The 59,806-nt window shown below is 39.6% G+C and overlaps 5 protein-coding genes across 8 annotated transcripts; all 5 read right to left on the minus strand.

Annotated features, from left to right (window-relative positions):
• Positions 1-7,072: 7,072 nt before the first annotated feature.
• On the minus strand, positions 7,073-11,806 carry LOC112180170 ((-)-germacrene D synthase). Its single transcript, XM_024318674.2, has 7 exons — positions 11,641-11,806; positions 10,078-10,345; positions 9,434-9,809; positions 8,796-9,017; positions 8,223-8,361; positions 7,827-8,075; positions 7,073-7,605 (listed from the first exon to the last, which is right to left on the minus strand). The coding sequence occupies exons 1-7, from the start codon at positions 11,764-11,766 to the stop codon at positions 7,309-7,311; spliced, it is 1,677 nt and encodes a 558-aa protein (XP_024174442.1). The 5' UTR covers positions 11,767-11,806; the 3' UTR covers positions 7,073-7,308.
• Positions 11,807-21,966: 10,160 nt separating this feature from the next.
• LOC112175892 (disease resistance protein RPM1) lies at positions 21,967-25,564 on the minus strand. The gene has a single exon (XM_024313633.2). It carries the CDS (start codon positions 25,092-25,094, stop codon positions 22,326-22,328), a length of 2,769 nt encoding a protein of 922 aa, XP_024169401.1. The 5' UTR covers positions 25,095-25,564; the 3' UTR covers positions 21,967-22,325.
• Positions 25,565-27,689: 2,125 nt separating this feature from the next.
• On the minus strand, positions 27,690-31,847 carry LOC112176981 (disease resistance protein RPM1). Of its 3 annotated transcripts, none has more exons than XM_024315124.2 (3): positions 31,734-31,843; positions 31,141-31,189; positions 27,690-31,006 (listed from the first exon to the last, which is right to left on the minus strand). In XM_024315124.2, exon 3 carries the CDS (start codon positions 30,863-30,865, stop codon positions 27,998-28,000), a length of 2,868 nt encoding a protein of 955 aa, XP_024170892.1. In that variant the 5' UTR covers positions 30,866-31,006; positions 31,141-31,189; positions 31,734-31,843; the 3' UTR covers positions 27,690-27,997. The 3 variants fall into 3 exon arrangements, with proteins under 3 accessions (XP_024170892.1, XP_024170894.1, XP_024170893.1); XM_024315126.2 differs by having other exon boundaries at positions 31,145-31,189; positions 31,734-31,829; XM_024315125.2 differs by lacking the exon at positions 31,141-31,189 and having other exon boundaries at positions 31,734-31,847.
• A 16,823-nt stretch (positions 31,848-48,670) lies between these two features.
• LOC112180365 (disease resistance protein RPM1) lies at positions 48,671-51,887 on the minus strand. The gene has a single exon (XM_024318894.2). It carries the CDS (start codon positions 51,861-51,863, stop codon positions 49,005-49,007), a length of 2,859 nt encoding a protein of 952 aa, XP_024174662.1. The 5' UTR covers positions 51,864-51,887; the 3' UTR covers positions 48,671-49,004.
• A 2,261-nt stretch (positions 51,888-54,148) lies between these two features.
• Positions 54,149-59,542, minus strand: LOC112180364 (disease resistance protein RPM1). 2 transcript variants are annotated; one of them, XM_040511206.1, is made up of 3 exons: positions 59,424-59,530; positions 57,371-57,811; positions 54,149-56,806 (listed from the first exon to the last, which is right to left on the minus strand). In XM_040511206.1, the coding sequence occupies exons 1-3, from the start codon at positions 59,440-59,442 to the stop codon at positions 54,396-54,398; spliced, it is 2,871 nt and encodes a 956-aa protein (XP_040367140.1). In that variant the 5' UTR covers positions 59,443-59,530; the 3' UTR covers positions 54,149-54,395. The 2 variants fall into 2 exon arrangements, with proteins under 2 accessions (XP_040367140.1, XP_024174660.1); XM_024318892.2 differs by having other exon boundaries at positions 57,371-59,542.
• Positions 59,543-59,806: the final 264 nt, after the last annotated feature.

The following is a 59,806-nucleotide window of genomic DNA, read 5'->3' on the forward strand; positions in this document are numbered from 1 at the left end:
GTAGTCCATTTGATTGATATCATCCACATCTAGCTTGGCCTTTTGTCCCACCACTCTTTTACCTCTTGTTGGACTTTTTCCATCACATTTGAATTTCTCACAAGCTCTGCAATTAACCATTCCAAAGCTGTTGATGTTGTATCTTTTCCGGTAATAAACATGTCCTAGAATGATTAAGAAGCCAAATATATTCAGTCATACACTCATACAGATGGAAGTAGAAAGATAGAAATAGATAGATATAGACTATAGAGAGAAACCTATAAGATTGCTTTTATGTTATCTCGAGTGAGCGCCAAGTTCAACATGTCATCCTTTCGGTGTTTGAGGAGAACATCCACAAAATCAGGCTCACATGCGCCGCGCCCGCCCTTTGTGGTCTTGTGTTCTTCAATCAACTTCAGAATCCATCTTATTTGGCAGAAGTTGCTTTCAAACTTGCAATGAATCCTCTAAGATTGTCAATCCATCTCAAACAAGGAAGAAATCTCCAAAACTGAAAGTCGTGAGTTGAATCAACAGTCTTCTTGATGCCTCCCCAAACCAATTATCATTTTCCTCTACAAACCTTTTCCCTATAACACACCTAGACAGTATGTTGTTGGAGGTTGTGATCAGCATGTCACTTAGATTAATCGAAGAGTTACCGAGGCAGGCTTTGCGTATCCTATTGCCTATTTCTGCAACTTCTTTCTCCCTTGCAAACTGAAGTTTTTGCACTCTTTTAAGGCTTAGAAGTTCAACAACGTATAGTTTCCGAACTCGTCCCCAGTACTCTCCATAAGCAGATAACACAACATCTTTGCATCCATAGAATAATATATTTGTCATCGTGAGTCATAGTTTCCTATTTGGAATAGATTACAAGGGAATATGTTGTTGTAACTACTTACCTTGTATATGTAGTGTAGTACAATAGTACACAATAGTTGTATTACGATTGTAAGCTGTTTATATACACCACAGAATGAGTTTAATAAAATATCAAACAATTCATTCTCTCAACCTTGTTATCTTTGACTTGGTATCAGAGCAAAGATCCGAAAAAGACTTTGTCTCTTTGTTCTTTGTTTTCTCTTAATTAGAGGAAAATTGTCTTAGAATCCTTTTTGTTAGGGTCTCATCTCCAATCGACGTCAGCTGACGTCTGTCCCTCACAAGATCGGCTTCTGACATCTGTTTCTCACAAGATCGGCTTCATCTTTCCAGATCGCCGTCATCTTTCAGAACAAGGTCCTTCAGGTTTAGCGTCGCTGCAAAGCACACAGATCGTCGACTTCATCTGTGAGGATCGCCATCCTCATCTTCGGGTCGCGTCACTTCATCTCCGTCGCACGACCCATCTTCTGCAACAGATCCGACATCAGACTAGATCACCGTTGGGTTTCTTGTTGCCCAGACCTGTCGCGCCTTCTCCCAGTCACCGGCAGTGTTGCCATCCAAACCGCCGCCGTCTTCTACCGTTCAGACCCAGTCCTCGGCGTCGTCGTGGTTACCAGATCGCCGTCGTTCACTTCCTCAGTTCAGGCCAACATTGTTCCTTGGTTTCCAGATCAGATCGGTCAACCCACTCAACCGGACCAGAGATCGATCTCTTCAGTGAGTCAACTAGCCTCAACCGGACCAGAGATCGATCTCTTCAGTGAGTCAACTCGCCTCAACTCAGTCAACCCACTCAGCCTAGTCAACTCTAACAGGTTCCAAAAAAAAAAAAATCTGTTACTATTATTTTTTGGAGCCTTATGTTCTTCTTATTTCCGCTGCGTACTTTGGGATTTGTGTGTATTTTCTCTATTGTATTATTGCAATGGGTGGTGATGACAGTGAAGGACAGAGTTCCAGGATCAATGAGGTCCAAAAGGTTGAGGTTTCTGTCCGAAGTTCAAACGGTGGTTCGTTTGGGGGTACAAACTCAATGGTACCAACTTTCGAACGTGGAAGAAGATTATGTTTGTCCATCTTCGTGGCATACACAAGATGGGACATGTGACTGGAACAACCTGGATGTTTGGCGCTTCTGCTGCTGGAGACGGCGGTGAGCTAATAGTCTCAACTGGATCTGTCAAAATATCTCCTGGCTGTGTGACTTCTGCTCCTCCTGAGCTTTGTTGGCTATGGAGGCTATCAGAAAGGGTACAAGTGCTATCATCCACCTACCAGAAAGTACTATGTCACTATGGATGTTACTTTCTTTGAGGACATGAGCTATTTTTCCTCTTCAGAGACAGCTCTTCAGGGGGAGAATTCATATTTTGAAGAGCTGTATCATGGAGAAAGGGAGGAATCCGAAGGAGGTGCAGAAGTCACACAACCAGGAGGTATTTTGACAGATCCAGTTGAGACTATTAGCTCGCCGCTGTCTCCAGCCGCAGAAGCTCCAAACATCCAGGCACCAGTTTCAATCACTGAAAATGAGGTGGAAGACACAACTGCCCCTCCTGCCATCGCTTCTACCCCTGACCCACTGCTTCTTGGTACTGAACATCACCCGTTCGAGGTATGTCCATCCATTGGTACTAGTAGTAGTGAGTCTGGTGTTGAGCAATATGTGTTACCAAATAGGACCACTCGAGGTCAATCAGCCAAAAGATATGAACCTACTCTCACTGCCAAATCAAAATACCCAGTTGCCAACTATATGTCTACTAGGAGGTTGTCTAAGTCATATGAATTATTTGTGAATCAAATATCTACTGTATCAGTACCTAACAGAGTGCAGGATGCATTGGGGGATCCAAAGTGGAGAAAGGCAATGGAGGAAGAGATGGAGGCGTTGCAGAAGAACAATACTTGGAAACTTGTGCCTCCACCACAAGGCAAAAAGGCTGTAGGTTGTCGTTGGATGTTTACTGTGAAGCATAATGCAGATGGGTCAGTGAATCGGTACAAAGCACGTCTTGTAGTAAAAGGGTTTACTCAGACATATGGTATAGACTACGATGAAACATTTGCTCATGTTGTCAAGATGAACACTATTCGGGTTCTGCTCTCATTTGCTGCTAGTTTAAACTGGCCACTCCGACAGTTTGATGTCAAGAATGCATTTCTTCATGGAGAGTTAGCAGAGGAAGTGTACATGAGCCTCCCACCTGGGTATGTAGTTGCTTCTCCTGGTGATTTTGTATGCAAATTGAGAAAATCTATGTATGGTCTCAAACAGTCACCTCGTGCTTGGTTTGGAAGATTTTCACAGTTCATGCGGCATATTGGTTACAGACAGAGTAACTCAAACCATACCTTGTTCCTCAAGCATCGATAAGAGAAGGTAACAACTCTAATTATTTATGTGGATGATATGGTAATTACTAGCAATGATACTGTTGAGATTGATAGACTGCAGAGACAGCTAGCCTCTGAGTTTGAGATGAAGGACTTGGGTGAACTTAAGTACTTCTTAGGAATTGAGGTAGCCAGGGGGAGAGAAAGAATCTATCTGTGCTAGAGGAAGTACGTTCTTGACTTGTTGACAGAGACAGGCTTTTTGGATTGCAGACCTGTTGATACTCCTATTGAGCAGAACCATTGTTTAGCTGAGTATCCAAATCAAGTACCTACTGATCGAGCTCGCTATCAGAGGTTGGTTGGGCGCTTGATTTATTTGGCTCATACTAGACCAGATGTTGCGTATGCAGTAAGTGTGGTGAGTCAGTTCATGCATAACCCGAGTGAGAGTCACATGGATGCTGTTATGCGAATTTTGAAGTACTTGACGTCAGCTCCAGGAAGGGGAGTGATGTTTTCTAAACACAACAACATTCTTGAGGTTTGTGGCTTCACAGATGCAGATTGGGCTGGAAATATTACAGACAGGAGATCGACATCAGGTTACTTTACCTTTGTGGGAGGTAATTTGGTTACATGGAAGAGTAAGAAACAGAAAGTTGTGGCACGTTCTAGTGCTGAGGCCGAGTATAGAGGTATGGCTCACGGAGTGTGTGAATTGTTGTGGCTGAGAAATCTATTACGTGATCTGGGTTTCAAACTCAAAAGTACCATGCAGTTGTATTGTGACAACAAGGCAGCTATTGACATATCACAGAATCTAGTGCAGCATGATCGTACTAAGCATGTGGAGGTTGATCGTCACTTTATAAAGGAGAAGCTAGATGCCAAAATTATGAGCTTTCCTTTTGTTCCAACTGAAGAGCAACTTGCAGATATACTTACCAAAGGAGTTTCCAGGAAGGCGTTTTATGACTCACTAAGCAAGTTGGGCATGGTTGATGTATATGCGCCAACTTGAGGGGGAGTGTCAGCGTGAGTCATAGTTTCCTATTAGGAATAGATTACAAGGGAATATATTGTTGTACCTACTTACCTTGTATATGTAGTGTAGTACAGTAGTACACAATAGTTGTAGTACGATTGTAATCTTTTTATATACACCACAGAATGGGTTTAATAAAATATCAAACAATTCATTCTCTCAACCTTGTTATCTTTGACTATGTTTGCAACTGTAAATTCGGGATGGCTACAGCAAACACTGTCATGAGTCTCCATTATCTCCTTGGCCATGTCTGCAGATGAAACTACTAATGTCGGAGTTTGGCCCAAGTGCAGTAGCATTAGAAGGCCATACTTCTTTGAGAGGGCGTGAAGAGAACGGTGTGGGAGTGCACCTAGTTGGTGGAGGTTTCCAATTATCGGTAACCGTGTTGGGGATTGCGGCAACTTGAGTTTCTCACCTGATCTAGAAATTGAAAATAAAATGAGAGTAGAAAGCGAGAGAACAGAAAGCAGGAAAAGAATGGAGAGAGTGATCATATTTTGCTCTTTATGCAAGTTAGTAGCAGGAGCCATTGTCACAATATGGTTGTAAACAATCATTCATGCAGACCTATATATGGACAAGTCAGGTAGAAGAAAATTTGATTACATCTGCTATTCCACGTTCATATTTTTTTTTGGTACTGAATTAGATCTCTTTTATTAAAGGGTCCTTGACTAAAAGCTCCAAAATGAGCCAAAGTTATCCCACTTACCCCAGCAAGAGATTTTTATTCCCACTTACCCTATTTGAAGTAAAATGACTATTTTGCCCTTAAAGTAATTAATTAATTACATTTGCCACTCTCTCCACACGATCTGCCCTCTCCCTCTCTCTCCACACGATCTGCTCTCTCTCTCTCTCTCTCTCTCTCTCCTTCTCCGATCTGCTCTCTCTCTCTCTCTCGGCTCAGAAAGACGGCGCCGGAAGTTTCATCAACGGTAGAAACAGAAACTTGGCGAGTTTGATGGTCCGCCGGAATTGTGAGCTCGGAGAGTTGTGGTTCACCGTATCCGATTCCAAGCATCGTCGCTACGCGAAGAAGAACTCCCAAGCTCCGTCGATGATGCTCAGCCTCTGGAAGGACTTTCCGGCCAAGGTCTACAGATTCTCAATGTCGCCGGTAACCACCTCTCCAGCGAAATCAAAACCGGAGCTCATCTCCGGCGAGATTTGGCGCTCGAGCTCGACCTCCGGTGCTCGACACAGGGTGGTGGCAGACGAAAACATTGATATGCTATTACCGGCGGCAGAGGAAAGCCCATATATCCAACCTATTTGATAACAAGAACGAATTGCCCATTATCTTACAACGGTCAAAATTGGTTCTTGCTGGGTATGTGTCATCAGAGTTAGCCTTAATCCCAAAATTGGGATTCATTGCGATTATGGGCAAATGAAGCAATATTTCTCCGTGTTTTGTGGTAAGAGAAGTTCGTTTGTGATTGCACACTAAAATTGCTTCCGTTGCGTACTATTGATGCAGTCAAGAATGGAATTTTGCTTTGTATTTAGAAAATTGCAGATGGTTCTGCATCAGAACTGCATAATTGCATGAATCATCCTCCTTTAGTTATTTACGAAACTTGTTTTATAAATTTTGTTGGATATTGTCTACATATGTGAATCTATGTCTCGATGCATGTCTATCAAGCAATTGTTGCTTATACAAATAACAACAACTTTGTGATTTTTCTCGCTGTATTGATATTGTTGTTTATAATAAGTTGAAAAGCAAGGAAGATGGATATGTGGCTTTCCGGGAATACTATGGAAGATGGAGCCATAACACTTTTTTTGCTGTAAAATGGGTCAAAAGCCCAAAATGAAAGGAAAAAAAAAGTTCTATTAGGGCAATAGAGGGTTCAATTGGGGCAATAGAGGCTCGTAAAAGGTCTATTGGGGGGCAGTAAACGTCTATTGGAGGGCAATAGACGTTTTGAATTGATGTAATCTCTTCGTTTTTTTTCTTTAATGGAAGTTTTATTTGTTTAATGTAGAAAAATTAGTTTTCATTCCGGCGATCGAAAGTTGTATTGGGGGCAATAGACGTCTATTGGGGGGCAATACATGGTTGATAGACATCTATTGGGGGCCAATAGACGTCTATTGGGGGGCAATAGACTATTGGAGGCAATAGACATCTATTGGGGGCCAATATACATCTATTGGGGGCAATAGACCTCTATTGCCCCTCCATTGGGGAGCAATAGACGTTTATTGGGGTAATAAACATGTCCGGCAACCTATGACCAGAATCCGGCGGCCGGTGACCGGATTCCGGCGGCCGGTGACGGCCTCTGGCGAAGTCTCCTATGGTTTCTCTCTCTTCCATTCTCTCTCTCTCTCTCTCTAAGTAACAAAAGGGTGAGGGGTAAAATGGTATAAAAAAAAAATAAAAAAAAAAAAAAAATCTTAATGGGGTATTAGGGAAGACTCCTTTAGAGTGTATTGGGTAAGAGAGAATTAAAAAAACTTAATGGGGTAAGTGGGAAAAAAATCCATAGAAATGGGGTAAATGGACAAAAACCCTTTATTAAACCATATCTTGCTATTTTCAAAAAAAAAAAAAAAAAAAAACCATATCCTGCTTGGTGATTATCTTCGATTCTCTGGCTTTGCATAACATGTCCATCAGGCGCCTTAATTAGCAATCTTTCAAAGCATTATTAAGCTGGCAATTATTGCTTAAATGCATCTGGAATTGACCTTTTCAACTCAAAAAAGTCTATCTTGATGAGATTCATTCATCTTTAAGATCAAGATTCTCAAAGGGCCGGGAGTAATGCTAGAGATCTCAAATTTATTTAACAAATATAAATTCTGTTGTATATTTGTCTTAAACCATATTAACCTTACGGTGGTTACAACTTGGAATTGAAACTATTTATTGATCTTGGGGAGAAGAAGAGAAATATTCCCAAAAAAAAAAAAAGAATAAGCAAAGGAAACTAATGAGGTAGGAGCTCGATATAATCCAGTTTTCACAAGACTAATCGGGAGAGGCTATAAGATACATAAGAAATAGGATTTGAAGCTTATACAGGCAGGGGTTGGACAAGCGTAGAAATTATAAAATCCTTGAGCACAGTCTCATGATGAGTAGAGAAACCATCTTCATACTTGTATGAAACATCCATGGCACATGCAAAATTAAGAATTCGGGTTAGTAGTGGCCTCGGGACAGCATTAGGAAGGAGGAATGATTCGTTGATGTCCTTCCATGCGTCACTCACTTGTCTACGCAATACAGTTATTGCTTCTTCTTCTGTGACACCACATTCATTCATGTAGCACTGCACAGCTGAGATAACATGTCCTCTCTTTTCCTCAAACTACAATTATAGAGACGTACATGATCATCTAGATTCAAATACAAAGCCTCATAATTTATGTAATTAGAAAAAAAAAAAAAAATGCATGCGCGAGAGTAAGTGGCTCATATACAAAACCAAAACCCTGCTACGTATCAATTAAGAACCATTATACGTACTATAAAGTCTTAAGTGATCAGTCATGGAAATGGTGGACAATATATATATATATAGGTATGTACCTTGTGGTCCGCTATATCATCCATGAGTCGAGCAACTACTGCAGCCCCTTTTACAGCCCTGGGATAAGTGTCCAACCAATCGAAGGAGTCTTGTGTAGCAACATCTCCCATTGCAACAAAAGATGTTGTTATTAGTTGAGGGTAGCCTGAGGTCAATAATGATAGGGCCATATATTCATCCATCGTTGGTATGTATTGGTGGTGCAGCCATTTAGCTTCAAGGAAGTAAACTTCAGCTTGTTTTTTCATCTATATATAAGAGACAACCGGCCGATTAATATATTTTAGTCGCTAATGAAAGTCGTATTTTCGTATTTTACGTACATAGTAAGACTCAAATCTAAACAGTGGATAGACTCAAAGCTTATAGAAAAGTATTGGCCTAATGGGGGCTACAGCTTCTCTGGCATAATGGATTCGATACAACTTTCCCTCCTTTGCAAGCTCTTCTTCAATTTCAGTATAAACTTCTAACAATGCCTTATAACAGACTTTCATATAATCTGGCAATGGATCTATGGCACAGATATCCCACCTAATCGATCAGTAAATAATTGAGAAGTTATTATACTAAATACCCAAAATGCTCTTAAACCTAAACATTGATGATTTGTATGCTAAATACTTATTATCAACCATGTAACTATATTTACAGTCATTTTCACGTAAGGTTAATTAACTGGATTTTTAAAATCTCATTTAAATTTTTCTTTGACGACCTAGACTACTTGTCTTAATTATAGGCCAAGTGTTGTGATTTGTTGGCAAATTATAATTTCAATATTACAAAGGTTATGAGTTCGATTCTCACTGACATATGTAAATTTGGGGTGGGCTTTAAAAAAAAAGAAGTGTGTATTGGGGCAAATCTGTATGTATCTTTTAGCTAGCTATCAATTGTTGGGACGATCAATTTTAGACAAGGGCAGACAAGGGCTAGTGCCAATTAATTTCAAATAATAAATTAACCTGTGAATAACTTCAGTAAAAAGCTCTAGTTCTTCGAGTGTGCCACGTGTATCATAAATGTCATCGAGGATAGCCATCATGGCAGTGACTTTGCATGTTGTCCTCCTAGCAAAGGAATATTGAGGTTCGAAGTACACTGACAAAGCCCAAATGAAGTAAATTTCGGTAATTCTGTCTCTGGTGAACGGCAGCTTGTTTGTGACATCCAAGTCCTTCCACCACCTACAATAAATTACAAAACAATTTAATTGGTGGAACCAAATAGTATTTCTTTGATTTAGTAGATACTAGCCACTCCCACACATGCTTTATATGTGTAATTATTTTTTTTTTTTTAGAAAATAAAAAAGAGGATGGTTATGCAAAGAAAAGATAGTGGGAGAGAAAAGTGGGTTGTCGATTCTTTTTTTGTTTTGTTTATTTTTTAATAAAAATATATTTTATAAATGTCTTAATTGCTTTGTGATTTAATTAATTCTGAAAGTTTTTTAATCTTCTAGGGTCATTTCTGTTAAAATTTTTCATTTTGGCTAACAAATCATCTTCTCTTAATAATAGCCTATATATATATATATATATATATATATATATATATATATATATAGACACACACACACACCATTTGCTAGTTAATTAACCTTGTAATTTCACATAGTTCCTTTTGATGGACTTGTTGCAGTAGGTTGAAATCTAACTTTGCAAAAGTCAGGAGAGTTTCATTATGTGAATCGTGTTCTGCGTAGATTGACAAGTAATATCTTGCTTCCACCCTCGGGATGCCCCTCCGAAGTGCCTGATTTAAGGAATGGACTACTTGTTTTGAAAGTGAAGGGCTTAAACTGTGTTTGATCGACTCAAGATGAGTGGTGGTGAAGTCTAGTGCCTCTTCAAGTAGGTCTTCTCCACGTATCCTAAGATGGGTGGCTTCGTACAAGCTTAATAGTCCTGATACATCACTCAGAAGAGATGCCTTGAATTTCTGATCATTTCCTTCCCTGAATTTGTTGAACATATCTGTATCACCAGGCAATCCATTAGATGAGCCTTTATATATCATATTATCTATATACAAACGAAGACAAATGAGATAGACAAATTTCATGTCAGGTTGTCATCAGTATACTTTGGCATATAAATTCAAATAAGAGTTTGTAAGATCATGACGAAGTTAATATCATACGTATCCAGTAATGTATATTCTTTTTCTTTAATTTAGCACTCTATAAATTAAGCGAGCTATTACTAAATGATTAAGCGAGCTATTACTAAATGGACAACTTACCGCATGAAACGCTATAACCTTGTTGTCTAAGTAGCCGAAAAATGAGAGCAGTAGTGTAAAGGTCATCATCACTACCATTTGAGTAGTTGTGGTGAATTTGTTTCAAAATTCCATCAATCTCATTTTCAAAATGATAGGACACACCTAGGCGTTGAATGTTATCAACCAAGTCCAATTGTTGTGAAGGTTTTTTAACGGGATCCATTAGCATCCTCTTCACCTGATCTTTTAGTTCTCGGACGTGTTGCTCAAGTTTAATGTCAACTTCCTACACAGGCAAATTGAAGAAAAGGGACACTGTGTGATTTTCAGAAATAAGGGGTTGTACATAAGTCGACTTGGTATTGCGATGATGCAAAACAATAAAACGATGCCCAACTGAAGGTTTATAATTAAAAATGAAATCAATAGAAGTATATATTACGGTGAATTGCTAACTTTTGAAGAAAGATACGCGTGTTTGCATATATATATATATATATATATATTTGCTCAACTAAGAGACAGTTTTAAGGGACTGTGAGGGACACATGTATTAAATATAAAAGCAGAAATTATAACAACTTAAAACTGTATATTTATTTTTAGCCGTCAGATTCACTTGTCCCTCACAATCCCTTAAAAACTGTCCCTTAGGTGAGCATGTCTTTACACACACACACAATCTTTCTACGCTAAGGACCTCCTTAGATTTTAAAATCTAAGGATTTCCTTGAATAGACTCACTTTTCGATCACATATCCATATCTCGGTCGTTCAGTTTTTAGGTTCTAATGTATAGATCACTTCTGAAAATTTTCAGCCAAATTAATGATCGTTAAAGAATCAAACTAGATTAAATCAATGAACAAACAGAATCTGTTCAACCTGAACCGTTCGTGTTCATAATTGTAAATCGCAGTTTTAAATGCCTTAATGATTATCAATTTGGCTGAAAATTTGCAGAGATAATCTACTCATATATATCTAAGAACTGAATGATTAAGATGTAGATATGCGATAAAAAAGTTAGTCTATTCAGGGAAATCCTTAGATTTTAAAATCTAAGGAGGTCCTTAGCATAGAAAGACTATACACACACACACACAAGTCTGATCAGAAGAGGGCGTTCGCAAAACAGAAAAAGTGCGGACGTCCATCTGTCATGCATCCTCTCACTCGATGAGGTGACGACGACGGCGCTACTCTTGTCGGACGGAGACCAGGCTTCGATCTTCAGCTTCTTCTTGTCGGTGGACTCGTCTGCTATGAGTTTTCAGTCAACCTTGATGGTGCGTGAGGGCTAGCTACCTAAACCTTCGACCTTGATCGCCTTGGCCTTCATCTTTATGGTGACGCCGTTCGGGATGCCCAAGGTCTCCTTCCTGCAAGATGCAGCTGTGAGGATGGACGTCCCCACCTTTTCTGTTTTGCGGACGTCCGATTCTGAACGACTCTGTGTGTGTGTATGTGTATGTATGTATGTATGTATGTGTGTGTGTATAATGAAATCAACAAAAGTATATATTACTGGGAATTGCTAACTCTTGAAGAAAGATATGCGTGTCTGCATACATATCCTACCGTGGTAGCATAATGGAGAAAATGATCACCCCAAATGTTTGGGGTATAATTATTAGCTGAATGTCGCTTAACATCAGCAACGGTATCTCGTGCTTGAGCTTGAGAAGCTAAAACTTGGAAGGACATTTTATCATTACGTACAGGAATGAATGGCTTGCTTGAGTTGATGAAAAGAGCTGCCTTGCTATTTATAATGCATGGAATAGCCGAATAGCTACGCATGCAACTCAGAAGGATCAGTAAGTTAATGTTAATGAGAAATGTGGTGAGAGATGAGACGAGTACCATTACTTGAGTGGGCCAGAAAAACAGAAGGTTGCAAAGACAACCACATGCAAAATTATCTTTCTCACAGGATTCATGACCACACGTTCGATCTCTTTTAGACGGAAAAGTGAAAACTACATTTTTGACATGCAGGTCTAGATGCTATTCTTCGTTTTAAATTTGGTCATTTATGTGAATGATAGAACGTTCGTTTCCTTAATTAAAACATCCACAAAGAAACTTGGGAGATAAGGAGTGCTCATAACCACATATACTATTGCGGATGAGATTGACAATAGACAAAAACACTGGGAAACAACAACCTAAAAACATGTGCAAGGAAACTTGACTGATGTCCCGACAGTCCTGCTGAATGTTTGGTCGCTAGATTGAGTGAAACAGTAGACTTTAGCCTGTAGGTTATTGATCTCCCATGGTAGGCTAAAAGCCAAATGGATTTAGCCTACCAAAAACAGAATATTTCCTCTAATATGCTTTTTTAGCCTACCAACAAAAAACAATGCTGCCACCGTAGGCCAAATTCTGTAGGCCAAAATCAAATATCATCACATCTAACGGCTATAATTTAATTTGATAATGACAAAAAAAGGGTTATTTTTCTAATCAATGATATAATGATAGTTGTAAATAACGGTAATAAATGGCTATAATGATAGTATGGTTTTGACGAGGCTATCAATAAAACTAGTCGATTTAGTTAAATGAAAATAAGTATATCATAAAAATTAATGGTTACACATTTATTTTAAAAATTCTAAACATATCAAATATTGGGCTCATATTGAAGATCTCAACAAGATATTTACAATGATGTAATTTTAATATTTAGTAACATTATAAATAACCCATGTATAGAGGAAAAATGATTTTTCTTAAATGTAAAATTCATGTTATTAATGAAACAAAAAAAAAAGGCAGTGGGGCCCACCATTTGGCTTACCAAATCTAAGCCCAAATTTGGCCTAGCATATTTGAGAAGGCCAAATTTTTTTCTTGGCATTTGGGATATAGCTTACGGTGGGAGCTTGGGGTATGCCATAAATAGGATTATGGCTTACCGTGGGAGATGCCCTAATGATATTAATTTCTATTCAAAAACAAAAATATTATCACCCAAAAAATGTGTAGAAGGTCTTATTTGGCTATAAGGCTATTCTGGGCTTTACTACCATAATGTGTGAGTAAATTTACAATTAACAAGGTCATCTAATTGTTGTAGAATCGCTGTAAATCTGTATATAATTATGATTTTATTTAATTAGGATCTCCTGTAATTATGGAAAGATTGTTTCCTATTAGAGTTAGACTACTCATTTGTACTTGTATATATACCCTCATTGTGGGATGAATAGAATCATCGAATTAACCCTGAATTGAAGTATTATTTTCTACTTGGTATCAGAGCCAGGTTCAATCCTTTGAACTTGCGCTGCGTCCTTTGAATCCTGAATCCCGAAGAACACCACAAACCGCTGCGTACCACCACTGTTGAAATCAAACCATCCTAAATTTCAAACCACCATCACCCAACCTTTTTTCGGAAAAAGAAAAAAAACTTTTTTTTCCAAAACATTCATGTCCATCTTGAAACCTTTGAAAATCCAATCCTGCGAAAATCATGAATTCCTCAATTAGGCAATCAGAGAAACAGGCTATGGGGCATTCGATGACTACAGGATTTTCTGTTATGGCTCAACACAAACAGGGTCCTCCTCCAGGCTTCTTAGGACCTTCTCCACGCCGTCCTATAGGTAAACCAAATCCATATGCAAACAAAAGGTGCATTATCTGTGGGCAATTAGGTCATAGCAAGGAGCGGTGCTATGAAGTGATTGGTTACCCTGATTGGTGGGACTTCTCCAAGAAACCGGGAAAGAATCTGGGTAAGGCTGGTGTTGCTACGACAGAGGAAGTTTACCTAGACCATGCCTCCGCTAATGTAGCACAGTCAGGTATGAAGCGTAAGGTTACTTTTAATAGTACATGGATAATTGATACAGGTGCATCTGACCATATGACCAATGACCCAAGTCTTGTGAAAAACCTTAGACGTTCCCCTCAAAAAGTTGTCTCTACTGCTGCTGGTACTCAAACTCCGGTCACTAGAGAAGGTTCTATTGCTTTATCTAATACCTTAACCCTTGAATCTGTCTTAGTTGTTCCATCACTAGCTTATAATCTTTTGTCTGTTGGTCAAATTATTTTAGCTCTTGCATGTATTGTGACCTTGTATCCATCTTTCTGTGTGTTTCAGGACATTCTGACTAGACGGATTCTTGGTTATGGTGTTAGAAGGGGGAAATTATACTATCTGGATTTGACAGAGACTGGAAAGAAGCAGAACCATCTTTTGGGACAAGCTAATCAGATCAACGGGGTAGAGAATGCGAAGGACCTGTATGGTTATGGCATCGCCGTTTAGGTCATCTATCCTTTCGTTATCTTAAGAAGCTGTAACCTCATTTGTTTTCAGTTGTTAGTGAGTTGGATTTCCACTGTGACATTTGTGAACTGGCCAAGAGTCACCGTATTTCATATTCACCAAGTCTTAATAAAAGTCCTGTTCCTTTTATGAAGATTCACTCTGATGTCTGGGGTCCTGTGAAAATTCCTTCTCTTTCTGGAGCTCGGTATTTTGTAACGTTTATTGATGATTGCACTCGCATGACATAGGTGTCATTACTGAAGAATAAGAGTGATGTATTTGGCATGTTTACTGAATTTCACAAAATTGTGGCAACTCAGTATCAATAATCCATCAGAGTGTTTTAGTCTGACAATGGTGGAGAGTTTGTGAATGGCCCTATGATTGATTTTTGCCGGTCACATGGAATTCGTCATCAAACCTCCAATTCTTATACTCCTCAACAGAATGGAAGAACAGGCAGTTGATGGAAGTTGTTCGTGCTTCCTTGTTTGGCATGAATGTACCTCGGTCCTATTGGGGAGAAGCAGTAAAATCAGCAGCATATCTTATCAACTCCTTCACGGGTGATTGAGTTTTAGAAACCTCATCAGAAGCTTCATACACTTTTGACCATCCCTTCTATGCCTAATTTGGAGCCCCGGGTGTTTGGGTGCACAGCCTATGTTCATATTCCCAAGCATCAATGCAGCAAGCTTGATCCCCGTGCCCGTAAGTGTATCTTTGTTGGTTATGCTGACTTCCAGAAGGGTTATCAATGTTATGATTCTCTTACTGGCACTATACATGTCTCTCTTGATGTTGCTTTTCGTGAATCCGAGCCTTATTACTCAGGGGGAGCTTCTCAGTCTTCCCTTCAGGGGGAGAGAGGTTGTGAAGGGAATCCTCATTCTATTATTGATTTTGATGTATTTGAAGACTTGAAAAATTTTGGAGGATAGATTTGAAGGTAGAAATTCGGAAACAGAAAATGCGACTGCCGAACAGAGTGTTGTGAATTCCGAAACAGAAAATGTAACTGTCAAACAGAGTGTTGTGAATTCTGAGATAGAATAGACGACTTTTCTGGATAGTTTGAATCAAAATCAAGACGTATCTGAAGCTCACACACAAGATATTCCGCCTTCTACATCACCAACTGAAGATCCCGGTCAGAATGATCCTCCTCAGGTACCCCTAAACTTTAATGAATCTTCTGGGTTAGAAAGTATCGAACCTAGGAAATCACAAAGGGTTACCAAGGGAATTCCTAAAAAATAATATGAACCAGATATCAAAGCCAAAGCTAAATACCCTATAGCTAATTTTATGTCTAACCATAGGATTTCTGGGTCACACGCACTTGTTGTTGATCAATTATCTACTGCATCTATTCCTAGTAACATGCAGGATGCATTGACGGATCCAAAATGGACAAAGGCGATGAATAAAGAATTGGAAGCTCTTCAAAAGAATGCAACATGGGAGCTAGTACCTATGTCGGTTGGTAAGAAGACTGTAGGATGTTGTTGGGTATTTACTGTGAAGCTTAATGCGGATGGAACTATTAATAGATACAAGGCGAGGTTGGTTGCCAAAGAATATACACAACACTATGGGATTGATTATGAGGAGACTTTTGCACCTGTGGCAAAGATTAATACAGTCCGGATTCTAATCTCACTTGCAGCAAACAAAGATTGGCCCTTGCACCAATTTGATGTGAAGAATGCGTTTCTTAATGGGAATTTGGAGGAAGAAGTGTACATGGATGTGCCCCCAGGTGTTAAGAATTACCCAAGTGACGTTGGCAAAGTGTGCAAATTGAAGAAGTCATTGTATGGCCTGAAGCAGTCTCCAAGAGCTTGGTTTGGAAGATTTTCAAAGTCCATGAAAGTCTTTGGATATAGACAGAGCAATTCTGACCATACCTTGTTCATCAAGCGCAAGAATGGTAAGATTACAGCTCTTATTATGTATGTTGATGACATGATTGTTATAGGGGATGATCCGAAAGAGATAAATGAATTGCAAAAGTATTTGTCAAAGTAGTTTGAAATGAAGGATCTGGGACAACTAAAGTATTGTTTGGGTATTGAAGTTGCAAGGTCTAAGAAGGGGATTTCACTTTCACAGAGGAAATATGTTCTTGATTTACTTGCTGAAACGGGGATGCTGGACTGCAGACCCATCGAGACACCAGTTGAGATGAATCACGGACTTGCTATCTATCCCGATCAAGTTCCAACTAATAAAGGAAGGTATCAACGCCTTGTAGGAAGGTTGATTTATCTTTCACATACTAGACCTGCTATTGCTTATGCTGTGAGTGTTGTTAGTCAATTTATGCATTGTCCTAGTGAAGAGCATATGGATGCAGTCTTTCGTATTTTGAGGTACTTGAAGATGGCACCAGGTAAAGGGTTACTATTTCAGAAAAAAGATGAATTGGAAGTTGTTGGATACACAGATGCAGATTGGGCTGGTGATAAAACTGATAGACGTTCTACATCTGGGTACTTCACTTTTGTTGGAGGGAACCTTGTCACTTGGCGTAGCAAAAAGCAGAAAGTTGTTGCCAGATCAAGTGCAGAAGCTGAGTTCCGAGGTATGGCACACGGAGTCTGTGAAATGTTGTGGGTTCGTAATGTCTTGAAAGACCTGGGTTACAAGCTTAAAAAGCCTATGGATTTGCATTGTGATAATACAGCTGCCATTTAGATTGCACATAATCCAGTTCAGTATGATAGAACAAAGCATGTGGAGGTTGACCGTTATTTTATTAAAGAAAATCTTGATAGAAAGGTTATTTGCTTTCCATTTGTAAACTCAGATGAGCAATTAGCTGATGTTCTTACTAAAAGAGTGTCCAGAAAGGTATTTGACAGCTCAGTCGACAAGTTGGGCATGATAGACATCTATGCACCAGCTTGAGGGGGAGTGTAGAATAGCTGTAAATCTGTATGTAATTATGATTTTATTTAATTAGGATATCCTGTAATTATGGAAAGATTGTTTCCTATTAGAGTTAGACTACTCCTTTGTACTTGTATATATACCCTCATTGTGGGATGAATAGAATCATCGAATTAACCCTGAATTGAAGTATTATTTTCTACTATTGTGAATGTACTCTAAAAAGATTCTTTTATGTGTGTGTGGGGGTCGTATCTAACAGCCAATATAGAACATATATTATGACTAGAACTTGCTGAATGTTTGGTCGCTAGTTTGAGTGAAACAGTGGTTCCAAATTGCTACCTTACTTGTTTCTTTTGCTTTTGCTGCTGATCTCACATCGAGAGCAACTCCTTCATAATAAGCAAAGCAGTTCACTCGCTCGATTCCCTTCATTTAGTGAAACTATCTATCCGGGGATGCATTAACATCTTATTTCTTTGATAAGCAGACAAAAAGAGTTGTAACAAGTGCCTAAGGGTTGCGTCTTGCATCAGAATTCCGGCAAATATTTACAACTTACAGGTATCCACGAATATGAAACTCATCGGTGAATGCATGAGGGTATGTGCTCTTTAATCAATGTTTGTGATCTTTCTCTATCATTTCCAACATGCTTTAAAAGACAAAAAAAAAAAAATTGTTGGAAATGATAGAGAAAGATCACAAACATTGATTAAAGAGCACATGCCCTCATGCATTCGCCGATGAGTTTCATATTTGTGGATACCTGTAAGTTGTAAATATTTGCTAGAATTCCGATGCAAGACGCAACTCCTGCTTCAGGCACTTGTTACAACTCTTTTTGTCTGCTTAACAAAGAAATAAGATGTTAATGCATCCCCGGATAGATAGTTTCACTAAATGAAGGGAATCGAGTGAGTACAACTGCTTCGCTTGTTACGAAGGAGCTGCTCTCGATGTGAGATCAGCAGCAAAAGCAAAAGAAACAACTAAGGTAGCAGTTTGGAACCACTGTTTCACTCAAACTAGCGACCAAACATTCAGCAAGTTCTGGTCATAATATATGTTCTATATTGGCTGTTAGATAAGACCCACACACACACACACACAAGAATCTTTTTGGAGTACATTCACAATTAGATGACCTTGTTACTTGTAAATTTACTCACACATTATGGTAGTAAAGCCCAGAATAGCCTTATAGCCAAATAGGACCTTCTACACATTTTTTGGGTGATAATATTTTTGATTTTGAATAGAAATCAATAACCAACAGGCTAAAGTCTACATGCACTTAAAACAAGAAATCCGGCCTGAAAATCTGTAAAACCTACCTAAGTCAATGCTAGTCATTAAAGTCTAAGGGATGCTTGTAGTAGCAGATCCAGGATTCAAAACGGGGGTAGGATTGAATTATTTTTTTTAGACTGAAGTGATAGGAAAATTTAGCATAGTGCCAGTATTTAACTAAAATATATTAGATATATATTTTATTGAAATACAAAAAATAAAAAGGGTCCTTGACCAAAAGCTCCAAAATGAGCCAAAGTTATCCCACTTACCTCAGCAACGGGAATAAAAATTTTTATTCCCACAAACACAATTTAAAATAAAAGTACTATTCTGCCCTCAATTTAATTAATAAATTACATGCCACTCTCTCATCTCTCTCTCTCTCTCTCTCTCTCTCTCTCTCTCTCTCTCTCTCTCTCTCTCTCTCTTTTCATAAACTGGGTCTACATCAATCTCCGATTGGCGACGTGCTGGCTCAGTAGCCGTCGTCATCTTCCTCAAGGATTATAGATCGGAGTTCGTCCCCGCTGCCAGAAATCTATTCCTCGAAACTCTTCATAAATGAGTTGAGGTTCTTAGTCACTGGAACGAGATCAGTCTCTCTGACCCGGCGTTCTCCACTTCTCGTTCCGGCGATTCTGATGGTGGTAGGGCAAAGTACAAGCTCGTATCCCAGGCCATGGTGCACGTTAGCCAACGGCTCTGCGACGGCGATGGCGTATGTATGCTCTGCAAGGCGAAGCCATCCGACGAGGAGGAGCTAACCCTCAAGACCTGGGATTTCATCAATTTGATTTATCAGTTAAGTCTTGTTGTTAGTTTTATCGCTAAGCTTGTTCATATTTTACTGGGTTCTGCTTGTTGGGGGTTTATTAGTTTTGTAGGGAGTATACTGTTAGCATCTATGTTGGGTTTTATTAGAAATTCAAATTTCTGGACTTGAGTTTGCAGACATGAATTTTTTTTTTTTTTAAATTTTTATGGGAGGAGTGGTATGGACCAGTATTGTATTTTCTTAAAGGTGTTTAAAAACCCCATAATCATCCAACCCAGATGCAATCCTATGAGGTTTAAATCAAAGTTTTTTTTCTTCGTTCTATATAAGTGAGTTTGGGGCCAAAGCCACGTCTCTAATGTTCTAATATAAATTAGTTTGCATTACCTGGTTGTTTCCACCTTCCAAGGTCGATTGTTAGTCTCATTATTACCCACTGGACATTTAATATCCAGCTCTTGACATGGGTGTTCAAGTCAGTTTTTTTTTGGTAAAATGAGGGTGAAAGGATAGAAAGATAAAAAATATATTCTATTAGGGGGCAATAGAAGTCTATTGGGGAGCAATAGACGTTTGAATTATGTAATCTTCTCGTTTTTTTTCTTTAATTAAAGTTTTATTTGTCTAAATTTAGGGAGATTAGTTTTAATTTCGGTGATTGAAAGTTCTATTGGAGGGCAATAGACGTCTATTGGGGGGCAATACATGGCTGATAGATGTCTATTAGGGGGCAATAGACGTCTATTAGGGGCAAGAGACTGAAAGTTCTATTGGGAGGCAATATACATCTATTGGGGGGCAATATACGCATATTAGGGCAATAGACGTCTCTTGGGGGGCAATACTAAAGATTCTATTGGGAGGCAATAGACGTCTATTGTGGGGAAATAGATGTCTATTGGGGGCAATAGAGGTTTTCAGAAAAATCCGGTGGGCGGCGACCGGTGACCGGAATTCTGCGAAAGTTGGCCTAATTCCGGCGGCGGTGACCGGATTCTGGCGAAGTCTCTATGGTTTCTCTCTCTTTCATTTTCTCTCTCTCTCTCTCTCTCTCTCTCTCTCTACCTCTCTAAGTAACAAATGTGAGGGTAAAATGGTATTAAAAAAAAAAACTTAGTGGGGTATAAGGGAAGACCTCCTTAGAGTGTTTTGGGTAAGATGAAATTAAAAAAACTTAATGGGTAAGTGGGAAAAAAATCTCTAGAAATGGGGTAAATAGACAAAAACCCAAATAAAAACTCATCCAAAACTACTATTTAATCGACTACCGAAAAGAAATTTTTTTAGAATAATTTTTTACTAAATAAAATAACTGTGTGATTCAGAAAATAACTTAACTAATGAAAAAAGAAAAAAAAAAGAAAGACCTAACATCTACAAAAGAATGCAAGCCCAAAGATAAAACAAAAAATACAAATCTAAATATCAAATAGATCCAAATCTACACACAATGGAGACCTTAAAGACCAAATAGATCCAAAGCCACACACAAGGGAGGCTCAGTGTCCAACTTCGAGCCCAATATGCATTGGGAGAAGGCAAAACAAAACATTTAGAAGAAATCAAGAAAATAGGAAGTTTATTGGGCCTCTAACTTCGAGCTCAGTATGCATGGTGGGAGAAAAAAAAAATTAGTAAAATTGCTATTGATGTAATTTGAATTTGGATGGGCTTGGTATTAGGTTAAGCACTAAATCAAGCATGCAAGTCCTTACATATATATATACATATACTCAGTCATTTATACGAGAAACCTCGGGTGAGCTTGAGTCCTCCCCACCATGTATGTAGATCTGCCGCTGGATGCTTGCATTAAGCAAGCCTAAATCAAGCAAGAACAATCTCGCCTCTTAAGAAAAAAAAATTATTCATCTTACCTCATCTGCCAACTCCAATTGTGGTAGAGAAAAAAAAAAAAAAAAAAATTCTCGAAACATCTGAGAAAACTCAATAGAAGCTATTCCTACTAAAAAAGGCTTTATAACCCAAAAACTATGATAAAATTAGAAGATAGCATGCTCCGTCCCCTTTGGACCTTGCTGGAGAGGCCCTGATATTGCTTAACAGATTGACGTCAAACCCATCATATTCTGAAACTGTCCTGTGTGTATTAACAAACAGCAGACACATGGCCAGTTTGGCCATTTATGTTGCGAGCAGGTGGGACGAAAGACCAGATATATGAGAAGTTTGATAGCAGGCCGTATTCTGATATTGGTGACCTAGCTAGTGTCTTTAAGAAAAGGGTGTTCACATATTTAGGTGATAACATATCCTAAAACCCTTTGCGCACTTTTGGTACACATTTTTGTAGATTCTAGGTATCAACAGTACACAAGTTGCCACCAGAGCTGTGCAGTCCGAATTCTTAGAATGAGCCCTTTAACCGAAAATTATGTTATATGCTGGCACCAGTTACTAAGCTGGAAAGTTATGTCTGTACGATGGAATAGTTGTAATGACCAAAAAACAAAAAGAAAAGCATGAAGTTAATTTTGGTTCTATTGGTTGTGTTACTAGTTCATAATTGTAGAATCAGCTTCTACTGTGGTTATTTTGGTTCTATTTTATGTGAACTATAATTGGGGAGTGGAGTATCTTTTTATCTGTTACAATTATTTACACTAGGAACGAGCCACAGTGGTACAGCCAGATCAACTTCTATTTACAAAACCCATCATAATTTGTACAAGATGGGCTATAATGCCACACAGACCATTAAGATACAAGATAAGACTTACCCAATTACACAACACAACCTAGTTCTGTACAAAGATGCCCCTGGCATTGTGGATTACCTTAACCAAAAGGTAATCTCTGAAATCCAGCTAGTATTTACACGTAGAACAAGTATATGAATGTACAATAGTAAGAGGCAGCATGATTCCCGGCACAAGTTTTGATGAATTACTTCCAAGATTTCCATCGGATTTGGAGTTCGTGGCTGAAATTGCTGGGGAGGGGGCAGTACTACCCATCAGTCATGCTGTCTATGGAATACACCTACCATTCCCCTTCTCTCCAGTATGTCGAAGAAACTTCAGGGACATGCGAGACTCTCCAATTATCTTTTCCATCTGGACGGATTGTCTTCATCAAATCCACTGGCATATCAGATAACTCGAGAACTTTCAACTTACGTAGATGCTCAATCCCTGATGGCACATTCTCCAGAAGCTCACACCGTTGGATGCTTAGCTTTTCAAGACAATCCATTGCACCCATCTCCACATCTATGCACCTAAGTTCATCGAATTTGTCCAGGCTTAGAATCTTCAGCTTCATAAACCCATCAGCCTTAAAACACAATCTGTCTCCGATAAATGCTTGACATAGTTCAAGTTGAACAAGATTGGGAATATGTCGTAGATAGATGAGTGGATCATCCCTTAGCCTACTCCATTTCAGAGACAATCTGACTAGGTTTGGAAGAGAAGCAATCCAGTGGGGTACTGCGTCCAAACGTCCTCTCATGTAGAGCCTCTGAAGCAGCAAAGGAGGAGAAGAAAGGTGTTGAAGATCAATGATCTCCTCTTGTTCCACTGAAGCTATAGACAGCGCACGAAGATCACTCAACTTTGCAATGGATGAACATAGAGCCTTCCCATCCACTTTTCTCAATTTTGAAAGGCCTAACCTTCTCAGCTGACTTAGCTTCCCGAGTTCTCTTATTATAGTGCCACCATCTTGGTTTACCTCTATGAAACAGAGCTTCTGCAATGCTCGCAAACCTCCTATTTTTGGTGCAACCTTAAAACCAATACTTGAATTGAAATATTGATAGGATATAAACTGACATTGATACACCAGAAGATGGCGTAGGCGTTGGAGCTTCAGGATCTCAACAGGGAGTTCAATGACATAGGAATGCTTAAGATCCAGAGTTTCTAGATTCTGAAGCTTCCCTATAAATCTCGGCACAGTTTTCACCTTGGTTTTCCTCAAGCTCAAGTATTTCAAGAAGTACAAGTCCACAATTTCAACTGGAAATTTCTTTAAGGGTGAGCTATGCAAGTCCAGGACATTTAGCAGCCTGAAACCTCTAGGGAACAATGTAGGGATGGATGACTTTTCAGTGACCCCAAACATGAACAGTGAGCGTAATTGGGAAACTGACCTGTTTGGCTTCACACTTGGCAGCGTGCTCTGGATGGATAGGCGGCGGATATTAGCAGACCATTGCGCAGGCACACTTTGTTCTTTCACAACTGTGGTGAAGTTCTGATCTCTTGACTTGGAGATAATGATCTCCCGCAAAAACTCATGGATCCGACATGTTATGATCCTTCCATCAGAAGTAGTTGTCACCACCTGCATTAGGCTTCGGTTCAAGAGCTCATGGAGATAGTCATCTGCCACTTCTTCAGGTGTTTTCCCCACTTTTGCTTCAATTAATCCCTCTGCTACCCATAATCGGATTAGCCTCGTACGTGCAATCAGATGACCCTCGGGAAATATGCTCAGGTACAAGAAGCAGGGTTTGAGGAAATATGGCAAATCATTAAAGCTGAGTAACAGAACCTTTTTTAAATACTTGAGCTTGTTATTTCCCTCAATTTCTGCCCCAAGGCTGCGGGCAACCATATCCCACTCGTACATTCGTCTTTCATCTTTTGTAGTCAAAACACTACTAATTGTGACAATCGCAAGGGGAAGCCCCTCACACTTTTTTAAAATGTCTCTACAAATATCCTCCAAATGAGGAGGGCATTTGTTCAGTTGAAACACCTTTCTGCAAAAGAGATCCCAAGACTCTTTAGGAGGTATGGGCTTTAATTCAAAGATCTTACCATCAGAGAGTATCCGAGTAGTAGAGGCTACTTCTGTATTTCTTGTAGTGAGCATAACTCGGCTGCCACAACTGTTGTTAGGCAGTGCATGTTGAATAGTATCCCATTCATATAGGTGCCAGACATCATCCAAGACAATCAGATACCTCCTTTCCTGCAGCAGCTCCTTGATTGTTGCCTTCAGTTGATTGTTGTCCATGTTTGCGACTACTTCTGGAACTCGTCTCCTGATTGCTTTGAAGAGTTGTTGAACCATTTCTTGGAGAACCTCTCCAGATTTGATGGATCGATTGACAGTAACCCATGCACGCACTTCAAAATGCTTTTCCACTTGTGGATCATCATATACTTGCTTTGCCAAGGTGGTCTTCCCTATTCCTCCCATTCCAGCCAAGGAAACCACTTTGCGCCCAGAATTGTCTTTAAACAGCCAGCCCACAAGCTGATTTTTAGGCTCATGAATGCCCACAAGATCAGATTTGTCTAGAAGAAGAGCATCTCCTCGACTGTCTTGCCATGTATTTCCCACACTGTCAAATCCCAGACCTTCTTCAGCTTTGACAAATTTGTGTTGGAGTCTCTTATGAACCTCTGAAATACTTTTGACTCTTGAGTTGATGGCTTTTAACTGGGAGGCAATACGATAACAAGCTTTTGCATTCTTGATACAGCAACTCAATCTGCAGAGAGAACCATAGATTCCATCCCCATGATCATGTTCATGGAGCAAAGTAAATTCATCTAGAATATCTTCAGCTTCATGAGCAATATCTCTGACTTGCTTAACCCAAACTTTGACTTCCTGATCGGTTTCCTGCAATGCATCTGCAGTCCTCAGGAAGGCCCTCATTCTTTCAAGCTCGCCTCGAAGATTGATCGCTTCTTCTTGAACCCCTCCTAACAATACACCCAACAGGTGTACCTCATTTTGGAAAATGCCTCCAAGTTTCACTAGCAGAAGATTAACTGAACTCTCTGCCATTATCTCTGGTCTTTAGTTGCTTGAAAAACAGCCTTTGTCACTGAAATTACAGTGACATTGGCTGCATCCAAGTGACTTGGCTAGTTACTCTTCTGAGTTCAATCTTTGGGGTTTTATACTAGTCCTTCTTCTACTAAAATATTCATGATATGAAACTATATACATTTAACATTAATAGTAAACTAAATAACAGAACCAAAAAGGTAAGAGCTGACTAAATAAGGGAAAAGAGAAGTCAGATGTCTTGGCTATTAGTTTATTACCTACATAGATCTAAGAACTCTCGGTGAAGTTTAATTTCGTAGAGGCTAGCATTTCCACGAAACCCAGTTCAGATACTTTAAGTGTATAAAAAATTAATCACTCTAATTTTAATACTAAGCGCAGTAGACTTTCTGGTTAGCTACCTCATCCAGACTTAATTTCCTGGCAAAACTAGGCGTATCTTATTGATCTTATCCAAGGACATATATAATATCCATTACTGGAAATGACTTTTGTTCTTATAAATTCATTTCATATTAGCATCACAACCAATTTCCACAAGTAACTGGGAATATTGACTAGAAGTCTAGAAGCAACTAAGGATTATATATAAATCAAGAAATGGGGCTTATACTTTAAAATGATATCGATCTGATGTCTGTAAAAGGGGCTAACCTTGCCCAGAAATTTCCTATACATTGTGAAAAAACAAGTTGTATTTCTTTAAACGGGATTTCGAAATCGTCCAACTCATTAGTTCCACTTGAATCATTCTTTCGCTTAATACACTCCTCGATCAATATTAAATTAATTGGCTCAACATATATACATCCCTAAGAAAGAAAAAAAGAAAAAAAAAATCAATTCCCAAATGTGCAACTGTAGATCAGTAGTCACCTGACAATGACGTGACTACTGATTTAGCTCAACTGGATTTTCCACGCATTTGTGAAAGTAGGTGGCGTGATCCGTTTAGTGTTGCTCGGTCTTGTTAACATCACGGTGTGTAAGTGGTGAATGAGTTGGATCTTTATCTAGGCATCGAGGAACCATTGCCACACGCTCCACATCTATAATGCATGAAGAATCCTCACTTGGGTATTGATCCGTTGGCACAAGCTCCACGTTAGACCTGGCAAATTACACACTATACCATAACAGGACATGAACACGAATGAAATTATAGGGATTTGGTTTGAGGTTTATTGGTTTAGGGTCACCATGATAAGAACATGAATTTTATTGGTCCGGTTTAGGGTTAATCCGTTAATATGATAAAAGCCATTAACATAAGGGTTATTTTGTAAATTTTGAGTTTCGCTGTCAAATATTCATTAGAATCCCTAACACATCTCCCTAATCCCTTCATTGTAATCTCTTTCTCAATTTTTATCTGATCTACGTATGTTTCTTATGTTATTCCAAGTTTATAAAATGTTTTAAGCAAACATTTAGTTATTTTCTTAACGAGTATTAATGGGTTTTAATGGTTAACACAAAATTTAATTGATCGGTTTTGATTTTAGCATTCTCCACATATTAGCTTAACAGTTAATTATCGTGTTCCACGATAAATATATGAAACGAACTTAACACGACACATAAAACCGTGTCCAGTTGTACTCCACATCAATAATGCATGAAGAATTTCTTGTGTTTCAAAACAGATTCTTGTATTGTCTACTTATTGTCCTCTCCTTGACAAAGAGCAAGCCATTTTTACCACATATATTGTTCAGGTTACCCTTTTTGGAAACATGAAAAATCAGTTTGGTATGTTGTAACTTTGGTCAGTAATCATCATCGGAATTCTATTGACGGCAATTGCTTATGGTTTACCAATTTGGCTAGATTGAATTATAATTTCACCCGTTCGAGTTTTAATATTTTGACAACCATCTAGGTGATAGTCTAAAAGAATGAATTATTACATTTTTCACGGGCCAGTGACATATCAAAAAAATAAAAAATAAAAAGGGGGCTAGTGACAAAGCTGCTCTTCTTGACGGTTCCAACTCCATCTCCTCAAGAGTTTCTCAGCACTCTTAACTGCTTGGGGAGCAATCTTCGGGATGAGGTTGTCGGCATCAAGAACAAAGGCTTTGAACAACCTAGCAGGAGGAATGACAGAGCTGAACTCAGTTTCATAAGTGAAAACACTCATGATGATGATGGTGATGATTATACAAGAATGCCACCCCTACTAGTTGATAAAAAGAAACAATCTAGTCCAAACGGTGTGCTAGTTACCCTAGATCCTAATTAATCTCTGATAGAATGTTCTAAATCCATGTCCGCACTTATAGTCGATGATCCTTGATAGGACTACAAGAAGCTTACAACAAAAGGTGGGGAGAAATAAACAATACAAAAATTTAATCTGATACATCCAAGGGTTTTAGCTCTAGAATCTATGAGTCAACAATGTATATTGAGCCATTCAACACGCGTTATCCTGCTGATTATATCATTTTGCGCTGAAACCATTTTCGTACTAGACAGATGATGATCCGTGCGGGTGATGAACCTTCGAGGCTAGTTCATAATAATACAAGTCATAGATAAGCCATTATTCACATTGGAAAATAAAGACAACTTTAGCAGGGGAAGTACAGAATCGAAGAGTAATCATTTACATTAGGTACTAGCTAGTGGCATAGCCAACCATTTGCACAACCCATGATTAATTTGTACAAGACAGGTTAAAATGCTATACAGACCATCAGTATGACTATAAGACTAACGTTTACACAAACTAGTGCTGTACAAGAATGCCCCTGGCATTCTGGATCACCTTAACTAAAGGCAATCTCTGATATATGCACTATGTACAAATTTACAAGTATTTACACAGTAAGTATATGAATATACAATATTACTTACAAAGGCAGCTGATTCCCAGAACAAGTTGTGATGAATTACTTCCATGATTTCCATCTTGTTTGGAGTTCGTGGCTGAAGAGATTGCTGGGCAGGGGACAGTACTCTCCATCAGTCATGCTGTCTATGGAATACACCTCCCATCCCCCTTCTCTCCAGTATGTTGAATAAACTTCGGGGACATGCGAGACTCTCCAATTATCTTTTCCATCTGGACGGATTGTCTTCATCAAATCCACTGGCATATCAGAAAACTCAAGAAATTTCAACTTATGCAGATGCTCAATCCCTGATGGCACATTCTCCAGACGCTTACACCGTTGGATGCTTAGCTTTTCAAGACATTCCATTGCACCCATCTCCACGTCTATGCACCTAAGTTCATCGAATTTCTCCAGGCTTAAAATCTTCAGCTTTCTAAACCCATCAGCCTTGAAACACAATCTGTCTCCAACAAATACTTGACATAATTCAAGTTGAACAAGATTGGGAATATGTCGTAGAGAGATGAGCGGATCATCCTTTAGCCTACTCCATTTCAGGGACAATCTCACTAGGCTTGGAAGAGAAGGAATCCAGTGGGGTAATGCGTCCAAACGTCCTCTCATGTAGAGCCGCTGGAGCAACGAAGGAGGAGAATAAAGGTGTTGAAGATCAATGGTCTCATCTTCTTTCACTGAAGCTATGGATAGTGCACGAAGATTACTCAGCTTTGCAATGGACGAACATAGAGCCTTTCCATCTGCTTTCCTCAATTTTAAAAGACCTAACCTCCGCAGTTGAGTTAGCTTCCCTAGCTCTCTTATAATTGTGCCACCATCTTGGTTCACCTCTATGAAACAGAGCTTTTGTAATGCTCGCAAGACACCTATTTTGGGGGTAACCTTAAATCCATTCTTTGAATTAAACTGTTCATAAGACACAAATTCATGCTGATATACCAGAAGATGGCGTAGGCGTTGAAGCTTGAGGATCTCATCAGGGAGTTCACTGACATAGGAATGCTTAAGATCTAGAGTTTCTAGATTCTGAAGCTTCCCAATGAATCTTGGAACAGTTTTCACCTTGGTTTCCCTCAAGCTCAGGTATTTCAAGAAGTACAAGTCCACAACTTCAACTGGAAATCTTTTTAAAGGTGCGCTATGCAAGTCCAACACATTTAGCAGCCTAAAGCCACTGGGGAATAATGCGGTGATGGAAGGCTTTCTACTGGCCCCAAACATGAATAACGAACGTAATTGGGAAACTGACCTGTTTGGCTGCACAGATTGTAGCCTGTTATGTATAGATAGACGTCGAATTTTATCAGACCATTGCGCAGGCACACTTTTTTCTTTCACAATTGTGGTGAAGTTTTGATCTCTTGACTTGGAGATGATGATCTCCCGCAAAAGGTCATGGATCCGACATGTTTTGACCCTTCCATCAGGAGTAGTTGTGGCCACTTGCATTAGGCTTCTGTTCAAGAGTTCATGGAGATAGTCATCTGCTACTTCTTCCAGTGTTCTCCCCTCTTTAGCTTCAATGAATCCCTCTGCTACCCATAACCGGATTAGCCTCATGCGTTGAATCAGATGGCCCTCAGGGAAGATGCTCAGGTATAAGAAGCACGATTTGAGGAAGTAAGGCAAATCACTAAAACTGAGTGAAAGAACCTTTTTCAAATAGCTGAGCTTGTCATTACCCTCAATTTCTGCCCCAAGGCTGCGGCTAACCATATCCCACTCATCAATCCGTCTTGTATCTTTTGTAGCCAAAACACCACTGATTGCAACAATCGCAAGGGGAAGACCCTCACATTTTTTTAAGATGTCCTTACATATATCCTCCAAGTGAGGAGGGCATTTGTTATGCCGAAATGCCTTTCTGCAAAATAGTTCCCAAGACTCTGGAGGAGGCAAGGGCTTTAACTGATAGGTCTTACCATCAGAGAGTACACGAGTGGTGGAGGCTACTTCCGAATTTCTTGTAGTGAGCATAATTCGGCTGCCACAACTGTTGTTAGGCAATGCATTTTGAATAGCATGCCATTCACACAGGTGCCATACATCATCCAAAACAATCAGGTACCTCCTTTGCTGTAGCAGCTCCTTGATTGTTGTCTTCAGCTGATCATTGTCCATGTTTGCGACTACTTGTGGAACTCGTCTCCGGATTGCTTTGAAGAGTTGTTGAGCCATGTCTTTGAGAATTTCTCCAGATTTGAAGGATCGATTGACAGTGATCCATGCACACACTTTGAAATGTTTTTTCACTTCTGGATCATCATAGACTTGCTTTGCCAAAGTGGACTTCCCCATCCCCCCCATTCCAGCCAATGAAACCACTTTCCGCCCAGGACTACTCTTAAACAGCCACCCCACCAGCTGTTTTTTAGGCTCATCAAGGCCCACAAGATCAGATACATCTAAAAGAAGGGCATCTCCCCGACGGTCTTGCCATGTATTTCCCACACTATCAGATCCTGGACCTTGTTCAGCTTTGATGAACTTGTGACGGAGTCTCTTATGAACCTCAGAAATGTTTTTGATTCTTGAGTTGATGGCTTTTAACTCAGAAGCAATTCGGTAACAAGCTTTTGCATTCTTGATACAGCATCCCAAAGTGCGTAGAGAACCATAGATTCCACGGCCGTGATCATGTTTGTGGAGCAAAGTGAATTCATCTAGAATATCTTCAGCTTCATGAGCAACATCTCTGACTTGCTTGACCCAGACTTCGACTTCCTGATCAGTTTCTTGCAATGCATCTGCAGTCCTCAGGAAGGCTCTCATCCTTTCAAATTCTCCTCGAAGATAGACCCCTTCTTCTCTAACACCTCTGAATAGGACTCCCAACAAGTGGTCGTCATTTTCGAAAATGTCTGCAAGCTTTTCCAGCAGATAAATAACCGAACTCTCTGCCATTAGGTTTTGTGCTTACTATCTTGAAAAGCAGCCTCTGTCACTCTGAAGCTGCAGAGGGACACTGGCTGCTCCAAGTGACTTGGCTAGTTGTTCCAAGTTACGTTTCTCACTTCAATGCTGCAGGTTTATATACTAGTACTTCTGCTAATAAAAAATTCAGTAATCAAAAACTATATATCGTTAACATTAACCGTAAATCAGAGTCAAATAAGCAAAAATATAGAAAATTCAAGGGAAAAGAACAAGTCAGATACAGGGAAATATCTTGGTATTACCTACATAATTTTCAGAAGTTCCAGGAAAGTTTAATCTCACAGTCACTTTCTGCATACCCAATTCAAACAATTCCAAAATTAAATCACTCTCGGTAGATTTTCCTGGTTAGCTACTATGAATAAGGATAAACTGGACAGCATATAACTTAGGTGGCAAAGTAATCCGATCGTCTTCATCTTATCAAAGAAGACACACACACACACACATATATATATATTACCAGAAATGACTTCCATTGTTACCAATTCATTGTATATTTATTGTCTTACATCACAAAACTTTGCCACAAGTAATTGAGAAGATTGACTGAAAGTAACATACCGTTCATTATATATATGAATTTACCAAAGCTTGTAACTTGCATCATCAGACACTAAATAAATAAAAAATGTCATCTGAAAGTCTGTAACAGGAGGCAACCTCGTTGCTGGGTAAGAACTACCCAGCAATTTCCTACACACTAGAATATCCAAATACATTCTAATGTTCAATTTTGTTCAAGATATCCCTCAGAAAGAAGAAAAGGTCAACATGGAAATTAATCACAAGGCACAAAATTGATCAGTCCAGATGTTTAGGTTAGTAGAGTCACCTGAGAACGAGTTTCCCGATGATCAGTCCAGAATTGCGTGTTCAGGAAGACGATAGAGAGAAGAGGGTGCGTGGGGCAATGGAGAAGCAATGAGACAGAAACGTTGGGAATGGTTTTGGCGTATATAAGACTATGTATGTAGTGAGCTCAAAAAAGTCAAAAGAAGCAAGAGTCTACATCATTTTGTTTTTTTTTTTTTTTTTTTAAAACTCTTTTTTTGAAAGGGCTGAGCCGCTGAGATTATGAGAGATCGGTGAATATGACGGTTGAAAATAAATGTACAGTTTTAAATTAAAATAATTTCAAATTTTAAATTTAATACATGTGACTGAAATTTACTCGACTCTCACACTTCCTTAAAAGTTAAAACTATTGTTTAAGTGAGCATGACTGACATAATCTTTTATGCTATATTTGTTTTTTTCTAATTTTTTTATGCTTCAAGGGAGAACAAATGTAAGGAGAAGATGCTTGGGGGGAAATGCCTCTTTACCCTAATAAAGGAGCCAGAGTTAGGTTTCTTGGGCCTAAACCCCTACTAAGGAAATACCATTAATTTACAAGTCTACTTCGAAATCCCCTAAAATGCGAATCCTTCAAACAAAGAACAACTATGTATCTTCTACAGAAAAAGATATCATCAAATAACACTCTACACGCTTAAGCATGCAAATTTTTACCACAAAAAATGTTACATCCTAACAAACAAATATCAGTAACTTCTTATCCATAAGCCGCTTGAAATATTTATAATATTGCATTATTCATGGAAAATGTCAAGATTGTTAAGATGATCGTAATCACTTTTATTGTTGGTAAGTGCAACTCAAACTAGTTTTTGACATTTCCATACTAGTGTTAATTTATGTTTCAAACAAAAAAAAAATTATATATTCATACACACACACACGTATAAATAAGGTTTCTTTTTCTCATTCAATTTCTTTTCAGCATATATCTTTCCTTTTTCATTTGAACATTATATGGTATATTCCTTTCTATATTTATTTACAAATTAGACCAAACTTTTATATGGATTATTCCCTTTTATATTTATTTACAAATTAGACCACACCTCTATATGGAATGGATGGATCTAGGGGTTTTCTGATCCCCTCATACAAAGTACCTAGCAGTCTAGTAGGTGAGGATTGTATAAGATGGACGTACCAAACCCTAATTCCAAACAAAGACTAAATCTATTCTACCAGACTGGAACCCTCTAATGCTGTTATAAATATGTGCTATAGAATTGTCTAATTGTACATATGTTTAGAAATTTGCAGTCATACTAAGTAGGCTTTTTGTTTCAAAGTGAGGAAATCATTAAGGTTTCTCTGGTCTCTGAAGAAGAAGAGGTAGATGGTGACGGTACTATAACTCCATACCTAGGCTTCAGTAAAATTGAATCAATGATCTACCATATGTTCATATACCAAGAAGAACTAAGGTATTATTTTGTTAAACCACTCGTAGCAGTATTCATTTTTACTTATTGATGAAATGTTTATTATTAGGTATCCATTTATGAAAATCAAATTATTCTTTTTTTTTTCCTCTAAGATTTTGAATTTCTTAGGCATTTGTTTTTTTAAATGTGTTTGACCTGAAATCTATCCTTCTACAAACCTTAGGGCTTGTCCGGTAACGTTTTTAAAAATGATTTTTCAAAAACCGATTTTGAAAATAAAAACGAGAAAACAAGATTGGATTTTTGAGATCAGAAAATGTGTCCGGTAGCTTATTCCGAAAACAATTTTCAAAAACGAGAGAAGATTGCGACTAGAGATGAGAGAAAGACCTAAGAAGAAGATAGAGACATGAGAATATGGAAGAAGAGAGCACATTCTTTTTTTTCTTTGTTTTGGAAAATATATCTCCATGTTTTCTAAAATATGAGAATGAAAAGGTGAAAACGTCTATTTGTCGTTTTCCTGTTTTACGAGTAAAATAAAAAATTATTTTCAAAAATTATTTTCTGCATTTTTGAAAACAGACCAACGAACGCATTTTCAAGCCATTTTCATTTTATAAAATGAAAAAGATGACTTGAAAACCTTACCGAACGCCACCTAATATTTTCATCTTTGTATTATGTTTTCTTTTTGCACATGAAGTATTTATCAACGTCTACATTAAACTTTTGTAATTTATTAACATCTCTTTTAATTTGGGTATTTAATAATTGCACTGAGATCTTCATCCATCACTTTACCTCTTAATGTCCATATTATTCATTTTTCTTATTCTCTTTTTGAATACTTTCATGCGAATATAGGCACAAAGGTAAAGTTGAGGAAACACATTCCCCTACTATATAACAAATTGGGAGTCCTCCAAGCACCGCTTTCTGACCGCGACGCCCTATCAGCACACCAGCGTGCCAAGCAGTGCTCGTCCAGCAGTGGCTTGTGTCAGCGTCGGCCTCTGGCCACGCGGATTACGATGCGGCTGCCGGACCGATGGCCAAGTCCTCCTTGTGGTTCATTAGGATTGTAGGTTTGGGGTTTCTAGCGGAGGCGGATCGGGGCAATTCACTAGCGAGATGGATGGATAGAGGAGGTCTGGTCTCCTGGAGCGTTGATGGCGGCTCTCTCGGTGATCATGGCACTCAACGGAGCAGCTTCGGGTGTTGTGCGGTTCGTGAATAGGGTCGTCGGGGCATGCAAGTGCTATGTCTTTGGGTGGTGTCATCGGGGAAGGCTTGCGTGTAGCTCTGGATTGGTGGCGATGAAGGTCATTGCTGGAGCTGGCATCGTGTTCGCTGGTGGGGGGTGAGTTGGATCGGGCCTGCCTTGTTGGGGCCTTAGGCTACAAATCTGTCTTGGGCTGCTCTCTTTAGGAGTTTTCCAATAGTTAGTTTTTATACTTTCTAATAATTCCCTAAGATTTTAGGAAAATATGCACTTTATGTGTCTATAGTGCCTCTGGAGTAGTACTGAAGGAGAATTTACGCTATTTTCTATGAATTTGATGTATGATGAGTGGATCTATTTCTATGTACCACCATGGGTACTACCACACCTTCTTGATCTGTCTAGTTGAAGGCAACAAAAGGGTATGTAATGGCCATTCTGGCATGTGATGAATGAAATTAGCACCCGATTTGAGTTTGATTCAAAAAAAAAAGAGAGAGGTAAAGTTGAGGAGGTTCAGTTATGTGAGAAAGTAGATATTCTTATCTTGGAGCCAATGGGTAAGCTTTTGCTTCTGCGAGTGCTTTTAGGCTAGGGGTACTGTTTTTTTTTTTCCCTTTCTTTTGACCTTTGTGTGTTTCGTTTTAACTGTCTATGAAAGAAATGCCTATGAAATTGCTTTAACAATTTTACTTTACTCTTAGTACCAATTTTGACAACTAAAGGAGCCTCTGAGGCATTATATATTGCTCAGAAGAAGGAAGCTAATCTTCATGTTGTGCTGACAGAGGAACACTTGACTGACATGAACAAATATGAGCTCTTAGAAAAAATGACAGCAGTTTCCAATTAACCTGTGGTTAGTAAGTTCTCAGTTTCAAATACCACTACTATGATAATGCGGCTTTCATACCATATCAAATTAGATCATCCATTGCAAAACCAATTGAAAATACTTAAGAATATTCATATCCAACACTTAATTTTCTCCATGGTATTATATTCTCAACAATTACTTTGCTTGCAGTTATACCTGATGATGATGATATGAATGCCAAGTTACATTGTCTGTTTAAAGGGGCTGCAAATTATATTGTTAAGCCATTCACAATGGAAAATCTCAAGAACCTATGGCAAATTGCATTCAAAAACAATAGAAATGTGGTGATAGACATTACTAAAGAGAAAAGTAATGCTTGTTGATACGGTAAAATTACCCTAGGGTTGATGCTCAAGATTACGGACGATCATGGGGTTGTTTGAAGGCTTGACCTTGTCAATTTCCTAAGCATCTATCAACACGATGTTCAAGTTCCAAACCGAAACATAATCGTGTTCTCCTAAAATCCTTCATCTCAAAATTGGATTTCAAGTGTTCAGCGGTTTCCCTTAACTCTTTAAGGGCTTCCGATGAAGATCATGTCCAACATGAACCGCAATAGAATCCAAAACTTGTTATGGAAACGCATGGGCATATCCCTTCCCAATCAAGTAGTCACTTTAGTGAGCATTTCAACCTTATTGTAAACGCGCTCCATGGTCTAGAGCCACTTGACTTGGGTAAATGAAGTTCACTATGAACCTTCATGTACATTCCGTGTCTAGATCCCCATAGGGATACTTAGTGACCATATTTGTAAGCTGTATGTTCAGTTATTCGGAAACTACTAAACTGACAGGGTAGTGGAGTGCAATGACATCCATTACGAGAGGTATTGAATTAGATCAAAACAATGACGTTAGTAGTCGATCATAAATTCTCTACAAACTCTAAGTTTGGAGATCTCAACAAGCTCCAAGCTTGGAGTGAGCATGAACCCCCACAGTTCGACTTAATTAGGTCTCCTCTATGATGAAGAAAAGGGGGTAGAAAAAGAGAGTTTGCAAGTCCCCGAGAAAAGAAGAGAAAAACGATAAAAAAAAACCTAAAAAATGGGAAGTAATAGAAATTTTAAAACATACCTTGAAAACTGTAGAAAATTGCCGGAAAATTTGGTCCCCTGAGATGGCCGGAGCTTGGCGATGGTTGGCCGGAATTGTTTGGCAGTGGGATGCCCTTCCTTTCCCTCTTTTCTTTTTCTTTTTCTTTTCTCTTGGCCCAGGCCTGTTTTCCCTTCTTTTTTTTTTTTTGGCTTCGGCCCAGGCCTGCTGGGCATTGACTTTTCGCTTCTGGGCCTTAACGTCTTCGAGCCCTTGTCGTTTCAGTGGGCCGCATGCCTCTTTCTTTTCTTTTAGCTGTCTTCTTCTTCTTGGGCCCACTTCTCCTCTTTTTTTCTCTTTCTTCTTATTCTGGGGCCCACTCCTCCCTTTTTTTCTTTCTTCTTCTTCTTCTTCCGCGTCTTCTTCTTTTCTGGCAGTGGGCCAGACCACGCTTCTTTCTCTTTTCTTTTATTCTTCTGGGTTATATATCTTATTGGTCTGCCTCGCTAACTGGGCTGTGTCTCCCTCTTTTTTTTTTTTTTTTTTGCTGGTCGGGAACACTTTGATTGGGCTGGCCGGTCCTGTCACTTTTTGGCCGTTCCGAAGGATCTGGTTCCGGTTCCATGGCGTCAAAGTTTGACTGTAGAAGGTGATTTGGAAGCTTGTTAACCGTGTAGGGATCTTTTTCTCTTCTTGGGGAGGCCAGTTCGGTGCTTTTCTGGCCGGTTCCTGTGGTTCCGCCGTAGGTTCTGGGCTCCTGGGATCGAGTGCTTCAAGGTGGGTGTTGGGGTTGCTAGGGTTTGAAGGCTACGATTTTAGAGTTTCAGGGTCAGGGCTTCGTGCTGATAACATGTTTAAGGAAAACTGAATTGGGAGAGAATTGAGTCGTGCTTTCATTGATAATAGATACCTCTTTATATAGAGGATTACAAGACATAGAATCAGAGTTGTACAGGAAAGATAATCTCACAATTAATCAGATATCTATGAATATCTCATAGAATATCTCTAATTCAAAACCCTATTACAACTAGGTCAAGTAACATAGAGTTTGGGCTAGACACATATTCTAGATTTATTTGAACACTAACTAAATATTATTTCTTTATTACATACTACATAACAACTATGAAAATGCGAAAAATTCTACCGTACCTACATGCATCTCGCACACACTTTTATTATGGGGGAAATTGTAGTAGTGTTAGGTCTATTAGAGGTGCTTACTCCATCTAGGATATTGTCACAAGTTTGTGAAAAATTATTTGTTAATGGGTAATTTTTATTTTGTTATATATACATAGTGTAAAACAAATGCGGTAATTTTCGTTGTCAACATAGTAATGTTGGTTCAATTAGATTGTATTTTAGTATAATTATATGTAAAACGAATGTATGATAAATATCACAGGACCATAGACAACTCCAAAAATATAGGAATACAATTGCGGGCTCTTTATGTTTTTCGTTATAACGTCTACACTGGTTAAGAGACTAGAATTCTAGCAAATAATGAGATGTGCAAAACTTAGTACTGAAAATGCAGGTGCTTACGAATTATTTCAAACATACTTCTTTGCCAAAAAGATTGAAAAAGGAAGCAGGTGGAAAGGAGGGAAAGTAGATTATTCAGAACACGACAGTGATATATGAGGTCATATCCAATGGGGGGCTATAGGCTATATTTAGCCCTTCAAAACAAGATTTTCATCTCCAATGGGTGGGCTAAGCTAAACCAAAAAAGAATTTGAGGGGCTATAGGGCCAAGGGCCAGGCTAGCTTTAACCTTTAGTATAGCCCTCAACTCCTCAAGGCTTGGAGTGGAGCCACAAATTTGCTAGCCCAAATAACAAATCTAATTTAATGCAGAGAGATCAAGAGCTGTGATTAATTTCATTGTGGAGCCCACAAATTTGCTAGCCATAGGGTTGGAGATGGTCACAATTATAGCCCTTTTTAAAAAAAATTAAAATAGAGGATTAGACGATATTAACCCCTCGTTAGCAGTCATTACGCAAGGCGCCTAACCTCCCCATAATAGAGAGGGGACCACTACACCCGGGAACCCACCCCCCATCCCTCTATTTTATTTTATTAGAAAAAAAAAACAAAATACAAGATGGAAGAGGGGGACATAAACCAAAACCTCTCCCAATACCAAGAAACATTACAACTGGACTGAAAATTCCAACATTAAAGATAGCAAATCGTCCTATCTGTAAAGAAGAGAAAAAGCTGAGGACTAATAAGGGCCCCCAAAAGAACAACCCAAGAGAAGCAACCAACATCTACTATGCAAATCTGAAATTAGGAAGGCCTGCCAAATCTCAGGAATATGCTGCAAGTGCACAAGGAGGACAAGAGTCCCACCAACTTGATTCGCCCCAAAATTAGCTAAAGAATCCGCTACCTGATTGCCTTCGCGATAGATATGAGAAACTTTCACTGACATAGAGGCAAGCATAACCAGACAGTTGAACCAATTGGTAGAGTATCGCCATGGTACATCACTCTGAAGAGAAGACAAAAAATGAATTACCAAAGCTGAGTCACTTTCAATCCATAGGGAGCGCCAACCTTTCTGAGATGCAATATGAATAGCATGAATCACTGCCTGAAGCTCAGCCTCCAAAGCATAGGCCACCCCAAGAGCCCCCGCAAAACAACCAAGCACACGCCCCAAATGATCACGAAAAATGCCATCGAAACCTGCTGGATCAGGAGTGCCTCCAGCTGCGCCATCAATATTAACCTTAACTTGTAATATAGAAGGAGTATGCCACATAACCTCTATAATTTTTGGAGCTTTAGGGGGTCTTCCAAGAATACTTATCTGACGCATAATGCAAAGCTCAGCAACTGAATTCTTCATGGTTCCCTTACTGAGGGAGTCAATCTCAAATAGTTGAAGCCGAATGGAATGGTGTAATGACTTGACCGACAACATGGAATCCTGAAAATGAATAGCGTTGCTCACATGCCAAATAGCATAAAAACCAGCTCCAATCATACCCCACCATAAAATACTCAATTGGGAACCAAAATCATGGCGAATTGGATAAGAAAAAAAAGAATAAATATTAGCGAAAGGAGTAGTCACCTGAAACAAGTCCAATACATTCCCCCAAATAGAAGCAGCAAATGAGCAATCAAAAAAGAGATGATGTGAGGTCTCATTACCAAGACGACAAAGAGAACAGATCGATGATAGATGGAAACCCCGACGTTGTAAGATATCATCAGTAAGCAAACGTCCATGCAAAAATTTCCATAAGATGAAAGAGTTTCTAGGGTGAAAACTTGAATGCCAAACAAACCGAGCCCAAGAAACATTAGAAAAATGAGTGCGCTTTAAATCATAAGCTAAAGCAACTGTTAAGTTCCCATCCTTTGCCACTTTCTAAACCAACCTGTCTTCCAAACCAGCCTTGCGTGGGAGGGTAACCTCAACAACATCCTTCCAAATAAGTGTACACACAGCCTGTAACTCCACTGGACATACCCAACTACCATTATGAATGAATGAAGATAACGTAGATTGAAGTGTCTTAGCTACTGCAGGCGGAATACTTAACCTCTCAACAATGGGAGAGCCTAACCAATCATGATGCCAAAAATCAATTTTAGAACTGGAGCCGACAACCCATTGAGAACCATTCCTGATATCAATAAATAAAGGACGAAGCCCAGGCCAAATAGAGGAACGCTTATAATAATTGCACGGTTGCCCAAACTTGTCAAGAAACCGATGGTGAAAAAAATTCGCAGCTAAAGAAGAGGATGTTAAAAGATCCCAGAACTTTTTAAGAAGGAAAGATTGATTAAGAACTGGAAAATTTTTGAGGCCCAATCCACCTTCATTCTTGGGAGCACAACACTTGTTCCAAGCAACAGTAGCACCAGTAAGCACATTACCTGACCAGATAAAATTTCTCACCCATCTCCGCAAGTCTAATAACACTATTTTAGGCCAAGCATAAATGAAGAGACTATGAGAAAGCATGCTATTAATCACTGAATTTACCAAAGTTAAACGTCCAGCCATAGAAAGAGAGGTTCCACGCCATTGGGAGAAATGACTTTTAACTTTATCAGCAAGCCCTTGAAAGTAAAGTGGCTTCGGACGGCCAGAGAAAATGGGAACGCCTAAATAAGTGAAAGGCATCACACCAATAGATATATCCAACCACCTGGAAATCAAGGTGCGTCGCAGCTGAGCAGATTTTCGAAGAAAAACATGAGATTTGCCTTTATTTACTAACTGCCCGGAATTTGCTCCATAATCATCAACAAAGTCTAACAAATTTTTAAGACCATCCTTGTTACCTTTGTAGAAAATCATGATGTCATCAGCGAAAAGAACATTACTTAGAGCTTTCATGCCTCGAGGAGAAGAAATAGGGTTAAGCCTACCAGAGGAGACGAGCTTTATGATACCTCTGCTAAGAACTTCCTCGGCTAAACAAAATAAAAGGGGAGAAAGCGGGTCTCCTTGGCTAACCCCTCTACTACAACTGAAGAAACCCACTGGTGAACCATTAAAGAGAATAGATAGCTTGGCAGAAGCAAGAATGAAACTCATCCATTGAACAAAGGTATCATGAAAACCAAAGGCAGTGAGCACTCTCAGAAGAAAACCCCAATTAAGTGTGTCAAAAGCCTTAGGGACATCGAACTTAATAGCTATATTGCTATCAACACAAGGAGTATCCAAAAGGTTGATGCATTCCGAAGTGAGGAGGATACAATCAAAAATTTGACGACCCTTAAGAAAAGCAAATTGATTCGGCAAAATGATTCGAGAAGCAATAGGAGAAATCCTGTCAGCAAGTACCCTTGTGATAATTTTAAAGATGAAATTGGCCATAGCAATAGGATGGTATTGGGAAATTACCTCAGCTTCCGAAACTTTAGGGAGAAGAGCAACAAAGCTACAATTAAGATTAGGCAAAATGTACCCCGTCTCAAAAAAGGAACGAATAGCTCTAACTACATCTGAACCAACAAAATCCCAACATGCACGATAAAAATGCCCATTAAAGCCATCAGGACCAGGTGCACTATCGGGATCCATAGAAAAAACAACCAGTTTAATTTCCTCTGGAGAAGGTACTCACGTTAGACTGTCATTTTCTTCCGAAGACACTAGAGAAGGGATAAGCTCCGAGACAAGACCAGTGTCAATTGAGAACCCATCATCACTAAACGCTGTGGTGAAATGATCAACAACGTGCTCTCGCATTATATTAACATATGTTTGATAATCAAAACCAATGCGAAGATGAGAAATAAAAGAACGAGCACGGCTAATTTTTGCAACTCTCTGATAATAACCGGTGTTTCGATCCCCATCCTGTACCCACTTTTCACGTGCTTTCGAAGACCAAAACTGATCCTGAATAAGGAAAGCATTGGTCAAAACGTTATGAGCATCTAACTCTTTCTTGCAGCGTTCCTCACTAAAACCATTAGTAGAGATGTCAAGCTGAATTTCCTCAAGACTTGCACGAGCTAAATCAACAGCAAGATTTACATTACCAAAAACAGTAGATAGCCCTTACTATTTGCTTGAATAGTAATTATTGGGGGCTAAAATTGAGCATGAGATCTATTTTAGCCCCCACAACTGGAGATGGCTCGAGTGATATATTACTAAAAAACATTCTAAAAAATTTAAACAATGTTTAAGTATAATGTATTTTGAGAGAGATTGATGAGAGAATTGTGTTCTTATTATTGAGAATAGGAGCCCTATATATAGGGATTACAAAGTGCTAGTTCTAATGTTACAAGGAATACCAATCCGTGTAGGATTGGGAAATCTAGAACCTTCTCTCCTATTGCTACTCCTAGTTTGATAAGGCACACTAAATCGATATTCCTTCAACACTCCCCTTGTGCCGCTTCAAACTTGGTGGTGACGCTTCATCCGTTGCCTCGTTAAAAACCTTGCCAGGTAACAAAACCCTGTGGGATAAAAATAACCCTGGTCGAAGGACAAAAAGAGCACAACACGTCCTTCACTCTTCGAGATCGAACATGTAGACATCATAACTCCCCTGATGTCGATATCTCCCCCTGATTGCTATAATCGTGGGAGTTCGGATAACTTTCTCAATCCGATGCTCTTCACATGTTTCTCGAAGGTGGATTTAGGTAACGACTTAGTGAATAAGTCCGCTACATTATCCTCTGATTGGATTTGATTCACTTCAATCTTTAGAAGTGATTGTTGTTGCTGATTATAAAAGAACTTAGGCGATATATGCTTGGTGTTGTCGCCCTTGATGAAACCTAACTTCATTTGTTCAATACAAGCTGCATTATCCTCATAAATGCATGTAGGTTCATTTGTGGTAGACTTCAAACCACAACTTCCTTGAATGTGTCGAATTACGGACCTTAGCCATACACATTCACGTACAGCTTCATGTAGAGCAATAATCTCTGCATGATTTGAGGAAGTAGCAACAAGGGTCTGTTTTGTAGACCTCCAAGATATCACAGTGCTTCCCATGGTAAAGACATAACCAGTTTGGGAGCGACCTTTGTGAGGGTCAGAGAGGTACCCTGCATCAGCAAAACCCATCAAGACATCATTGTTGTTTTGATGGAGGAAGATAGGAGAACGCCGGCCACCATGAGCGGTGGCGGCGCCGGCGGCGGCAACATGGCCGGTGGCCATTCCATGGACGGGGGCGTTTTGCCTCTTGGGGTCCAATCCCAATTTTCCATCATTCCTTTTCTCTCTGTAGGGATAGAATAGGCCTATATCAATCGTACCTCTTAGGTATCGAAAGATTGTCTTTATACCAATCCAATGGCGGCGTGTTGGCGCAGAGCTATGTCGAGCTAACAAGTTCACTGCGAATGAGATATCCGGTCTTGTGCATTGAGCTAAGTACAATAATGCGCCTATTGCACTCAAATAGGGCACCTCGGCCTCTAATGGTTCTTCGTCCTCATCCCTTGGACGAAACGGATCTTTTCCGGGCTCAAGACTACGGCCGATCATGGGAGTACTCGTAGGCTTTGCTTTATCTTCATTAAAGCGCCTTAGGATTTTCTGAGTATATGCAGACTGATGGATCAAGATTCCATCACTACGGTGCTCGAGTTCTAAACCGAGGCAAAACCGTGTTTTCCCAAGATCTTTCATCTCAAATTCGGATTTCAAGTATTTAGCAGTTTCCTTCAACTCATCTAGAGTTCCAATTAGGTTCATGTCATCGACATAAACTGCTACGATTGCAAATCCGGAACTTGTTCTTTTAATGAACACGCATGGGCATATTTCATTGTTAATATATCCCTTCCCAATCAAGTAGTCACTTAGACGGTTATACCACATCCGTCCGGATTGTTTTAATCCATATAGTGAGCGTTTTAACCTTATTGAAAACGCGCTCCGTGGTTTAGAGCCACTTGATTTGGGTAATTGAAGTCCATCTGGAACCTTCATATATATCTCTGAATCTAGATCCCCATAGAGATATGCTGTAACCACATCCATAAGCTGCATGTCAAGTTTTTCGGAAACTACCAAACTGACAAGGTAGCGGAACGTTATAACGTCCATTACGGGAGAATATGTCTCCTCGTAGTCGATTCCAGGGCGTTGTGAGAAACCTTGCACCACAAGGCGGGCTTTATATCTTACCACCTCATTTTTCTCATTACGCTTTCTAACAAAGACCCATTTATGGCCAACAGGCTTTACACTTGGGGGTGTCTGCGTTACAGGCCCAAATACCTCTCTCTTTGTTAGTGAATCCAATTCAACCTGGATCGCATCTTTCCATTTAGGCCAATCTGCTCTTCGTTGACATTCTTCAACAGAGCGAGGTTCGATATCATCATATTCTATAATCCCTTTCGCAATATGATATGCAAATGCATCATCAATTGCCATAGAATTTCTATCCATCATCTCATGTACACTAGTGTAATTTATGGAGATCTCTCTATTCTCTGGAGTTGGTTCTGACATTGGAGCGTCCCCCAATGATGTCTCTTGGACATAACCATAATCCGGAATATTCTCATGAGATGGATTATTTACATCGATGATTAATGGATTATTTTGTGCCAAACTCGCTTTCTTTCTTGGGCGAGAATCCATCGAACCTATTGGCCTCCCGCGCTTCCTGGCAGGAGCCGTGGGCCTAGCCACAACGTCACTACCACTTTGGACGTTGGCGCCATGCTCAAGTGCCCTTGAGGTGGCGTCATGTCCTCTAATTTTAGGGACATCAATCCTTGCAGGCACGTTTGCAGCAGGTATGTGTGATCTCGTCACTTTAGCGATATCAGAAAACGCATCAGGCATCGAATCTGCTACGTTCTGAAGATCGAGAATTCTCCGCACTTCAATTTCTGACTGTGCGGTTCGGGGATCAAGATGAGACAGAGTGGGGACAGACCACGACAATTCCTGTCGTTCCTGTTGAACATTGATGTTCTTATCTCCCCCTAACGACGGGAAGACTGTCTCATCGAAGTGACAATCCGCAAATCTAGCGGTAAAGAGATCGCCTGTCAAGGGTTCTATGTAGCGGATAATCGTTGGAGAATCATATCCAACATAAATGCCTAATCGTCTTTGAGGACCCATTTTGGTGCGCTGTGGTGGCGCAATTGGCACATAAACTGCACACCCAAATATGCGTAAGTGTGAGACATTAGGCTCATACCCAGTCACCATCTGGGACGCAGAAAAGGGTTGAGTGGCAGTGGGCCTCAGACGAATAAGCACAGCTGCATGCAATATTGCATAGCCCCAAGCAGAAATAGGGAGATTGGTGCGCATCACCAATGCTCGAGCAACCATTTGTAGTCGTTTAATGGTGGCTTCTGCGAGACCATTTTGGGTATGAACATGAGGAACAGGATGTTCAACATCAATCCCAATGGACATGCAATAATCATCAAAAGTCTTTGATGTAAACTCTCCAGCATTGTCTAATCTTATAGACTTAATAGGATGATCAGGGTGGTGAGCCCTTAACCTAATTATTTGTGCTAGGAGTTTAGCAAATGCAGCGTTCCTTGTGGACAATAACATGACATGTGACCAGCGTGTCGATGCATCAACCAATACCATAAAATATCGAAATGGTCCGCATGATGGTTGAATAGGTCCACAAATATCACCTTGGATTCTTTGCAAGAATGGTATATTTTCTTTGGTGTCCTTTGCATAGGATGGTCTCGATCCTAACTTTGCTAAAGAGCAGGCTTTGCAGAACGAATAATGGGCTTTAGAAATAACCAATGAGGATTTTGGTTGAGCCATGAAGTCACTTTTGACTTTAGAAGCAGAAATTGGAGTCAGGGGAGCAGGGGTGGCGTCAAAGCCACCCTGGAGCCGCAGGGGGATGGCGGCGCCGGCTAGTGGTGGCCGGACTTGAAGGGGGAAGGCGCCGTGAGGCGCAGGTGCTCCTCCTTGATCCAAATTTCGAGTTTTACTTCCTTTCGTTCTGAAAAAGGGATGTCCGTGTGAAGTCTTTAATATACGGATCATCATGTCACGACCTGGGTGTCCCAAACGGTCGTGCCAAAGCCTATATGTGTCGGAATCCCATAAATCATCTCTCATGACATGGTTGGATTCAATGACTCGAATAGTGGTTGCATACAACCCACTAGAGCGACACATAAGTTTCTCTAAGACTCGTTTATGTCCGTAGTCATTAGAGGTGATGCAAAGGAACTCTTGTCCATTCTCACAATGTGTTTCCACATGAAAACCATTGGCTCTTATATCTTTGAAGCTCAATAGGGTTCTTCCTGCCCTAGGAGCATAAAGAGCTTCGGTGACATTCAAAGTAGTGCCATTAGGCAACATAAATTGAGCTGGTCCTCGACCATGAATCAATTGAGATGGTCCAGCCATCGTAGTCACAGAAGATCGAGTAGGCGCCATCCATAGAAATAGCTGCCTGTTTCGAAGGATGGTATGTGTAGTGGCACTATCCACGAGGCATTCGAGCTCTCCGGGAAACATACTGAAAAATAATAAAGTTCGAATTTAGAATATGTCCAAGACATTTGAATAAAATAAGTCGATACTTTATTAATGATAGCCAATGATTACATCAAAGTTTCTTGACCAAAATCTAATCCAACATAAAATCAAATCGTAGACAAATCGTAGTCACTCTATCCGTTTGGTAAGTCCAATCAAATATGACCAGGAAAGTAGAGAGAGATGTCGGTGGAGCGAAGCTCTCTTAAGTACCACTAATCTCAATTACTGTCCTAGACATCATACTTAATTCGATGCGCCACATAAGATAGAATTAATACAAAATGTCATTTATTGACTAAGGCATATTGCCATTACATAATTCTTGGAAGTAAAACTAAGGACTATACTAATCAAAATCTGCAGCATCTTTGTGCAATTCTTTGTCAGATTTGAAGTCCGCTATGGTGAGATTGACATTGGCATCATCACCATCTTCTTCTGCTTCGGCAAGATAGGCTTCATGCTCTCTAAAGTCTCTATATGCCTTGTAATGCGCAGCTAATTGCTTGCTTGCATTGCATTGCTTGAACCAATGTTCACTTGATCCACATCGATGACACATGTCATTGTGATTTCCTCCCCTTAATTGAGGTGCATTATTTGCACTTGGGTGGCGTCCCCTAGAAGAATTGGCGCCATTCCCACGGCCTTGGGTGGCTCCTCCACGTCCTGGAGCCCCACGGCCTCCTCTCCCACGTTGCCATGTATTGCCACGTGTTCGCCCTTCATTCTGACGATTACCTTCCTTTGTAGGGCGGTTATATGGACCAAAACGTCCATTGTGTCCCTTATTTTTAGGGTTCCGCTCCTTGCGCCCTCCTTTGGGTGCATGAATATAATTCGCCTCTTGAACACTCTTAGTTCCTATAGGCCTTGAATTATAATTCTTCACGAGGATATTATCATGTTTTTCAGCTACAGACATGATATTAATTAGCTGATGAAACCTCGTGATCCGTCCAGTGTTAAATTCTGTTCGATATTGCTTTGATAGCAAAATAGCTGAGACGGGGAAGGTGGAGAGAGTTTTCTCAATTAGTTCTTGCTCTGTGACAGGTTGTCCACAGAACCCCAACATGGTTTTGAGGCGTAGAACTTCTGAATTATATTCAGCTACAGACTTGAAGTCGGCGAATCGTAGATTGCCCCATTGAACTTTCAAGTCGGGGAGGAGGGTATCCTGAACATTACCAAATCGCTCTTCTAGCGCAACCCATAATTCCCTAGCATCCTTGATTGCCATGTACTCCAATCGGAGCGATTTATCCATGTGGTGTCTCATCAAGATGAGAGCGGTGGCATTATTTGTAGCCGTACGCTCAAATAAGAGGTCGGGATTTGGTGCTTGAATTACGGGTAGGATCCCTTTTGAAGTGAGGTGGTTCTCAACATCCGTGACCCAACTATGATATTCCGAGCCAGTTGAGTCAAGGATAGGAAAGTCAAGCTTTGGCTTCGACATCCTGAAATCAAGAAGAAGAAATATATTAGTTTCGGAGTTAAAACTTCCACGACAACTAATAAATAATAAGATTTCCGAGCTATGCTACCAAGAAATCGATTTCCAAGAATGATTGGATTAGACCGAAACAATGATGTTTATATGGTCATAAATCGATGCTTACGGACGCTCTTAGTCCGAAGTCTTACGAACGCTCTTAGTTCGTTAATTGCGTGAATCCCCACGATTCCGCTTTTCAAGAATCGAACCCACGTTATAAGAAAGGTGGGATGTAGAAGAGGGGAGGTTGCAAGTCCCCGAAGAAAAAGAAGGAGGAATTAAAATTCGAAAACAGGAACTTTAATTTAAAAACTTACTTGTTGAAAATTCGGAGCAGATTCTGTTCTGAACAGCTTGTACTTCGATTGGTGTACAGATCTGAATATATCTCCGATAAGGCTGAAATTTGGAGATTAGATGGAAGAGACAGAGACGAACAACTTTGATGAAGAAAGTTTTTCGATCTGAGCTTCCGAACTAGACGTTTCGAGGCTTGAAAGTAGACGGATGTGCACAGGAACGGAAAAAAGATGCAGTGGGTGTGCGTTGGCTTGTTTGCGCAGCAGGGATGCTTCGGTGGCAGCAGGCTGGAACGCAGGGCTGCAGGAAGGGGGGGCAGCAGGGGCTGCTGTGCAAGGTTGCAAGCACACGGGTGCTCGGGCTGCAGCGAAGGCTCGGCTAGCTCGGGCTAGGGGCTGCTTTGTGAATGAGTTTTGGTTTTCTGTTTTGTGGTTAGAGTCGTGCTGATAACGTGTTTAAGTATAATGTATTTTGAGAGAGATTGATGAGAGAATTGTGTTCTTATTATTGAGAATAGGAGCCCTATATATAGGGATTACAAAGTGCTAGTTCTAATGTTACAAGGAATACCAATCCGTGTAGGATTGGGAAATCTAGAACCTTCTCTCCTATTGCTACTCCTAGTTTGATAAGGCACACTAAATCGATATTCCTTCAACAAACAATACAATCTTGCAGCACACAATCAATTGACAACCGTCATACACTCAAACATGAGTGACCAACCAATTACACCATCTGGAAAATGTACTTAACTAGTAAAGATAGCTAGGATCTTTAAGGAGAGATGACTATTTACAATGACTTACGTACGAGAGTAGACTTTACAGTTATTTACAATACATAAACAATAGTATCAACATTAAATTCAAGTAAATTAAATTTCACTTCCAACGAGTTTCAAGTTCATGGCTCTTCATGACAGAACTAGGCTGATCATGAGGAAAGTTTTCTCCATCACTCAAACCCTCTAGAGAATAGACCTCCCATCCACACTCTTTCCAGTAGGTGAAATAAACTTCGGGGATATGTGCAACTTTCCAATAGTCATTGTCTTTCTCATGTGGACGTAGGGTCTTGATGAATGTTTCTGGCATATCGAAAAACTCAAGCACCTTCAATTTGCTCAGGTGTTCAATGCCTGACGGCACCTTCTCCAATAACTTGCAGCGCTGGATGCTTAGCTTTTTTACAGAAGGCATTGCTCCCAACTGCACCTGTATGCATCTAAGTCCCTCAAATTCGTCGATACCCAAATGTTTGAGCTTCTTGAACCCTCCAGCTTCAAAGCATAATGTGTCTCCTTCAAACACCTGAGATAGTTCGAGGTGTACTAGATTGGGCAAATATTGAAGGAATACAAGTGGATCATCCTTTAACCTACTCCATTTCAAATATAACCTGACAAGGCTATGCAGAGAAGGAATCCAGTGCGGTATTGTCTCCAACCGTCCTCGCAAGTAGAGGCGCTGAAGCAGTAGAGGGGGAGAAGAAAGGTGCTGCAAATCAATAATCTCATCCTCTTCTACTGAAGTTATGGACAACGTGCAAAGTTTGTTCAGCTTTTCAATTGATGAACAAAGAACTTTTCCATCTTCTTTTCTCATCTGTACAATGCCTAATCTTCTCAACTGAACTAGGTTCCTGAGCTCTCTTAATATGGCACCACCATCTTCGTTTGCCTTGATGAAACAGAGCTTTTGAAGGGATGTCAAAACCCCAATTTTCGCAAGTACCTTGAAACCATATTTTGAGTGAAAATCTCCATAAGGTACAAATTCATAACGATATACCAGGAGATGACGTAGATGTTCGAGCTTTAAGATTTCAACTGGGAGTTCAGTAACCAGAGAATGTTTAAGGTCCAAAGTCTCCAGGTTTTGAAGCTTCCCAATGAACCTTGGAATGGTTTTCACCTTGGTACCTTTCAAACTCAGATACTTCAAAAAGAAAAGGTTGACAACTTCAACTGGGAAAACATTTAGAGGTGCATTCTGCAAGTCTAAGACATTAAGAAGTCTGAACCCTCCAGGAAAATAATTTTGTAGTAATGGCTTCTCGGCAACTCTAAACATAAATAGAGAACGCAGTTGAGAAACACACCTGTTTTTCTGTACATATTGCATTGAGTTATGCACTGACAGGCGGCGCACTTTATCAGGCCAGGGAACATTTTGCTCTTTAGATATTGTGGCAAAGTTCTGATCTCTTATCTTAGAGGTGATAATCTCTCGAAAAAGGTCATGAACACGAATGTTCTTGACCCTTCCATCAGATGTTGTGTCAGCAGCTTGAATCATGCCTCTATTCAGTAGTTCACTGAGGTAGTCCTCTGCAACATCTTCCAATGTTTTGCCATCTTTTGGTTCGATGAACCCCTCTGCCATCCATAATCGAACAAGCCTCATATGCTCAATTAGATAATCCTCAGGAAAGATGCTCAGGTACAAGAAGCAAGATTTTAGATAGTACGGTAAATCATTGAAACTGAGAGAGAGTACTTTTTTTAAGTCCCTCAGTTTGTCATTGCCCTCAATTTCAGCTCCAAGACTATGGCCAACCATATCCCACTCATCAATCCGACGCTTGTCCTTGGTAGACAAAACACCACTGACTGCCACAATCGCAAGCGGCATCCCCTCACACTTCTTTAAAACATCAGTACAGATTTCCTCTAAATGAGGAGGGCATGATTTCCCCTGGAATGTCTTCTTGCATAAAAGTTCCCAAGACTCCGATTGGGGCAAGGGCTCCAAATTGTAGGCTTTCCCTCCAGATTGTACACTGGTTGTAGAGGCTACTTCAGCATTTCGAGTAGTGAGAATGACTCGGCTACCAGAAATATTGTTAGGCAAGGCATATTTCACAGCATCCCATCCATGCAAGTGCCATACATCATCTAAAACAATGAGATACCTCCTTTTCTGCAGGAAGTCCTTGATTATTGTTTTCAAGTGATTGTTGTTCATGGTATTGATTCCTTCTGGAACAGGCCTGCGGATTGCGTTGTGGAGTTGATGAACCATGTCTTTGAGGAGTTCTCCAAGTTTGAAAGACCGAGTAACAGTGATCCAAGCACAAACTTTGAAATGTTTCTTCACTTCTGCAGCATCATAGACTTGCTTGACCAGGGTAGTTTTCCCCATTCCCCCCATTCCAGCCACAGAAACTACTTCACGTCCAGAACCACCCTTGACTAGCCAGCCAACCAGCTGCTTTATGGGCTCGTCAATGCCTACAATATCAGTCTTCTCTAGAAGTAGAGCATCACCTCGATGGTCATCCCATGTATTGCATGCACTGCTGGAGCCTGCACCTTGTTCAGCCATATTGAATTTGTGACGGAGTCTCTTGTGAACCTCCGAGATTTTTCTGATTCTCAAGTTGATGCCTTGTAATTCAGAAGCAATTCGGTATCGAGCTTTTGTGTTCTTAATGCAGCAAGAAAGCCTATGGATTGAACCATATAATCCCTCCCCATGATCATGCGCCTGCAGAAGTGTAAATTCATCAAGAACATCTTCACTGTCATGAGCAATGTCTCTTAGTTGCTTAACCCATACTTTGAGTTCCTCATCACTCTCTTCAGATGCATCAGCAACCCTCAGAAAAGCCGTCATCCGCTCCAGCTCTCCTCTTAGATACACAATTTCTTCCCTAACCCCTCCTCCCAAAAGTTGCAAATCATTTTCAAAAAGGGGTGCAAGCTTGTCAAGCAGAAACTTGACTGCACTCTCCGCCATGAATTCTCTCTTCACTCTCTTTGATTACCCTTTCTTCCTTAACTGATTTTCTGAGTTCAGAATCTGTGGTTAAATAATTAAGGGGCACTTGGAATATTCACAGAATGTTGCAGATACTTTTCTGTGTAAGAAACCAAGTTGAAGAAGTAACAGCGACTGGAATGCGATTTTTCTTTCTGGGAAGCAATCACTGTAATTCCCAACTCAGAATGTTCCACGCAATTAAAATGCAATAATCCAAGGAACTTTCCTAGAAACTGCCACAAAGTTCATAAATCCACTATGGTATGTTTGATAGCTTCATGGTTCTTTCCTATTGCATGCAACTGCAAACAAAGAATAGCATGACTATAATTTTTCAGACAGAATGTAAACAATGAGATTAATTTATTTATTGGTTTAGTCCATGTAGAAGAATAGAATATGAAAGTGACTCCCTCCTTGACAGATGAATAAATAAATAAATAAGTGAGAATGATACTGTTATATGAACAAAACTCATGTTTAAACAAATTGTTTCACTCCACGACCTTTTGCACCATGTAAACAATATACATACCATAAATTAAAGATAAGAAAACAATATACATTACCATAAATTAAAGATAAGAAAAAAAATATATATTTCTGTTAGTATATCCCTGCATCTATTTCCTGGTAAATCTTGCCATCTGTCGAATGTGTATTCTTGTGACATCTATTTCCTAGTAGTTTAACCTTATTTTCTGGACTCCTACGTCAATTTCCCAGGGCGTATTTCCTAATTCAATAATAATGTGTCCCTTTTGCAAACAAGTTGTTACTAATTAATGAATGCAAAAGGATCAGTCGTCGCTGTTGCGGTTGCTTCTGCAGCCAAGCAGCCAATCCCAGTAACTACTTGATGATTTCACTTGACGTTGTCTACTAGATTCTATAGCCAAGTCAAAAAACGAAAAGCTCTCCCTCTTTCCTGGAAAAAATGCAGTGTTAGTGGTTCCCGAACTAGTTAACATACAATAATGGGCTAATGGCAATCCTTTTCAGTGATGAATATGTTTGAAAAGTCAGCGTCCTACTCCTTGGATATCTATCAAGAACTGGTTTTACTTTCGAATTCAACATATGAAAGAAAAAAGGAGCTAAAAAAAAGCCTAATCCATGCCTCTTTGATATATTTTGGTGAGACTTTCTTGGCAGAAATCTATAGTGAAACATGAAATGCCTAAGCACTCATCAAGCCAAATGCATTCTTCAAACAGAGTTTTTGGAAAAGAAAAATACTCCGAAAAAATTACAAAAGAAAAAAGGGAGAAGCATACTAGCTAGTAGTTAGTTACCAGTTTGTCATATTATGTGATGGAAAACAACGCAAAAAAAATAATCATAAACAAAATAAAAAGTTTGTAATTAATAAGCATTTTTATTTTCCAAAGTATTCTTCTTTTTACATGGAGTCACCTCTCTAACACAGAAAAATAAATAAATAAACAACCTCAAACAACTTCGTTTTACACTCAAAATTTTTTTCCGGTTACTGAGGAGAACCTGTGGGACAAAATTCAGCAGGGATGAGGAGTAACAATAATATTGAGAGACCTTATAAAGGTTGGAAACATAACTTGCAGACTTCAATTGACAAATAATCAATTATACGACCAGTCAGAAGAGTGATGCTTGCAATAGAATTTTCTTGAAAAACTCCCTTCACAAATCCTTGCACCAGTAGGCTCCGGCAAGTATGTTGACTCTTGAATGTTTTCTTCAAAAGCACCCTTCAGCCTGTCATCCAATGCACAAGAATCACAAAAGTCTGGGGACATATCAGCAAGCATGTAAATCATCAGTTATGGAGGACAGTCCTCCAAGGAAAGTCCGCCTCACATATCAATCAAATAAGCTTTTGGGATAAAAAAAAAAAAAAAAGGCCTGAATTCTGGACTTTCAAAGATTCAAGTAAATCCCAATAACCCCTAACCGTATTAAGTATCATTCATACAAATTATAGAGAAGCAACTGCAATTCTCTAAGAAGATAATAAATTCAATGTTTAAAAAGGCAACCGATCAATCAGTTACCACGCCCATAGAAATAAAAAGAACCCTAAACTCTGATCCACCTATGTAGCAAAGCTCAGGGGATCTTTACCAGGTAGTACATGGCATACCAGCAATAAGAAAGAATTACTCCAGAGGAGTTAAAAGATAATATATAAAAGAACAATTGCGCTGGACAACAGTTGAGCAAACTGTGCAGTAATTTGAAGTGATGAATCTTTAGTTTGCACAATCATATTTTGGACCATGTAAATGATAATGATAACTTGATAGAATTGTTTCTGTATATATTATGTACACTTTGTCTTTACAACTATTTCTATATACAAAGAAGAGTAAATGGTGAACAAATACTACACCTTATTCTTCAGTAGGTTACCTATTATGGGTATTTACAGTCATCTGCACATAGTGCAAATGCAACAATCTACACATTTTCATTAACTTAGTTACAATGAAATTTACAGGCATATACACAATCTGACCTGTATCAGATCTAAACCTTCCATAGAGGACGAAGTTTATGGCTTCTCCTAACAGTACCAGCTGGTGAGGGACTATTTTCTATCTCCTTGAAACTCTCAATTGGATAGACATCCCAACCACCATCTCTCCAGTATGCAGAATAAACTTCCGGGATATGTGCTACTTCTCCATAATCCTCACCTTCCCCATCTGGCCGCAGTTTTGAGATTAATTCATACGGCATGTCAAAGAACTGAAGTGATTTTAGTTTGGTAAGGTTTTCAACTCCTGATGGTACCCTCTTCAACAACTTGCATCGTTGGATTGTCAGCCTTTCAAGGCATGGCATTGCTCCCTTCTCCACCTTCACACAACTGAGCTTGTCAAATTTGTCAAGACCCAATACCTTAAGCTTTTTAAATCCCCCACCCTTAAATGACAACATGTCACTATCACAAGTATGAAGCAATTCAAGATGAACAAGATTCGGCAAATCTTGAAGAAGTACCATCGGGTCATCCTTTAATTGACTCCACTTCAAAAATAACTTAACCAAGCTATGCAGTGAAGGTATCCAACTTGGTAACTCTTCCAAACGACCTGTCAGGTATAGTCGTTCAAGAAACGGAGGAGGGGAAGACAGGTGTTGGAGATCAATTATCTCATTCTCTCCTGCAGAATTTACAGAAAATGAACGCAGCTTGGTCAAACTTTTGAGCGATAAGCACAAAGCTAATCCATCTTCTTTTCTCAATTTTATAATTCCCAACCTCCTAAGTTGCTTGAGCTTAGCTAACTCCCTGACTGTCATTCCACAACCTTGATTTGCCTCAATAAAACAGAGCTTTTGCAGGGACAGAAGATCTCCTATACTTGAGAGGACCTTAAAGCCAAACTTGGAATAAAAGTGTGCATAAGATTCAATCTTAAGATGATAAACCAGGAGGTGGCGAAGTTTTTGGAGCTTTAATATCTCAACAGGCAACTCAGAGACATAAGTCTTTTTAAGATCCAATGTCTCCAGGTTCTGCAGATTCCCTATGCTTCTGGGAATGACTTTCACCTGAGTGTTCCTCAAGCTTAGATAACTTAAATAAAACAGGTCAATGATTTCTCTTGGAAATGTCTTTATAGGTGCAGCTTCTATATCTAACACCCTAAGCAACCTAAAGCCATTGGAAAGATTTTTATGCATGGATGACCTTGAAACCGCCCCAAACATAAACAAGGAACGAAGTTGAGGAAATGACCTGCTTTGTTGTACAGTTTGCAATACATTATGTATTGACAAGCGCCGAACTCTATCAGGCCAGATTGTGTTGTGCTCCTTCATTATGGCTGCAAAGTTTTGATCCCTTGATTTTGAGACAATAATCTCTCGCAAAAGGTCATGGATGCGGTAAGTTTTGACCCTTCCATCACTTGTTGTGTCTCCCACAAGCATCAAACTTCTGTTCAACAGCTCCTTGAGGTAGTCCTCAGCTACTTCCTCCAATGTTCTTCCTTCTCTAGCTTCAACAAATCTTTCTGCTATCCATACGCGAATGATTTTCATATGCTTAATCAGATGGCCCTCTGGAAAGACGCTCAAGCACAAAAAACATGCCTTCAGATTATAAGGCAAATCATTAAAACTGAGAGAAAGGACTTTCTTCAAATCCTCAAGTTTATCATTGCCATGAATTTCAGCTCCAAGACTACGGCAAATCAAATCCCACTCATCTATTCTGCGGCAGTCTTTTGTTGCCAAAACACCACTTATTGCTACAATTGCAAGGGGCAAACCCTCACACTTTTTTAGGATATCTTTACAGAATGATTTCAAATAAGAAGGGCATGACTTCCCCCGAAATGCCTTCCTACTGAACAGACTCCAAGACTCCTTTGCACCCAAGGGTTTCACCTCATGGATATGACCTTCGGATTCTGAGCAAGAGGTGGATGCTACATCAGATTTACGTGTAGTGATCATGACTCTGCTGCCAAGCTTCCCATTAGGAAAAGCATATTTGACAGTCTCCCATACATTGGTGTGCCAGACATCATCAAGAACAATCAGGTACCTCCTTTTTTGCAGCAAGTTTTTGATTCTCTCTTTCAATTTATTGTTATTCATGCCATCTACACCTTCTGGAACAGCCCTCCCAAATTCTGAATAGAGTTTGCGAATGATGTCTCTAAGGAGATCCTGTGCTTCAAAAGACTGAGAAACTGTGATCCACGCACGGGGTTTGAAACGTTTCTTCACTTCCACATCATCATAGACTTTCTTCACCAAGGTGGTTTTCCCCATACCACCCATTCCTGTCACTGAAACTACTTCACGTCCAGAGTCACCCTTGACCAGCCGGCTGACCAGTAGGTTTTTCGGCTCGTCTATGCCCACAACATCAGTATTGTCTAAAAGAAGAGCATCCTCTCGCCGATCATGCCATGTGCTACCTGTTGGAAATCAAGTAATGAAGAAAGAAAGGGGGGGGAAAGACTAATATACTAACCTAGCACTTTGAATATCTGTCTTTTAGTATAACGAGAAGAGTTTCATATGTTTCATCACCGAGAAAAAGGAATATGAGTAACTAATCCATTTTCTATCCAGATCCAGACAATATACTTTTCATGTTGTGCTCTTAAAAACCTAAGATGACAAACTATAATAAGGTTGAAGTTAACCCGTCCTCCGGCACCTTTCTAACCGGGCTATCTACAGTTAGTTGATGTCATCCAATTTACTCACGTGGTCTGCTTCAGCAAGTCTAACTAGAGATGCTATCATTATATCAGATGAGTGGATAAAATAGCATGGGGGCAATACATAAATGGGAATATCGAAATTCCATCAACAGCACAGATGAACTTTAAATAGGACGAGAAAATTTTATCTAGAGTATCTTAAACAAATATCACAAACAAAATCACTTTTAATCAAGCTGCCTGGAGCAATATCAATTTAGGGTTGAAATCACCTCTTTAAGTATACAAAGCTACAGGGCAGTGAAGTATTACCTGAACTGGTAAAAATGGAGCCGTTTGCAGCAGCATCAAGTTTAGGAAGAAGTCTTTTTTGCACAGCAAAGATCTCTTTGATCCGGGTGTTGATGCTCTGTAACTCCTTGGCAACCCGATAATAAGCTTTCAGGTTCTTAACACAGCAAGAAAGCAAGTCTAAAGTACAATATAGTTGGTGCACATGATTGTTATGTGTTTGGAGGAGTGTAAATTCATCTATAACATCTTCTGCATCATGAGCAACATCTCGTATCTGCTTAACCCATACTTTGAGTTCTTCATCACTTTCTTCCATTGCGTCTGCATTCTTCAGAAAGGCCTTCATGTGCTCCAATTCCCCATTTAGGTAAATGAGTTCTTCTCTAACCCCTCTCCAGAGTTGAACTCCATTTGCGAGAAAAGGAGAAATCTTGTTCAGTAGAAAGCTGACTGCACTTTCTGACATTCACTCACTAGGTTACTGTGCAGTCCAAAGGGACTTCAAGTATTTTGGTGATTTTGTTTATATATAGAGGTAAGAAGTCCTCTGTGTTGCCTTTTAGCATACGCAACAATTTTAGGAACTGGTGTCTCAATAGCTTCACCAAGAAGTTACGAGTAAAAAAAATGACTACAAAATAAATAGTTAATAGTGATTCAGAGTTTTCGGCGACTTGGTCACCAAAAGATAATGTTATTTGTTCATCTGGTATATATTAAAAAATTAAACTATGATATGAAAATTACACTTATAACTCCACCAGAACAAGGAAATAAGTTCATACGACAAATCCAGGCTATACAGTAAAAGAATTGAAACAATAAATAAATGAAAACAACAACATATGAACCATCACTAGCAAGTATATGGAATTTTGGCTTCAAAAAGTCTAAAACACTATATGAATGCACAAGATTAATATGAATTTAAAAGAGCAGTTGATTCTTTGTGCCTGAGAAGTTTACCAGAAAGATAAATGAGCAAAAAAATTTACCAGCAAAGAGTCTATGTATGGCTCATATTAACGCTTATAACTTCTACCTCACCCGGTAATCAACAATGTGCATATACACATGCCAATCACCCTGCGATTAAAGTCTATTTAAACAGTATATCTTCTGATATTCACAAGAGAGGTAGACTCTAAAGATTATGCTAAGTTTACCATTGAGATAAAAGAACAATATAATACCAGCCAAGAGTTCCTGTATTCTCAACTATCAGTTCTTACTTCAAAGTTAAAACCTGCACAATATTCCCAGAAAGATCCTGAGAAGTGATAAAGCCTACAGTCAAGCACGGTGTGAACAAGCCTAAAGTCCAACCTCATGATGAGGGTAAACACCAACCATATATTCTCTTCCTCACTGAAATGACCACATTCTTTTAGCTAGTGGCTAATCAAAATACGCTGCAAGACAAAGACTTCGGTGTATATTATTAATGGCGAAAGGGCAGTCAAGCATCCCCTCGGAGATTCTTGAAATTTTCTGGCGTCTATATAATACTTCACTAGATTTCTTTGTCTGATTCATGTTTCTAGAACTCGACTTTTTCGGCACTCAAAAATACTTACAGAGCAACAAGACGTAACCAATTTCCATTCCCAAGTTACCAAGTACATGACTAGTGTGGACATATCTACTACAAACCTCAATGTTTTATTCATGATCTTGCGTACGGAAGGACTCCTCTTCTATAAAAAAAAAAACAAAAAACAAAAAAAAACAAAATGCTAAGCTACTTTCTCCTCTCCCACCAAGAAAATACTGACTCTTTCTCTTTGGGAACAAAGTGGTCCTTAATTTTTCTGTCGAATCTAAAAATAATTCATCATCTCGTGTCGATTGTAATTTTCCTTCACAAATCTTTGTGAGACATTACATCGAACACTTGGGCGTGCGTGGCCACTCGGCGGCTTTGTTGACCAGAAGGAAAGGCCAAAAGAGATGTCATTGTTAAATGAAAAACGCGCCGGGAAGCGTAAGGCATTCAGGAGATGAGATTCGTTACGAAACTAGTAAACTTCACAGAAGATGGAAGATGAATGAGCATGGAACACGAGCATACCTCTCATAGTCTCCTTCATGGAAATGATGATGGGCTATCACTCGACTACTCCATAGAGCTTCTTCACAGCCAAGCCAAGTAGATAATATTAGATTTGGGTGAGGAGCTGAGAACTAGTCTCTCCTTAAGATAAGAGTTGACGAAGGGAAGCAGTGAAAATTAGCTAAACCCGAAACCGAAAAGGGTAAAGCCGTAAAAGGTACAGTTTTGCCATACAGAGAGGATGAGTTTACTGTTTACACACTACGGTCTACCGGTGTGCAGAAAAACCATTGACCGAATACACCAAGTTTTGGTTTCGTTTGGTTTTTTATCTAAAAAAAATACGAGGATTGAGAATCAATTTAGTTTGGCCCACGAGTTACACAAATCGATTATAACTG

The sequence above is a fragment of the Rosa chinensis genome, chromosome 7, assembly GCF_002994745.2.
Source record: "Rosa chinensis cultivar Old Blush chromosome 7, RchiOBHm-V2, whole genome shotgun sequence".
NCBI lineage: Eukaryota > Viridiplantae > Streptophyta > Magnoliopsida > Rosales > Rosaceae > Rosa > Rosa chinensis.

What these genes read in the sequence shown, in the direction of transcription:
- LOC112180170 (XM_024318674.2), bottom strand. Translation starts at nt 11,766, where the DNA reads ATGTCCTTCCAAGTTTTAGCTTCTCAAGCTCAAGCACGAGATACCGTT. An exon ending in GAACTATGTGAAATTACAAG is followed by an intron (nt 9,018 to 9,433) that starts GTTAATTAACTA and finishes AATTTATTGTAG; the next exon opens with GTGGTGGAAGGACTTGGATG. An exon ending in ATGATATAGCGGACCACAAG is followed by an intron (nt 7,606 to 7,826) that starts GTACATACCTAT and finishes CTATAATTGTAG; the next exon opens with TTTGAGGAAAAGAGAGGACA.
- LOC112175892 (XM_024313633.2), bottom strand. Translation starts at nt 25,094, where the DNA reads ATGGCAGAGAGTTCAGTTAATCTTCTGCTAGTGAAACTTGGAGGCATT.
- LOC112176981 (XM_024315125.2), bottom strand. Translation starts at nt 30,865, where the DNA reads ATGGCAGAGAGTTCGGTTATTTATCTGCTGGAAAAGCTTGCAGACATT.
- LOC112180365 (XM_024318894.2), bottom strand. Translation starts at nt 51,863, where the DNA reads ATGGCGGAGAGTGCAGTCAAGTTTCTGCTTGACAAGCTTGCACCCCTT.
- LOC112180364 (XM_040511206.1), bottom strand. An exon ending in CTCCATTTTTACCAGTTCAG is followed by an intron (nt 56,807 to 57,370) that starts GTAATACTTCAC and finishes GATTTCCAACAG; the next exon opens with GTAGCACATGGCATGATCGG.